At 46.5% G+C, this 72,089-nt stretch overlaps 2 protein-coding genes and 1 long non-coding RNA gene across 3 annotated transcripts; 2 read left to right on the top strand and 1 right to left on the bottom strand.

Moving 5' to 3' along the window:
* The first annotated feature begins 28,453 nt into the window (after window positions 1-28,453).
* On the top strand, window positions 28,454-31,809 carry LOC125510031 (uncharacterized). The gene is made up of 8 exons (XM_048675124.1): window positions 28,454-28,741; window positions 28,876-29,020; window positions 29,113-29,281; window positions 30,090-30,360; window positions 30,452-30,714; window positions 30,804-31,016; window positions 31,213-31,324; window positions 31,434-31,809. The coding sequence occupies exons 1-8, from the start codon at window positions 28,591-28,593 to the stop codon at window positions 31,475-31,477; spliced, it is 1,368 nt and encodes a 455-aa protein (XP_048531081.1). The 5' UTR covers window positions 28,454-28,590; the 3' UTR covers window positions 31,478-31,809.
* Window positions 31,810-33,011: 1,202 nt separating this feature from the next.
* LOC125510039 (mitochondrial import inner membrane translocase subunit TIM23-1-like) lies at window positions 33,012-34,032 on the bottom strand. Its single transcript, XM_048675130.2, has one exon. It carries the CDS (start codon window positions 33,899-33,901, stop codon window positions 33,317-33,319), a length of 585 nt encoding a protein of 194 aa, XP_048531087.1. The 5' UTR covers window positions 33,902-34,032; the 3' UTR covers window positions 33,012-33,316.
* A 388-nt stretch (window positions 34,033-34,420) lies between these two features.
* Window positions 34,421-35,435, top strand: LOC147991117 (uncharacterized). Its single transcript, XR_015611576.1, has 2 exons — window positions 34,421-34,721; window positions 34,822-35,435. It is a non-coding gene; the product is annotated as an uncharacterized LOC147991117 (long non-coding RNA).
* Window positions 35,436-72,089: the final 36,654 nt, after the last annotated feature.

A 72,089-nucleotide genomic window follows, 5' to 3' on the forward strand; every position in this document is an offset into this window, starting at 1 on the left:
GTCGCGCCTCGAAGATGGAGATCAAAGGCGCAAGATGATATTGGCCATATCATGTCACTTTATGATTTGCATGTGATGTTTGTCATGTTTACATCTTATTTGCTTAGAATGACGGTAGCGTAAATAAGATGATCCCTCACTAAAATTTCAAGAAAAGTGTTCCCCCTAACTTTGCACCGTTGCGAAGGTTTGTTTCGAAGCACCACGTGATGATCGGGTGTGATAGATTCTAATGTTCGCATACAACGGGTATAAGCCAGATTTACACATGCAAAACACTTAGGTTGACTTGACGATCCTAGCATGTACAGACATGGCCCCGGAACACGAGAGACCGAAAGGTCGAACATGAGTCATATAGTAGATACGATCAACATGAAGATGTTCACCATTGATGACTAGTCTGTCTCACGTGATGATCGGACATGGCCTAGTCGATTCGGATCATGTATCACTTAGATGACTAGATGGATGTCTATCTGAGTGGGAGTTCATTAAATAATTTGATTAGATGAACTTAATTATCATGAACTTAGTCTAAAATGTATTTACAATATGTCTTGTAGATCAAATGGCCCACGCTAATGTTGCCCTCAACTTCAATGCGTTCCTAGAGAAAACCAAGATGAAAGACGATGGTAGAAACTATATGGATTGGATCCGTAACTTGAGGATCATCCTCATAGCTGCCAAGAAAGCATATGTCCTTGAAGCACCGCTAGGTGACGCACCCATTTTCCAAGCAACTCAAGACGTTATGAATGCCTGGCAGTCGCGTAGTGATGATTACTCCCTGGTTCAGTGCGGTATGCTTTACAGCTTAGAACCGGGGCTCCAAAAGCATTTTGAGCAGCACGGAGCATATGAGATGTTCCAAGAGCTGAAAATGGTTTTCCAAGCTCATGCCCAGGTCGAGAGATATGAAGTCTGCGACAAGTTCTACAGTTTTAAGATGGAGGAAAACAGTTCTGTCAGCGAGCATATACTCAAAATGTCTGGGTTGCACAATCGCTTGTCTCGGCTGGGAGTTAATCTTCCAGATGACTCGGTCATTGACAGGATCCTCCAGTCGCTTCCACCTAGCTACAAGAGCTTTGTGATGAACTACAATATGCAAGGGATGGAGAAGTCCATTCCTGAGTTATATTCAATGTTGAAATCAGCGGAGGTGGAAATCAAAAAGGAACATCAAGTGTTGATGGTGAATAAAACCACTAGTTTCAAGAAAGGCAAGGGTAAGAAGAACTTCAAGAAGGACGGCATGGGAGTTGCCGTGCCCGATAAATCAGTTGCCGGGAAGAAGCTAAAGAATGGACCCAAGCCCGAGACTCGGTGCTTTTATTGCAAGGGAAATGGTCAGTGGAAGCGGAACTGCCCCAAGTACTTAGCGGATAAGAAGGCCGGCAACGCCAAAGGTATATGCGATATACATGTTATTGATAGGTACCTTACCAGCGCTCGTAGTAGCTCCTGGGTATTTGATACCAGTGAGGTAGCTCATATTTGTAAATCAAAACAGGAGCTGCGGAATAAGCGGAGACTAGCGAAGGACGAGGTGACGATGCGCGTCGGGAATGGTTCCAAGGTCGATGTGATTGTCGTCGGCATGCTACCTCTACATCTACCTATGGGGTTAGTTTTAAACCTCAATAATTATTATTTAGTGCCAGCTTTGAGCATGAACATTGTATCTGGATCTCGTTTAATGTGAGATGGCTACTCATTTAAATCCGAGAATAATGGTTGTTCCATTTATATGAGAGATATGTTTTATGGTCATGCCCCACTGGTCAATGGTTTATTTTTGTTTAATCTCGAACGTGATGTTACACATATTCATAGTGTGAATGCCAAAAGATGTAAGGTTGATAATGATAGTCCCACATACTTGTGGCACTACCGCCTTGGTCACATTGGTGTCAAACGCATGAAGAAACTCCATGCAGATGGACTTTTGGAGTCTCTTGATTATGAATCATTTGACACGTGCGAACCATGCCTCATGGGCAAAATGACCAAGACTCCGTTCTCCGGAACAATGGAGCGAGCAACCAACTTATTGGAAATCATACATACTGATGTGTGCGGTCCAATGAGCATTGAGGCTCGCGGTGGCTATCATTATGTTCTCACCCTCACTGATGAGTTAAGTCGATACGGGTATGTCTACTTAATGAAACACAAGTCTGAGACCTTTGAAAAGTTCAAGGAATTTCAGAATAGAGAATCAACGTGACAGGAAAATAAAGTTCTTACGATCAGATCGTGGAGGAGAATACTTGAGTCACGAGTTTGGCACGCACCTAAGGAAATGTGGAATTGTTTCACAACTCACGCCGCCTGGAACACCTCAGCGAAATGGTGTGTCTGAACGTCGTAATCGCACTCTACTGGATATGGTGCGATCTATGATGTCTCTTACCGATCTACCGCTATCATTTTGGGGTTATGCTTTAGAGACTGCCACATTCACTTTAAATAGGTCTCCGTCGAAATCCACTGAGGCGACACCGTATGAATTATGGTTTGGAAAGAAACCTAAGCTGTCGTTTCTGAAAGTTTGGGGATGCGATTCTTATGTCAAGAAACTTCAACCTGAAAAGCTCAAACCCAAGTCAGAAAATGCATCTTCATAGGATACCCTAAGGAAACTATTGGGTATACCTTCTACCTCAGATCCAAAGGCAAGGTCTTTGTGGCCAAGAATGGATCCTTTCTGGAGAAAGAGTTTCTCTCGAAAGAAGTAAGTGGGAGGAAAGTAGAACTTGATGAGGTACTGCCTCTTGAACCGGAGAGTAGCGTGATACGTCTCCAACGAATCTATAATTTATGAAGTATTCATGCCATGTTTACAATAGTTTTATATGATTTTGGTATGATTTGATTATAACTAACCCGGACTGACGTTGTTTTCAGCAGAACTACCGTGGTGTTGTTTTTGTGCAGAAATATAAGTTCTCGGAATGCGATGAAAATCAACGAGAATTTTTCTGGAAAATATAAAAAATACTGGTCTACCGGAGGGGAATCCCATGGGCCCCACAAGGGCAGGGGCGTGCCCACCCACCCTGGGCGCACCCCTGTGCCTCGTGGACTTCCCGTGGGGCCCCCTGACTTCTTCTCGATGCCAACCTCTCCTATAGATACCCAAACCTCTAGAAATTAACCTAGATCGGAAGTTCCGCCGCCGCAAGCCTCTGTAGCCATGAGAAATCAATCTAGGCCCTCTGGCACCCTGCCGGAGGGGGCCATCATCACCGGAGGGCATGGAGGAGGATCCCGGAGGGGCCATCATCACCATAAAGGCCAAGGACCAGAGGGGGGACCTCTCCCCATCCAGGGGGGCATGGAGGAGGAAGCACAAGGGGGAGAACATCTCCTCCTCTCTCTCGGTGGCGCCGGAGTGCCATCGGGAGGGGAATCATCGCTGCGGTGATTGTTGGGGATATTACTACTGGGCGTAAACCGGCCTATCTGGGCCGGATTAGCTTCATCAGTAGTTAAGCATGTTAAAGCCCATGAAGGTAGATGAGGGCTCAAGACCCATAATCGGTTGAGAGCCTGTAGCTGTAAACCGTCGTCAATATGTAACTTGTATTGTAAGTTAGGAATAAGTAGAGACCAAACTGGACACATCTATGAGCCGGTGTTGGGACGCTGTAAACCGACGGGCGTCATCCATGTATATAAGGGGACGACTCGGCGGCAGTTCAGGGGGGACAGACAACAACTGGAGACATAGGCGAAGCTTATTGTTCCCTAGTCATCGAAACACCCATCAATTCCATCACAACTAGACGTAGGCTTTTACCTTCATTGAAGGGGCCGAACTAGTATAAACTCTCTTGCGTCCTTGTGTCCGCTTTAACCCCTTCAAGCTAACCCGTCGCGATGGCTCCACGACTAAGTCCTTTCTCTAAGACATCTGTCGTGACAAAACCACGACAGTTGGCGCCCACCGTGCGGCTATCGCACGATGGTTTCCGGTTCTTGGAGGGCCGCTTTGAAGGACTCAAGGGCTACGCTGTAGGCCGGATGACTAAGAGTCGTCGCGGCAAACTCTACATCGACGACGCAGGCTGGGGCCTCGAGGCCGGCTCAATTGAGTACGGGTACCGGGTCCCCTTTGGTAGCATTCACGTTTTCATTGGCAAGATCGGTGAACCGGGCCCTGAGCCGGACATCTGCACCGACCTCGTCGAGACGGCTCAGCGTGCGCGATCCGCCCGGATTAAACCGGCCATGAAGCGTGCCTTCGTGGGAATGATCCATGGAGGGAGTTATGAGGATGGATCGGAGCTTCGCGAGGCAACTACCGTTTGTTCTGGTGACGACTTTTCGACCGGAGAACCGAATCTCTTTATCAGCTACAAGATGGCCGGATTGAGAGCTGTTCCGATGGTGAAAGTATTCCGGACCCCTCTGATCTGCCTAACCGGGTTGGAATATTCATGACTGGAACACAAGCAGCGCTTCACTCTTCAACAGCCGCGGCAACGATCTCCGTTCAGCAGTGGCAACGGCTGCCGGGGCAGGAGGCCCCGTGCGCCCGCCGACTCAGGTTCTATCAGAACTATTTGATGCGTTGGTTGTGCTTATGGCAGAAGTTAATCCGCCAGATCAGGACGCTCACAACACGGAGATTGCAAAGATAAAGGAACAAATCACCCAGGCCAAAACGGATCTGGCGGCTGAGGACACCAGGATGGCCGCAGAGCGGGCCACTTTAGACGCACAGGCCTACAGGCTTATGTTGGACCAGAGTGCGTCGCATGAAGTCATGAGGAGGAAGCACCGGTCCCGCTTACCTCCGGTTTTCGAGGCCAGAGACCTTTTCAACACTCCAGGACCAAGAACCAGCAATCCGCTGGAGGGGATCCGGGCAGAAGCCCCTGGGACCGGTGGACCGGTTCAGCCCCGTCAGATGGACCCGCCTCGTCAGAAAACCGTTATACCTCAGGATGCTTTAACACCTCCGGGTCACTACTCCAACCCAATGGACAATCTTATTGCCGCTGCTGCATGACTGGAGGCCATTCCAGTTGAGGGTGACTCGCCGCAGGCAGTAGAGACGCGACGGGTCAAGGAACTTCTGAGGACAGCTTTGGCCCAACAGGAAGCGTACTCGTATAGCCGCGACCGGATCCACTCGACCCCCTGTCCAAGCCGGAGTTATAGCAGACATATCGATGAACCAGTAGTGTCGAGTAATGAATGACGTGGAGCACCCCGTGGTAACAACCCGACGGGTGGAGCTGATGACGCTCAGGAAATGGTGAACCGGGCCCGAGCGCGCAGGGAGGCCGAGTTAGCCGCACAGCATCAGGCTCGGCAGCTCACGCCGGTTCGTCCAACCATTTCGATCGAACCTGGTGTTACTTCTAGTTCTTTGGGGGTGCCTTGCCTCGTCCCTGCTTTACGCAACGTGCGCCTGCCCAAGGATTTCAAAGGCCCACGCAAGGTACCAAATTATACGGCGAATCAACCACCAGAGACATGGGTAGAGAGCTATGAGATGGCCATGGAGATGCTTGATGTGGATGACACGGCGTGTGCGAAATACTTCACCATGATGCTTGAAGGAACGGCCCGTACTTGGTTAAAAATCTTGCCCGCTAATTCTATCAGCTCATGGGCCCAATTACGAGCCCAGTTTATCAATAATTTCAAGGATACCTGTAAACAGCCTATGTCGATAGTGGACTTAGCTGCATGCGTCCCGGAGGAAGGAGAGTCAACGACTCATTGGGTGCGCCGGGTTTCACAAGTGTTGCACTCCTCAGACCGCATCAACGCTGACACCGCAGTATTAACCCTAGAAGGCAACTGCCGGTTTGGGCCCCTGAAGTTGAAATTGGGACAGATGAAGCGTCATTGCACCGACATGGGGACCCTCATGGCCACTTTGGTAAAATATGCTGACTCTGATAGTACCAAGGATCCCGAATCTGATGATGACAAGACAGGGAAGGGGAAGAAGAACAGCAGCTCCAAAGGTCAGCAGCATCACTGGGTAGGCAATGGCGGAGGAGGCAAGCGTAAAGCGGATGGCAACATGGATTTTGTGGCTAATACCAACGTACAGGACAATGGCCAGCGGCGCAAGGGTAGGCCGAAAAATCGTAGTGGAGCACCCAACCCCAACCCAAACCGCCTGAACTATCTGCTAAGCCAGCCCTGTCCAAAACATGGGACGAAGGAGGAGCCAGCAAACCACCTTTGGAAGGATTGCTTTATTATGCAGGAGTTCAAGAATTCTAATAATTTCCGGTATGATCACGGATCTGGCGGTGGCTCAGGGTCCGGGCCGGGTTACGGTGGAGGAAGTTCCGGTTTAGGATTTAATGGTAATCCGGGCGGACATAATGGTCAAAATAGTCAGAACAACTAGGGTGGTTACAACCAACAGCAGCAACAGTCAGGTTACCAAAGCAACCCAAAGCAGTTGAGTAGTGGGCAGTACCATGTCTTTACCACTAGCTTGGACAAGCGAGACCGGAAGGTTCAGAGGCGGGCAGTCAACTCTGTTGAACCGGCCACACCCCGTTATCTACGTTGGTCTGAACAGCCAATCATATGGAGCAGAGAGGATCACCCACTCCAGATCAATAATCCAGGTCAGTTGGCTCTGGTGGTGGTTCCTCAGGTGGGAGGTTATAAGTTCACCAAGGTGCTCATGGATGGAGGGAGCAGCATTAACATCCTATACTATGAGACCTTCCGTCGTATGGGACTAACAGATAAGAATCTCAAACCGTCCAATACAGTATTCCATGGTGTAGTGCCTGGCAGATCAGCATATCCCGTTGGTAAGATAGCTCTTGAAGTGGCCTTTGGGGATGATCATGATTCCAGGTCGAAGACATTAACGTTTGAAGTGGTGAAAATCCAAAGTCCATATCATGCCCTGTTTGGGCGTCCGGCATACGCCAAGTTTATGGCTCGGCCCTATTATGTGTATTTGCAGCTCAAGATGCCGGGTCACAGGGGGACAATAACGGTTCACGGAAGCCGCAAAATCGCTTTGGAATGCGAGGAAGGAGATGCGGCTTATGCAGAGTCGGTTTGTGCCACCGAGGAGTTGAAGTACTATAAAGACAATGTTGATCCGGCGGACATGACTCCGTTGAAGAAGCCAACTACGGAGCATGATCCGGCCCTGAAGTTCAAATCGGCAGCAGAAACTAAGCTTGTTGACTTCGTACCTGGCGATTCGTCCAAGCAGTTCAGCATTAGTGCCAACTTGGATCCGAAATAGGAAAGTGCGCTCATCGAGTTCATCCGTGAGAATCGGGACATTTTTGCATGGAAACCCTCTGACATGCCAGGTGTACCGAGGCAACTCGCTGAGCACACACTTAATGTGGATCCTAAATACAAACCGGTGAAACAGTTCCTCTGCCGGTTTAACGAAGAGAGACGCAAGGCGATTGGAGAAGAGGTAGCCAGGCTCTTAGCAGCTGGTTTTATTGTTGAAGTTTTTCACCCTGAGTGGCTTGCCAATCCGGTGCTAGTCCTTAAGAAGAACGGCACCTGGCGTATGTGTGTGGATTACACAGATCTTAATAAGGCTTGTCCAGTAGATCCTTTTGCCCTCCCCCGTATTGATCAAATCATTGATGCTACGGCGGGTTGTGAGCGTTTAAGTTTTTTGGACGCATATTCTGGCTATCATCAGATCAAAATGGCAGTTAAGGACCAGGAGAAGACGGCATTCATAACTCCCTTTGGAGCCTTCTACTATGTGTCTATGCCCTTTGGGCTCAAAAGTGCCCAGGCAACTTATCAACGGTGTGTACAAAATTGTCTTCACAAGCAGATTGGCCGTAATGTACATGCTTACGTGGATGATATCGTGGTTAAATCCAGGGAGAAGGAGACTCTGGTTGATGATTTGAAGGAAACCTTTGATAACCTAAGGACGTACAAGATGATGCTTAATCCGAACAAGTGTGTCTTTGGTGTACCGGCGGGCAAGTTATTGGGTTTTCTGGTGTCCAACAGGGGAATTGAGGCTAATCCGGAGAAGATCACAGCCATCACCTCCCTGGCTAAACCAAAGTGTATCAATGATGTTCAACGCCTGGCAGGCCGGATTGCCGCGTTAAGCCGGTTTATCAGCCGCCTTGGTGAGAAGGCGATCCCTTTGTATCAGATGTTGAAGAAGAAGTATCAGTTCGTCTGGAGTTCTACTGCTGATGAAGCATTTGAGGACTTAAAGCGGCAATTGGCCAATCCGCCTGTGCTCGCCGCTCCCATTGACAGAGTCGTTACTGCTATATGTTGCTGCTAATGCTCGTGCGGTCAGCGTGGCTATTGTGGTGGAACGAAAGGAGGCAGGTAAGGAGCATCCGGTTCAACGTCCGGTCTATTATATCAGCGAGGTACTCGTTGAGTCCAAGCAAAGGTATCCGCATTGGCAGAAGCTGGTGTATGGAGTTTTTATGGCAAGCCGGAAGCTAAAGCAATACTTCCAAGGGCACCCAATTACGGTGGTTAGTTCTGCTCCTTTGGGAGATATCATCCAGAACCGGGAAGCAACTGGCCGGATTGCAAAGTGGGCTATAGAGCTGGGGCCGTACGGTTTGAAATATGTGCCTTGGACAGCGGTTAAGTCTCAAGCACTTGTTGATTTCATCAATGATTGGACGGAAATGAAAGCACCTGAAGAAAAGCCGGATCATACGTATTGGACCATCCATTTTGACGGATCCAGGCAGTTGGAAGGCTCGGGGGCTGGAGTCATATTAACTTCCCCACGAGGTGATAAGTTTTGCTATGTTCTCCGTTTAATGTTCCCTTGTACTAACAATGCAGCTGAGTATGAAGCCTTGCTCCATGGTCTTCGGATGGCTAAAGAGATGAATCTAAGTCGAGTTAAGTGCTTCGGTGATTCGGACCTTGTGGCTCAGTAAGTGTCTGGCACTTGGGACTCCAAGGACCCACTCATGGCAGCATATCATCGTGAGGTGGATATTGTTGCAGGTTATTTCAGAGGCTATCAAGTGGACCATGTGGACCGGCGAAAAAATGAAGTGGCGGACGCTTTAAGCCGGCTGGGCTCTCAGCGCAAACCGGTCCCACCCAATGTTTTTCTGGATGTGCTGCACAACCCGTCGGTGAAGATCCCTGGTGAAGAGGATTTGGCCATTCCTGATCCGGAGGCTCAATTGGTGGCAGTTCTTCATGTTATTCCGGATTGGACGCTTCCTTACCTGGCGTACAAGAACCGGGGCGAGTTGCCAGAAGATGAGATTCTGGCCCGGCAGATAATCCGGCGATCCAAGTCCATGGTTGTCATCAACGGTGAGTTGCATCATTGCAGTGTATCAGGAGCTTTTCAACGTTGTGTGTCTCCTGAAGAAGGCCATGAAATTTTGTGGGAGATCCACGAAGGAGATTGTGGTCACCACGCCGGTTCAAAGTCTCTGGTGGCTAAAGCGTTTCGCCATGGTTTCTATTGGTTAACTGCTCATGCTGATGCGAAGGATCTGGTCAGACGATGTGATGGTTGCCAAAGATTTTCAAGACGTGCTCATGTACCGGCTCAAGAATTGAGGATGATTCCAATTACTTGGCCGTTTGCAACTTGGGGGCTGGATATGGTTGGGCCTTTCAAAAGGTCCAAAGATAAGAAGACCCACCTCCTGGTGGCGGTGGACAAGTTTACAAAGTGGGTGGAGGCAGAACCTGTTAGGAAGTGTGATGCGGCCACGGCGGTTCAGTTCATCAAAAAGGTGATTTTCCAGTTTGGCTTTCCGCACAGTATTATCACAGATAACGGTACCAATTTGTCCAAAGGTGCTATGAAGGAGTTCTGCGAACGGGAGCACATCCGGCTCGACGTTTCATCAGTGGCACATCCACAGTCCAATGGTCAAGTAGAAAGAGCTAATCAAGAGATCTTGAGAGGCATCAAGCCCCGGCTCATGGTTCCTTTGCAGAGAACGCCGGGTTGTTGGGTAGAATAATTACCATCTATGTTATGGAGCGTCAATACAACACCCAACAGATCAACAGGATACACACCGTTCTTCATGGTTTATGGAGCGGAGGCGGTTCTCCCCAGTGACATCCATCATGATTCACCTCGTGTCACGGCTTATATTGAAGCGGACAACGAAATAGCACGGCAAGATGCTTTGGATCGGTTGGATGAAGAGCGTGATATCGCAGCAGCCCGATCGGCGATTTACCAGCAGGATCTTCGTCGTTATCACAGTCGCCGAGTCAGAACCAGAACCTTTTAGGAAGGAGATTTGGTGCTTCGGCTCATCCAAGATCAGACTAATATGCATAAGCTATCCCCACCTTGGGAGGGGCCTTTCGTGGTCAGCAAGAATCTGCACAACGGGTCGTACTATCTGATTGATATTCGAGAGCATAAGGACTCACGTACATCAGAGGAGGAGACTAACAGGCCGTGGAATATAGCTCATCTTCGGCCTTACTATACCTGAGCCATTGGCTATACTTATGTACATATTACGACAATGTATATATTTTAATAAACCGGAACCTCAGCTTAAACGGGGTATCTGTTCTTTTACATCATGTGAGGTTACACGGAGTTGCTCTAAAGCGGCCTCCGGTTTACCCCTTGAGTTCGCTTTGCTAAAAGCATCGTGTTATATCACTTGGAGGATTGGTCGTGTTTGAACCAATACCATGCCTCTTGATAGGTGAAAGCCACCAGATCACTTGGGGACTTGGTCATGTCTGAACCAGTCACGCCTCTTGATCGGCCTAAGGCCACAGAATCACTTGGGGGCTTGGTCGAACCCGAACCATGACCACGCCATTTGGTCGGCATAAATGCCACAAGAATCACTTGGGGACCTGGCTAACTAGAACCATAGTTACACCTAACGGGAGCTTGGTCGTGTTTGGCCATGGTTACACCATTTGATTAGCTTAAATAAATCTTTTTTGGTCGTGTTTCATACTTTTCTTTGAAGGGATTTTTTTGCTTTTCATTGTGTTTTTAAACCGACAAAGTTTTTTAACCAATCAATTGACGGAACACAGTTCACGTCAATCCAGAGACTATTTGCCCGGTTTGATCCTTGTTGTTAACATCCTCTTATGGAGTAACACGGTATTTATCACAACCCGGCACGGTTTTCTTATAAACCGGCACAATATAGAAGGAGTTATCAGTACTCAAAATTTGGGTTATCACCCTTACTACAAAAAGTTGGTAAAACCAACGATGTGATTCAATGTCACAGGTATGATATATTTCATATTTGATTATACATATATACAGGAGTCGTTATTTCCTCCAACAGTGTGGGTTTGCAAAACTCCGCTTCAAGGTTGGCCAAGCCAACTTCACACTCAACGGTGGCAGGTATTATGTATCGCAAAATTTTTGATCATATATACTTAAAATTTTGTTTTGGATGTTTTGACTTTATACATACAGACATCATATTTCGCCTGACGGTACAACCGTGGTAGCACTTAACGAATTTCTTATTTCAGAAAGTATTTCGGAAAGTTCATTACCACAGGAAGAACAAGTTATGCACGAAGGCATATCAACATCAAAGGTATCAGCTAGCCTATTACAAGGCAACATGGTGCCCATAATAACATAATTGTTTTTCACAAAGGAGAGACAGCTTTAAAACCGGCTTCCGGTTTAAGATTGGCCACCAGCCTGGCCTGATGGTTGTGGGTCATCCTGCCCCGCTTCAGCTTCTGTTTCTCTAACCAGTGGCTGGAAATCCACAGTTGTCCAGTCGATTCCCATTAGTGCTTGAAAAACAGCTTCGTCATGGATTAGCGAAGACGGGTCAATATCGGGAGCGTAAGTATGCTTACGGATTGGAGGGATCAGGTTTTCCGATTCATGGATTGGTGCAGCTATTCGCTTGTTCTGGCTGTCATATCGGGCTTGATAATGAGACAAATCTGCTTCCTCGACCAGTTGACAAGCTAGCGGACGTACCTCCCGGTTTATGGCTCGCAAGTCCGCTTCACCAAATTCTGACCCGTCTTCCTTCAAGCTGGGATAACCCTGAGCCGCTTCAATAGGATCAAAATCCGGCACCCAGGCTTTTGCCCGGATTAAAGCATTGATTGCACCAGTTCGAGCAGCAGATTTCTTCAGCTCTTCAACCCGGGCAGGAAGCACTGACAGTTTCATCAGAGTATCTTGAATCAAACTGGGCGCCGGTTTGTTATGAGACGCAGTATAGATGATCCGCTGGGCACCAGTATACAATTGTTCAACTAAGTTATAGGCGGCCTTCAATTTCTTCCGCACATCTGACCCCAAGTGACCAATGCGTGTCCCTGAAATACCATAAAGGGTTAACAAACCAGTGGCTCTGTAAGAAGGCAGAACCAATTCAGAAGGCAAGCTGGCTTACCAAAGATAGCAGTGGTCATGGCATGAACGTGCCGCTTTATGCTCGTCAGTTCATCTGTCACTGGTTTTAATGCAGCCTCGGCATCCTCTGCTCATTTGGTCAAAGCGGACTTTTCAGTGGCCCAATCCACCCGTTTCTTCTTGAAGTTCTCCTTAAGTTGTTCCATGGCGCTTAAGGCACTGGCCAATTCCTCTTTTGCTTTGGAGGTTTCAGCCTATTGGGTTTTCAAGTTTTCTTGAAGATCGATGACTTGGTTTTCTTTCGCCTTCAGCTCCGCCTGCAGGCATACATATATATGTTTCAACAAGTCGGTAGAAGGATTCAAGTGCCAACCACATAACAAGTTATGTGCTTAGCACTTGGGGGCTAATGCATATTCGATCTTCATCTTTCAATTGTTTACAAAGTCCCAAGCTCAATACAAGTATTCAACTTGGCACTTGGGGGCTAATGCATATTCGATCTTCATCTTTTCAATTGTTTACAAAGTCCCAAGCTCAATACAAGTATTCAACTTGGCACTTGGGGGCTAATGGCTATTTGATCATATGTATTCTGATGCGGCAGTTTCAATTGCTTAAAGTACCGGTTTAACTACGCTAAGTTGAACCAGCCCTTGGGGACTACATCAGCAAATTTCAAAGCATCAAGATTCATATTATTAAGTCTCGGTTTGAAACAATATTTCAAATCGGCCCTTAGGGGCTAGGAGAGTCAGCAAGAATGAAAGCATACAAGCAGGAAGGAGCATATGTAAGTTACCTCATATTTATCTTTCATCATATTAACCAGACCGGCTTCGTAGTCACGGCTGGTATACAGCCGGTTTAGATAGCCGGAATGGATGTCTTGGGCGTTCAGCGCAGCGTAAGCCGTCAGATCAGCATTCCACTTGCCTTTGCCAAAAGCAGCAAATTCTTCCTTGGAAGAATGTTTGGATAAAGCCACAGGATTGCTTGGCTCAGTATGACCAGTGCTAGTAATGACAACTTCATCATCCTTGGTACCGCCGGTTTGCACTGGAGCTGTTGGCTGATCAGTAGATTTTGCTGGACCGGTGGAGCTTTCAATCCGGAGGGAACCTGTGGGCTGATGGATAGGACCTGAGGTATCAGTAGGTATCTCTTCAGCGGTAAGATCATCATCTGGCTGCGGTGGATCGTTGGGAATATCTTCAGGGACAGCCGCTTCAAGATCGGGTGTCGTGCCTGGTTCAAGAACGACAACTTCTTCGACCGCTTTATCCAGGCGGGCCTTCTTGCTCGGCCTAGGTTTGGCCCTGAAAAGAATAAGAAAATTAAATACAGCATATGTTCTAAGGCAATATACTGCAAACATCACGATAAATATAGCTTACCCAAGCACCGTTTTGAGCGGTGGGAGCTGAGTAGCCGATGACTCGCCAGAAGATGAGTGGGAAACAACCTGATAATCAGAGTCAGACGGATTAAGAGGTTGACGAAAATAGCCTGCTTTAGGACAAGCACTGACAAGCGAATTAGAGACCTCGGAATGACGTTTCCGAACCGGACTGTTTGGTAAACCGGCGGAGGTAACTACCTGGCCGCTGTGCCGGGTGGTGCGGCGAGCTTCGTGTTGTTGAGTCTTCATAAGAAGTTTAGGATCCAAATAAGCAAGAGGATGAGAAAATTTAACTATCCGGTTTGCCTGATGGATTTTTTGTGAAGGCAAAGTTTATGAATCGGAAGAGAGAATAATTACCTCTGCAACATCCGCATGGCTGGCTTCGGCATCATCCTGACAAATATCATCATCAATAAGATGCATGAAAAATAAACCAAGTGAGTCAAGCTCTACCTCAAGGTCCGGATTATCCACCTCGTCATCAGGGGCCGGATTAGAAGATGTAGTGGTTCTTTTCCGGTGGGCAGTCTTCTTCACAGCTTTAGTTTTTTGCCGGGTTGCTCTTTCCGGTTTATCTGTTTTCTCTGGTTTCTCCTGTGGTAGCTTTTTGCTCCAAAACGGATCATCGCCCTGATTATGCAGACACTGATATTAAAAACAATGACCAGACATATCAATAACAGGTTCAGCAAAGAGAAAAATCAAAGTCTTACAGCTGGCGGTTTGTTGGTGGCACAGAAGGGAAGCAGGCCGGTTCTAGCGCAGATGTGTTCCGGTTCATTCAGTATCTTACGCACAGCCTATGTGATTTCTTCACCGGAGAGCTGAAGTCTTGAATGTCGCAGTGAGTCATCCACACTATCAGTATATTCGCACATCAAACCGGAGCGCTGACTAAGGGGTAGTATGCTCCATGATATCCAACAGCGAGCAAGGTCAACCCCTGTTAAACCGTTGGCCATAAAGGCTCTAAGCTTTGACAGCTGGGGAGCATATTTGCTTCTCTCCTGAGCAGTCAATCTTTGAGGAAAAGTATGGGTATTGCTGAGCCGCTCCGGACGAAACCCAGGCAAGGGATTCTCACCAGCAGGAGAGGTGTCTTTGCAGTAGAACCATGTCTGATTCCACTCCTTGGGGTGACTATGCAGCTTGGCGTGAGGGTATGTGACCTCTTTCCTTTTTTGAATCGCCATGCCACCCACTTCCGTATTAGAGCCATCAGTAAACTCAGTACGGCGGTTTAGATGGAAAAGATCTCTGAATAATTCTACTGTGGGCTCCTCTTGAAAGAACACCTCATAGAGCACTTGGAAGTGGCACATATTTGTAACAGAGTTGGGGCCAGTGTCTTGCGGATGGAGTTGAAAATCAGCCAGAACATCCCGGTAAAATTTAGAACCGGGCGGTTTAAAGCCCCGGGCTAAGTGGTCTATGAAAACAACAACCTCCCCTTCTTGAGGTGTGGGGGGCATTCTTTGCCAGGAGCCCTCCAATGGAGGGTGTCTTTGCTGCCCAAGGCGCCAATAAGGACTAAATCCTCTAGTTGATCCTCTGTGACGCGGGAAGGGACCCAATTGCACTCATATACTTGCTTGGCCATGACGGAATCTACAAGGTAGAAGATACCAGTTCAAAAATACATTTGATCAAGGTATGTTAGTATGGGCACTGTTAAACCGGAGGCAGAACTATCTGAACCGGAGTTTCATGAAGCAACCAATATCTGGCGGTTCAACAAGGGGACTAATGGTATATATCGGTTTGTAAAATTCTTCTATAAAGTTAAACCGTCGGATCTAAGCATTGAACAATCAAGACTGCAGATGAGTAAGTACGCAAAAACAGATTTCACAACATTATGCTACAGCTTTGGATCTGGAACATGTTTATAAAGGAGATAAATATTCAAGGCCCAAAAGGAGTAGTACCGAATCAATAAGCAAAGGTATGAATAAGATCTATGCTCTTAGTATGCCGGACAGTGAAAACGGAGGATAAAAACTATCGCTACACAAAGCGAAGATACACAGACTCGTCTAAGGATCTATCATATGAACAAGAAGCAAGCGATGAACACGGGAAGAACAGGGAAACCCTAGAGCAGATCTATGATGGAAAGGATAGAAGACTTACTGGGGCTGAGGAAGAAGCGGAAGGTCGCCGCGGTGCTCTGGTGCGTTCAGGGTGATGCAGCGGCCAAGGTTGGTGCAGAGGTCGACGGCGGCGGCGGAGCTCCGAAGACTGGGCGACGCGAGGAAGAGGAAGTAGAAGGGCATGAAGGGAAAAAAAGGAATGACCCTTCGGTCCTATTTATAAAGCAAAAGACATGGGTCAGGCATGAAAATCAAGGAGCCGCAAGTTTGGAAACAGGGCGGTCGCCTCGATTATCGCGGATCTATTAAACAAGAAGGTATCACGGATAGTTTCTTTATGATAGATGACGTCATGCCGATTTACAGCAATCAGAGAAGATGACATCACGACAGTTCACCAAACTACAAAAAGATGTTGAAAATGAAGTTTTTGCTAAGGATTGACATGAACCTGTTCAAATCAATCTGGGGCCTAATGTTGGGGATATTACTACTGGGCGTAAACCAGCCTATCTGGGCCGGATTAGCTTCATCAGTAGTTAAGCATGTTAAAGCCCATGAAGGTAGATGAGGGCTCAAGACCCATAATCGGTTGAGAGCCCGTAGCCGTAAACCGGCGTCAATATGTAACTTGTATTGTAAGTTAGGAATAAGTAGAGACCAAACCGGACACATCTATGAGCCGGTGTTGGGACGCTGTAAACCGACGGGCGTCACCCATGTATATAAGGGGACGACCCGGCGGCGGTTCAGGGGGGGACAGACAACAACTGGAGACATAGGCGAAGCTTATTGTTCCCTAGTCATCGAAACACCCATCAATTCCATCACAACTAGACGTAGGCTTTTACCTTCATTGAAGGGGCCGAACTAGTATAAACTCTCTTGTGTCCTTGTGTCCGCTTTAACCCCTTCAAGCTAACCCGTCGCGATGGCTCCACGACTAAGTCCTTTCTCTAAGACATCTGCCATGACAAAACCACGATAGTGATTGTCTTCATCAACATCACCATCCTCATCTCTTTTACATGGTCCACTCTCCCACACCCCGCTGTAATACCTACTTGAACATCATGCTTTATGCCACATATTATGATCCAATGATGTGTTTCCATCCTATAATGTTTTGAGTAGATATCCTTTGTCTTTGGGTTGATTGATGATCTAGATTGGTACAAGTTGTATGTTTTATTTTGGTGTTGTCCTATTGTGCCCTTCGTGTCACGCAAGCGTGAGGGATTCCCGCTGTAGGGTGTTGCAATACGTTCATGATTCGCTTATAGTGGGTTGCTTGAGTGATAGAAGCATAAACCCGAGTAAGGGGGTTGTTGCGTATGGGATAAAGGGGACTTGATGCTTTAATGCTATGGTTGGGTTTTACATTAATGATCTTTAGTAGTTGCGGATGCTTGCTAGAGTTCTAATCATAAGTGCATATGATCCATTAAGACAAAGTATGTTAGCTTATGCCTCTCCCTCATATGAAATTGCAATGACGACTACCGGTCTTGTTAACAATTGCCTAAGACAATTCCGCACACCAATCCACCATTATTCCACACTCGCTATTTATAATATTTAGTAATATATTCTAACTTTATTATAACCGCACCTACTTTTATATTTTATCTCTCTGATACCATGCAAAGTTATCCTCTTCATACCCACAACATAATTTTATTTCTCGTTTCTAGTTGGAAGCAAACGTTCGGTGTACGTAGAGTCGTATCAGTGGCAGATAGGGCTTGAGAGAATATTGATCTTACCTTTAGCTCCTTGTGGGTTCGACACTCCATACTTATCACTTCCACCATTGGGAATTGCTATGATGATTCCCTGCACTTGGGGATTATCAAGCTCTTTTCTGGCGCCGTTGCGGGGAGCAATAGCGTGGGGTTGATATTCTCGTGTGTGCTTGTTTGCTTTCTTCACTAAGTAGATTTTGTTTTTCCTTTTTGTTTCTGTTTAGTTGTGGGTGAAACATAAAAAAATTAAAGAATGAAAATACAAAAAAATTACTTGCCTCTCATGCCTAAAAAGTTTTTTCAATAAGATAAGTGATTGGAAGATTATGCATTGAAGAAATGAGGGTTGACCTTGAGCACTTGTGTTCATGCTCATGGAAACAATGTAAAATTTTCATGGAAGCTTCTCTGAAAATAATTATCCCATTGTATATATCCATTGTATTATAAAAATAATGTGCCAAGCTTCGGTTTTAGGATGATTAGATTGCTTGTTTACTATGTTCAGTACAAAAATAGAAACTTTGGCTATAGCGCGTGATTTTACATTTTTACTGGAAATTCAAATGGGTCTGAAAATTTTTGCACATTACTTCTGTAAAAAATTGTCATATTTTTTTAGAATTTTTTGGAGTTACAGAAGTATACTAAACTTCCAGATTACTACAGACTGTCCTGTTTTTGACAGATTCTGTTTTCTATGTGTTGATCGCTTATTTTGATGAATCTATGGGTAGTATCGGGGGGTATGAACCATGGTGAAGTTGGAATACAGTACATATAGTTCTAATATGAAACTGTAATGAGTTTGCAACAGTACCTAAAGGTAGTGATTTGCTTTATTATACTAACAGATCTCACAAAGTTTTTGTTAAAGTTTTGTGTGGATGAAGTGTTCGAAGAACAAGGAGTTACCGATGTGAGAAGAATAAAGAGAGGCAAGAGCTCAATATTGGGGATACCCAAAGCACCCCAAGTAAATATTCTAAGGATACTCAAGCATCTAAGCTTGGGTATGCCCCGGTTGGCATCCCATCTTTCTTCCTCAACAATTATCAGTATACCTCGGTTTTTATTTTGTTCACATGATTTGTGTACTTTGTGTTTTTTTGTTTTTCCTTTAAGAACCATGCTAGTATGAGATAGCCCTTCATTGGTTTATAGAATGATTCATGTGCTTCACTTATATCTTTTAAGTATGATCTTATAGAATTGCTCTTTGTGCTTCACTTAAATCTTTTGAGTATGGTTTTATAGAATGCTTCGTGTGCTTCACATATATATTTTGAGCTTGGATATTGGTTAGTCTATATTAATTGTCGAATGCTCCATGAACTTCGCTTATATCTTTTGGCGTATGAATAATATCATCTAAATTGGATTTAGAAGAAGTTTGCTCCCACTATTCCGAATGAGGAGGATTTTGCTTATGTGGAGAGTAGTAAAATTTATATGCTCGTAGATCATGAAAATAATGCTTTATGTGATGGTTATATTGTTGAAATCATTCATGATGCTACTGAAAATTATTATGAGGGAGGAATACATGTTTGTAGGAGTTGCAATAATATCAAGTTTCCTCTCTATATGCTTAAAGTTTTGAAGTTATACTTGTTTTCCCTTCCTATGCTAGTTGATTCTTGTTCCTATAATTTATGTGCTCACAAAATCCCTAGGCATAGGAAGTGGGTTAGATTTAAATATGCTAGTCATATTCTTCATGATGCTTTCTTTATGTTTCAATTCTTATCTTTTATGTGAGCATCATTGAAATCATCATGCCTAGCTAAAAGGCATTAAAGAAAAGCGCTTGTTGGGAAACAACCCAATATTTTACCCTTACTGTTTTTGTGTGTTCTCATGATTAAGCTACTGTATTAATCATGTATTATAGCTTTTGTTTCAATAAAGTGCCAAGTAAGACCTTTGGAAAGACTTGGGTGAAAGTCAATGTGATCTTGTTGTAAAAAATAGAAACTTTGTGCTCACGAGATTAGCTGCCATTTTTTTTTAGAGAAGAGTGAGATTGAGTTGATTTTTTTTCTTTATAAAATTAATAGACAAATTCCTCACGTCCACCAATTTATTTCAGAATTTTTGGAGTAGCAGAAGTATGGTTGGTGTTCAGATCATTACAGACTGTTCTGTTTCTGACATATTCTGTTTTCATTGCATAGTTTGCTTGTTTTCTAGTTTCTATGGCTTATATTTCTCAATATAAATTTTAGAAATGATATGTTATAGTAGGCATTGTGTGAGAACAATTATGAACCTTGTCTTTGACAGTACCAAAGTGAATGGTTTACTCTTTATCATACTAACATATCTCACGAATTTCCGTTAAGTTTTGTGTGATTGAAGTTTTGAAGCTTTGGGTGAGATATCGATATGAGGAGAATAAGGAGTGGAAAGATCGTAAGATTGGGGATGCCCGAGGCACCCCAAGGTAATATTCAAGGAAGACTCAAGCACCTAAGCTTGGGGATTCCCCGGAAGGCGTCCCCTCTTTCGTCTTCAAAACTATCGGTATACCTTACTCGGAGCTATATTTTTATTCGTCACATGATATGTGTTTTTCTTGGAGCGTATTCAATTTTACTTGCTGTTTGAATAAAATCTTTGGATCTGAAATCTTGAATGAAAAATAATCCTCCCATGTCTATTTAATTATTTGACTACTCAGTATTCTTCACTTATATCTTTTTGGAGTAGTTTGTCATCTACTCACGTGCTTCATATATATCCTATGAGTAAATGGTTGAATGAATTGAATATCATAAATCTGAATTTATATACGTTTCATATGCTTATAACATGGGGAGTAATGACTTCACAAACAATAAGTATATGTAGTAAACTTATTGAAAGTTAGCAAACGCAGAATTGGTCACTTGAACAATTCATGAAAGAATATTGAATAAAGAGAGATTTCACACACACACACAACACACACACACACACATATATATATACATATATATATACATATATATATATATACTATCTTGGACATCTTTTGCAATTATGAGCACTCATTAAAATATGACATGCTAAAAGGTTGATGTTGGACAAGGAAGACAACTTAATGGGTTATGTTTTCCTATATCCAAAACGTTATATTGTCTTGGATCATCCAACATGTTGAGCTTGCATTTCCCTCTCATGCTAGGCAAATTCTTTGCACCAAGTAGAGATACTACTTGTGCTTCCAAACATTCCTTAAACCAGTTTTGCCATGAGAGTCCACAATACCTACCTATGGATTGAGTAAGATCCTTCAAGTAAGTTGTCATCAGTGCATGCAATAAAAATTGCTCTCTAAATATGTATGATCTATTAGTGCGAAGAAAATAAGCTTTATACGAACTTGTGATAGGGAAGAAATAAAAGTGACAGACTGCATAATGAAGGTCTTTATCACAAGAGGCAATATAAAGTGACGTTCTTTTGCATTAAGATTTTGTGCATTCAACCATAAAAGCGCATGACAACCTCTGCTTCCCTCGGCGAAGGGCCTATCTTTTACTTTTACCTTCTACCCTTAATACAAGAGTCACGGTGATCATCACCTTTCCTTTTACACTTTTTCTTTTGGCAAGCACTTTGTGTTGGAGCGATCCGGATATATATATCCACTTGGATGTAGGTTTTCATAAGTTATTATTGTTGACATTACCCTTGAGGTAAAAGGTTGGGAGGCGAAACTATAAGCCCCTATCTTTCTCTGTGTCCGATTAAAACTTTGAACCCATTAATATCACATGAGTATTAGCAATTGTGAAAGACTAAATGATAGTTGAGTATGTGGAGTTTGCTGAATCAAAGCTCTTACATAGACTCTTCCCAAAAATAAGATGAATTGCAATTATTTGATGACTAAGAGCACGGTTTGTCAGTTCTTAAGAAACTTTATGATCTATACTTTAACATGTGATTAGCTTGTTACTTGATCATGAGAAGTTTATGAGTTGAGCTACTGTTATGATATATAATGATGCTAGAAAAAGTGATTGGAACTATCATTGATCAAATTTATGCACTTGCTAGCATTCACACCTCATAAATTATTTCTTTTATCATTTACCTACTCGAGGACGAGCAGGAATTAAGCTTTGGGATGCTGATACGTCTCCAATGTATCTATAATTTATGAAGTATTCATGCCATGTTTACAATAGTTTTATATGATTTTGGTATGATTTGATTAGAACTAACCGACTGACGTTGTTTTCAGCAGAACTACCGTGGTGTTCTTTTTGTGCAGAAATAAAAGTTCTCAGAATGCGATGAAAATCAACGGAGAATTTTTCTGAAAAATATAAAAAAATACTGGAACAAAAATCTACCGGAGGGGAGTCCCGTGGGCCCCATGAGGGTGGGGGCGCGCCCACCTCCCTGGGCGCGCCCCTGTGCCTCATGGACTTCCCGTGGGGCCTCCTGACTTATTCTCGACGCCAACCTCTCCTATAAATACCCAAACCTCCAGAAATTAACCTAGATCGGAAGTTCCGCCGCCGCAAGCCTCTGTAGCCACGAGAAATCAATCTAGGCCCTCTCTGGCACCCTGTCGGAGGGGGCCATCATCACCGGAGGGCATGGAGGAGGATCCCGGAGGGGCCATCATCACCATAAAGGCCAAGGACCAGAGGAGGAACCTCTCCCCATCCAGGGGGGAGGCCATGGAGGAGGAAGCACAAGGGGGAGAACCTCTCCTCCTCTCTCTCGGTGGCGCCGGAGTGCCATCGGGAGGGGAATCATCGCCGCGGTGATCGTTTTCATCAACATCACCATCATCATCACCATCCTCATCTCTTTTACGCGGTCCACTCTCCCGCACGCCGCTGTAATCCCTACTTGAACATGGTGCTTTATGCCACATATTATGATCCAATGATGTGTTTCCATCCTATGATGTTTTGAGTAGATATCCTTTGTCTTTGGGTTGATTGATGATCTAGATTGGTACGAGTTGTATGTTTTATTTTGGTGTTGTCCTATTGTGCCTTCCGTGTCACGCAAGCGTGAGGGATTCCCGCTGTAGGGTGTTGCAGTACGTTCATGATTCGCTTATAGTGGGTTGCTTGAGTGACAGAAGCATAGACCCGAGTAAGGGGGTTGTTGCGTATGGGATAAAGGGAACTTGATGCTTTAATGCTATGGTTGGGTTTTACCTTAATGGTCTTTAGTAGCTGCGGGCTTGCTAGAGTTCCAATCATAAGTGCATATGATCCAAGAAGAGAAAGTATGTAGCTTATGCCTCTCCCTCATATGAAACTGCAATGACGACTACCGGTCTTGTTAACAATTGCCTAAGACAATTCCGCACACCGATCCACCATTATTCCACACTCGCTATTTATAATATTTAGTAATATATTCTAACTTTATGATAACAACACCTACTTTTATATTTTATCTCTCTGATACCATGCAAAGTTATCCTCTTCATACCCACAACGTAGTTTTATTTCTCATTTCTAGTTGGAAGCAAACGTTCGGTGTACGTAGAGTCGTATCAGTGGCAGATAGGGCTTGAGAGAATATTGATCTTACCTTTAGCTCCTTGTGGGTTCGACACTCCATACTTATCACTTCCACCATTGGGAATTGCTACGATGATTCCCTGCACTTGGGGATTATCATAGCACAGCTCAGGAAGATGTTTATGTGGTGCCTGCACCGACTAGAGAAGAAGTTAATGATGATGATCATGAAACTTCGGATCAAGTTGCTTCTGAACTTCGTAGGTCCACAAGGACACGTTCCGCACCAGAGTGGTACGGCAACCCTGTCCTGGAAATCATGTTGTTAGACAACGGTGAACCTTCGAACTATGAAGAAGCGATGGCGGGCCCAGATTCGAACAAATGGCTTGAAGCCATGAAATCCGAGATAGGATCCATCTATGAAAACAAAGTATGGAATTTGACAGACTTGCCCAATGATCGGGAAGCCATAGAGAATAAATGGATCTTTAAGAAGAAGACTGACGCGGATGGTAATGTGACCATCTATAAGGCTCGACTTGTTGCTAAGGGTTATCGACAAGTTCAAGGGGTTGACTATGATGAGACCTTCTCACTCGTAGCGAAGCTGAAGTCCGTCCGAATCATGTTAGCAATTGCCGCATTCTATGATTATGAGATATGGCAAATGGACATCAAAACAGCATTCCTTAATGTTTTCCTTAAGGAAGAATTGTATATGATGCAGCCGGAAGGTTTTGTCAATCCTAAGAATGCTGACAAGGTATGTAAACTCCAGCGCTCCATCTATGGGCTGGTGCAAGCATCTCGGAGTTGGAACATTCACTTTGATGAGATGATCAAAGTGTTTGGGTTTATGCAGACTTATGGAGAAGTCTGTGTTTATAAGAAAGTGAATGGGAGCTATATAGCATTTCTCATATTATATGTGGATGACATACTATTGATGGGAAATGATATAGAACTTTTGGAAAGCATAAAGGCCTACTTGAATAAGTGTTTTTGAATGAAGGACCTTGGAGAAGCTGCTTACATATTAGGCATCAAGATCTATAGAGATAGATCGAGACGCCTCATTGGTCTTTCACAAAGCACATACCTTGACAAGATATTGAAGAAGATCAATATGGATTAGTGCAAGAAGGGATTCTTGCCTGTATTGCAAGGTGTGAAATTAAGCACGGCTCAATGCTCGACCTCGGCAGAAGATAGAGAAAATATGAGTGTCATCCCCTATGCCTCAGCCATAGGGTCTATTATGTATGCCATGTTGTGTACCAGACCTGATGTGAACCTTGCCGTAAGTTTGGTAGGGAGGTACCAAAGTAATCCCGGTATGGAACACTGGACAACGGTCAAGAATATTCTAAAGTACCTGAAAAGGACTAAGGATATGTTTCCCATTTATGAAGGCGACGAAGAGCTCGTCATAAAGGGTTACGTCGATGCTAGCTTCGACACAGATCTGGATGACTCCAAGTCACAAACCGGATACATGTATATTTTAAATGGTGGGGCAATCAGCTGGTGCAGTTGCAAGCAAAGCATCATGGCGGGATCTACATGTGAAGCGGAGTACATAGCTGCCTTGGAGGCAGCACAAGAAGCAGTCTGGATGAAGGAGTTCATCACCGACCTAGGAGTCATTCCCAATGCGTCGGGCCCGATGACTCTCTTCTGTGACAACACTGGAGCTATAGCCCTTGCCAAGGAGCCCAGGTTTCACAAGAAGACCAGGCATATCAAGCATCACTTCAACTCCATTCATGAATATATTCAGGATGGAGACATAGATATTTGTAAAGTGCATATAGATCTAAATGTCGCAGATCCGTTGACTAAACCTCTTCCACGAGGAAAACATGATCAACACCAGAACTCTATGGGTGTTCGATTCATCACAATGTAACTATATTATTGACTCTAGTGCAAGTGGGAGACTGTTGGAAATATGCCCTAGAGGCAATAATAAATTGGTTATTAGTATATTTCTGTGTTCATGATAATTGTCTATTGTTCATGCTATAATTGTATTAACCGGAAACCGTAATACATGTGTAATACATAGATCGTAATATGTCTCTAGTAAGCCTCTAGTTAACTAGCTCGTTGATTAATAGATGGTCATGGTTTCCTGACCATGGACATTGGATTTCGTTGATAACGGGATCACATCATTAGGAGAATGATGTGATGGAGAAGACCCAATCCTAAGCGTAGCACAAGATTGTGTAGTTCATTTGCTAAAGCTTTTCTAATGTCAAGTATCATTTCCTTAGACCATGAGATTGTGCAACTCCTGGATACTGTAGGAATGCTTTGGGTCTACCAAACGTCACAACGTAACTGGGTGGCTATAAAGGTGCACTACAGGCATCTCTGAAAGTATATGTTGGGTTGGCACGAATCGAGACTGGGATTTGTCACTCCGTATGACGGAGAGGTATCTCTGGGCCCACTCAGTAATGCATCATCATAACGAGATTGATGTGACTAAGGAGTTAGCCACGGGATCATGCGTTACGGAACGAGTAAAGAGACTTGCCGGTAACGAGATTGAACGAGGTATAGAGATACCGACGATCGAATCTCGGGCAAGTAACATACCGATAGACAAAGGGAATTGTATACGTGATTGATTGAATCCTCGACATCATGGTTCATCCGATGAGATCATCGTGGAACATGTGGGAGCCAACATGGGTATCCAGATCCCGCTGTTGGTTATTGGTCGGAGAGATGTCTCGGTCATGTTTGCATGGTTCCCGAACCCGTAGGGTCTACACACTTAAGGTTCGGTGACGCTAGAGTTGTTATGGGGAATAGTATGTGGTTACCAAAGGTTGTTCGGAGTCTCGGATGAGATCCCGTACGTCACGAGGAGTTCCAGAATGGTCCGGAGGTGAAGAATTATATATGGGAAGTCCAGTTTCAGTTACCGGAATAATTTCAGGGGTTATCGGTATTGTACCGGGACCACCGAAAGGTGTCCGGGGGTCCACCGGGTGGGGCCACCTGCCCCGGTGGGCCAAATGGGCTGAACAAAGGAGGGAACCAGCCCCTGGTGGGCTGGTGCCCCCCCAAGGGCCCAAGGTGCCTAGGGTTGAAAACCCTAGGGGGTGGGGGCGCCTCCCACCTAACTTGGGGGGCAAGTCCCCCCCTTGGCCGCCGCCCCCTCTAGATGCATCTAGGGGGGCCGGCCTCCTCTCCCTTCACCCTATAAATAGAGGGGGTGGGAGGGCTGTCGTAACCCTTCCCCTTGCGCAGCCCTTCCCCTCTCCAGCACCTCCTCCTCCTCCATAGTTCTTGGCAAAGCCCTGCCGGAGAACTGCAAGCTCCACCACCACACTGTCGTGCTGCCGGAGTTCTCCCTCAACTTCTCCTTCCCCCTTGCTGGATCAAGGAGGAAACGTCCCCGGGATGTACGTGTGTTGAACATGGAGGCGCCGTCTGTTCGGCGCTAGATCGGATCTTCCGTGATTTGAATCGCCGCGAGTACGACTCCATCATCCGCGTTCCTTGTAACGCTTTCGCTTAGTGATCTTCAAGGGTATGAAGATGCACTCCCTCTCTCTCATTGCTAGCATCTCCTACATTGATCTTGGTGACACGTAGGAATTTTTTTGAATTATTGCTACGTTCCCCAACAAAGACATGGTCAAATATTTCTACAGCTCCGGTAATTTCTTTCCTCATAGCTGTTACGAAGAACAACAGCTGTTGAGCCGATTCCATCTTCAAAAAAAGATGCATCAGTGTCCAACTTTTAGGTACCGGGAGGTGAGGTTTCTCCCAGCCTACTCTTTTTGCATGCTCTCGAGGAAGTTTCTATGCATAATTTGCTGTCAGTACCTAAATGGCGAAAGCTGAGCTAAATGGACACTTGGCATTCTTGCCTTCCCTTGCTTCTCTCCGCTCCCACCAGATGTACCAAGAAGCTACAACCATTGTTTCTTGCAAGTTGAGCTGCCCTAACTCCAGAGACTTCCTACTCGACCATGAAGAATTTCTTCCAAGACCACTGAGCCTGAACGATCCACCACCAAGGCTTGATCAATGACCATGTTCAGATCTAGAGCCTTCCAAACTTTTCTATGCTCGGTTACATGTAAATATCAAGTGACAAATGTCTTGAGGGCCCGAGGAACATATAGGGCATTTTGACGAAACTTTTACATGCCGAGGGAGAAGCCTGCCATATCGGGAGCAACTCCTTTGACAGTGCACCAAATAAAGACTTTTATTTTGCTTAGTGTTCCTTACTTCCAAAAAGCCGGCCATACTGAATTAACATTTTATGTCTCTTCAACACTAATGATTTTAGCACCAAACTAATGTTCCTACTCTGTAGTGGGCTGACCGAACAAAGAAAGAATATGATTTGGTCGTATGATATACTACAAAGTCCTCATTAAGTTGCACTGAGAGGGGGATTCTCTAAATCCTTTCTGCATCAACCGGAAGGAAAATATTCCTTACAAGATCCTCATCACATGTTCCCGTATGGGATTAATAAGCTCAACCACTGTTCTCAGCAAAACATTCCCTCTCCTTGACTGAATTATTCTTGTTGGGCTAGAAGGTACCTAGTGGTCCTCCCAAATATTTATTTCTCATCAAATATGCTCACTCCTGAACTTTTGAAGACAAACGAAGATACTCCGCCAAGTAAACAATGATCCCTTTTTTGGTCATGCCTTCAGAATGTTTCCATTAGAAAAGTGTTTGCTTTTTGAACTTTTCCATCAGAAAAGTACTTCGCTCTTAAGAACGTAGCACAAAGAGTAACAAAGTGAGTTATCATTCTCCACCTTCGCTTGGTTAACATGGCTGAATTAGATGCACCCGAATCGCTAAACCCCGTGCCCCACTTATCTTCTGGAAGACACATCCTCCACCAAGCTAGCCAATGCATTTTCTTTTCCTCCTGTGTGTCCCCTCACCAAAAGGCTTCTGTTACATCTGTAATTTCTTTGCACACTTTTTTTTGGGGATTTTGAAAACAACCATAGCATACATAGGAATAGACTGGATAACGGGTATCAAAAGAATTTTATTCCCACCTAACGACATCAACTTTTTGTTCGAACCTTCAAGCCGATTCACAACTCTTTCAACAAGATGAGAGAAACTATCACTTCGGTTCAAATGCACCATAGATAAAATACCAAGTTACTACACTTCCCTTCACTCACCAATTTGTCCAGAACTTGCACGATATTCATTCAATACTTGTCACAATTGTAATTTCTTGGTCTGTACTACTGTTTTGTGACAAAAAATAAATGAAGGAAGCCGACGATTTGCAGGCAGGCTGGCACCACCGCACCAACTGGCGAGCGAGTGCGACACAACCAAACGTCCGGCACGCGCACCCTCAGTGCCCACTGCCCCGAAATCCGACGCAGATGAGATGACACGCCCGCCGCTGCGCGTATAAAATCCATTCTCCTATAACAAACCGACCCAATCGCATTCGCCAGCCCCCGAATCGCGATCCCCTCCGCACCTCGGCCCCGCCATGGAGGTGTTCTACTACCTCGTCTTCGGCGGCCTCGCCGCCGTCGTGGCGGCGCTGGAGCTCGGCAAGTCCGGCAAGGACCGCGTCGCCACCCCGACGGCCTTCAACTCCTTCAAGAACAACTACGTCCTCGTCTACTCCCTCATGATGTGTACGCACGCGCCTAACCCCTCTCCCTCCGCTCCCCCCCTCCTAATTCCCCCAGATCTGAACCCGGGCGGCGCAATGCTGGCTCGTCTCTCGATTTTCTGATGCCTGAATCGTGCGCTGGTGCCGGCGGTGCAGCTGGGGACTGGCTGCAGGGGCCCTACGTGTACTACCTCTACAGCCAGTACGGGTTCGACAAGGGCGACATCGGCCGCCTCTTCATCGCCGGCTTCGGCTCCTCCATGCTCTTCGGCACCATCGTCGGGTCGCTCGCCGACAAGCAGTGCGTGGTCGCCCCTTCCTTCCTTGGCGGAGTTGCGTCGATTTCGTCGGTATGCCCCGATGGCTGATGAGGGTTTGGGTGGTCGTTCGCAGGGGAAGGAAGAGGGCGTGCATCACCTACTGCATCACCTACATCCTCAGCTGCATCACGAAGCACTCCCCGCAGTACAGGATTCTGATGATTGGCCGCGTGCTTGGAGGCATTGCAACATCGCTGCTCTTCTCGGCGTTCGAGTCGTGGCTCGTCGCGGAGCACAACAAGGTAACTGTTCTCACCCAGATCTACGTGCCTTTCAGTACGTTGTGTTGTCCAGCTTCAGCTTCGTTCAGAAACGACCCCTCTGCTCCCGCTTAATAATTAGCTATATCTACATCTTTGGATATTTTGTGTCTTTAATTATGTGTATTTGCGTTAGTGCTCAGCATACAAGTGGTGTGCTGAAGCTAACCAAATTTTATTGGATCCGGGGGAGTTGACTGCTGTACATCACAACTTGTGTATATAAAATGACTTCGAGGTATATAAAACTGAAAAGATATGTATAAGAACACATTTATAGTGAAGCTTCGTGACCCCCGCTGTCTGCATCTACACCGACATGCAATGCACAGTTAAACATACTAACTGCACTAGTATCTGAGGTCTAATTGTGGAACTCTTATCAGCGGTTAACTCTCTTGCACACATTCTGTCAGCAGTCCAAGTTCCTTTGTATATGTTTATTTGAGATCTAGTCCCTGTGTGGGCAGATCTGGTGTTCCACCGTTCCCACGTGGTCAGGAATCACCAGAAATTAAAACCATGACAATATTAAATCGAAGTTTTTCAGGGTAAACCTTCTGAGAATTACCCATTTGCTCTGGAAACTAATTGATGCATACAACTATCATGAGTACTCTGTTGTTTCCTGTTCAGGACAATCCACTGTTCTATTTTGCCTAAACATATGTACCTTTTATGATTAACCTACTGCATGATTTTTTTTTCAATGTTTTCGGGGGCTTCCTCTTGGAAGACACCCTTGATTTTTTTGACTGACAGTGTGCAAATCTACCTTGTGATTGTGCAGAGAGGTTTTGATCCGCAGTGGCTGTCAATAACATTCTCCAAGGCTATATTTCTTGGGAATGGCCTAGTTGCCATTGTCGCAGGGCTATTTGCAAATCTACTGGCTGATAACTTGGGTTTTGGCCCTGTCGCTCCATTTGATGCTGCCGCTTGCTTCCTAGCAATAGGCATGGCAATCATCTTATCGTCGTGGGGTGAGAACTATGGAGATGCATCTGAAGGAAAGGACTTGATGGCCCAGTTTAAGGTTGCAGCTAAAGCCATTGCTTCTGGTAAGTTTAGCCTGTCTTGCCATAAGAAAGGACATAATAATTGTCTTAAAACTTAATGCTGAGGATTGATGCATTTCTCATAATATTTCAGATGAAAAGATTGCATTGCTTGGAGCCATACAGTCACTGTTTGAGGGTTCAATGTACACTTTTGTTTTCTTGTGGACTCCTGCTTTGAGCCCAAATGATGAAGACATTCCTCATGGCTTCATATTTGCCACATTCATGCTCTCCTCGATGTTGGGTAGCTCAATTGCATCTCGTCTATTAGCTCGGAAGATGAAGGTCGAAGGTTATATGCAGATCGTGTTCTCGATATCAGCTTTCACTCTTTTCCTCCCTGTTGTCACCAATGTAAGTCTGCTACACATAGCTACTTTGGTTGTTTCCTTTGTTTTAGTCTTACAATCTAAATGTTACTATCAACTATCTCTGTTCAACAGTTCATAGTACCTCCCTCAGAGAAAGGTGGAAGCATCTCATTTGGAGGCAGTGTACAACTTCTTGGTTTCTGCATATTCGAGTCATGTGTTGGCATATTCTGGCCGTCAATCATGAAGATGAGATCTCAATATATCCCTGAGGAGGCGAGAAGCACTATCATGAACTTCTTCCGCATACCACTTAACCTGTTTGTATGTGTGGTGCTTTACAATGTAAGCAGCAAAGCCTTCTCAATTCCAACTCTCTGGCTTTCCTTTTTGGTAATGCAGTGCAATAACAAAACAATACAAAACAAAAATCGAATTTAATTTTGACTGAGTACCTGCTTAAAGAAAGATTCTACTAAAACAAGCTGAAGCGTCATTACTCATCCCCAATAATGCTCTTCCTACGAATATTATTTTGCAGGTGAATGCCTTCCCAATCGCTGTCATGTTTGGTATGTGCTCCATTTTCCTATTCATCGCAGCAATTTTGCAGAGGCGGCTGATGTTCGTGTCCGACCTTCACAGATCAACTAGTATGTTGTCTTCATTCATTTCAATTTTGATGCAAGCAAATGCCATTTTCTCTCTTGGAATTAGACGCCGACTTAACAAATTGCTGACCACAAGATCAAATTTCTGCAGAAGCCGCAGAGATGACAGCAGAAGATGAGCCACTAAACCCTTGAAACACACCAGCAGCCATTGACGTGAACCGGGCATGGAACAGTCTCCAACTTCATCTGCTTCTCTGCAGGGCTGCTGAATAAGATGGGAAACCAGAAGGCTGCAACAAAACCTCGTTTAGTTTGCTTTGTTAGGTGCTCTCACGGTATTCAGTTTTGTCGGGAGAGAGGACACGGCTCGGCATGTATTGAGATATATACACTGCACAGTAGAGCTTTGGCATAGTACCGGATCTGTAATTTCCCTCCTATTCTTACGTTTGCTAATAGGATGATCGTATTTGTATTTAAATCCAACCAGTCCCTTGATGAAAGCTATAGCTTGTGCCCCTGTATACCTCATTCCGGGTGCCAGTGAGGATTCTTCTAGGGAGAGGAGATTCTGCCGTGTTATGTTACTCGCTAAGTTACTCCCGCTATGATTAGCCTTAGTGATTTGTCTACAGATCTCTTGTCTCTACAAAATGTGTGCTGATTAGCACAGATTTTACAATCAAAAGGGCCATACCATGCGTCGGCCGGCCAATCTTTTTACGCCGCGAGCTGTCCAATTCGTTGGTACGAGCTGTCTTCTCTAATTTCCTCACTAATTTTCTGCAACAAGACTCTTTGCAAAAAACCTTCTCTTCTCTAATTTCCTGCAACAAGACCCATGTTGCACAACCTCTTCTCTAATTTTTGCAACAAGATCCTTATTGCAAAAATTGCAACATCTCTGTCGGCGCATTGCGCACTTGCACAATCATCTTTCGCTGCCACTGTTATGCAACATCTTTGTTGGAAAAAAAAAAGATGAGGAAGAGAGACGTGCTAGATCGACCGGCTGATCAGAATCATTTCCCCAATTAAAACGGTTTTGAATCAAACTCAACCAAAGCTTTTTGAATCAAACCCGGTGCCTGCACAATTATGCAACCATTTCCCAAAAAGTGACTTGCATATTTGAACAGCAGTCAGAAGGCCACACACCAAAACAAGCTCAAATCAGGGCAGGAGCAGAATTAACAGCCAATGCTTACATCATAGTACATCACAAGAAAATATAAGCAGTGATAACCACAGATACAAGGGTTAGGGTCAAATGGAGCGCTGAGATATTCGAAATGATCAGCCGGAGTAACTCAAAACACAATGGTTTTTCATCAGACTCTCAAACGAGTCGCAAAAGAACATAGGTGCCCATGGCAGGCATAGCTATAAACCATCAACCTCAGAACAGCTTCATGAAATTCTGAAGCCCCACAAACAATATCAGAAGACACAATGAGTAATCCACAATGCACTCTTATCCTCATCAATCTGAAGAACATTCTTACTAAATACTGCAGTACATGTTTCACAACTGTAATCGCTGCAAAATATCAAATAGACTCTTATTGCTCAGCAACAGAACATAGGTGCCCATGGCGAGCATAGCTATAAACCATCAACCTCAGAACAGCTTCATAAAATTCTGAAGCCCCACAAACCACATCAGAAGACAGGCAAATTAACACACGGCACAGGCATGAAAACCTGAGTAATCCACAATGCACTCTTATCCTCATCAAACTGAACATTCTTACTAAATACTGCAGTACATGTTTCACAACTGTAATCGCTGCAAAATATCAAATACTCTTATTGCTCAGCAACACCCGAAAAATGTATAACATCATGCTTGCATCCGACATTGTAAGAAAGCCAAAATCATCCATTCGATCGTATACATGTGACTAACACAGCATAGATATTATGCATTCTCTAATGGGGCAGCTAAACTGGAGAATGACAAACGCAAAAATAATCCATTCTTGGCAACTGATTGATTTGATCCATTGATCTGAGCGAACAGGAAGAGATTCATATTGCCTGTACGTATCGCTTTGCAAGCTGCTTCCCGGCCAAGGCGGCGGCAGCAAGGACCCCGCCGACAGCGCCCGCGACGGCGGCAGACCGCGGCCCGTTAGCGGCGCGGAAGAGCGCGCCGGTGCCGAGCCCTGCGGCGACGCTGTTGATCCAGTCGTCTTGGTCGCGCGCCGCGACCATGCCGCTCTCCATCCCGGCGTACATCAGCCCGATGACCCCGAGCCTGTTGCCGTAACGGCGGCCGGAGCTGCCGCAGGCGTTGAGCAAGCGGTTGGCGCGGATCTTGGCGGTCTCCCCGGGCTCCGCGCCCGCGGCGGCGTCGCGGAGGCCGAGGGCGGCGCCGCCCACGGCGCCAGAGAGGTACCCGATGCCGGTGTAGTACGTGAGGTTCTCGCCCCAGGATCGGCGCTGCACCGCGGACTCCTCCTCGAAGAGGAACTCCGGCGAGGTGGGGAGGTCGTAGAGGTTCTTGTAGTTGTAGGGCATGTTGAGGTCCTGGTAGGGGTTGTACTTCCGGCGGCCGGGGGCGTGGTCTTCCGGGCCGTTTGATCCCGATGGGAACATCCGCGGGTCGGCCATGGCGGCGGCGGCGGTAGGGTTAGGGTTTGGGGTGTGGGCGGCGGCAGACGAGCGGAGCAGGGGGTCGGAGGAAATGATCTAGTTTTGCCGCTTTACGCAGCCACCATTTGCAGCGAGGTCCTTCCGATATTTTCTAGGCGGTGCGTGGAGCCGTGGACTCTGGAGCACTCGGTCCCTTGGGTGAGAACTTTTTTAGTATTGTCTTTCGAAATTGTTTTGTACGAAAGGGATTTTTTTTTTGCGGGTAACGAAATGGAAATTTATTAAGAGTAAAATACACTGGCGGTACTTGAACTTGCGAAGAAAGCATGTTTTGGTCACTGTACCTCAAAATACGACCATTACGGTCACTCAATACGTCTACACGTGATTGTATGGTCACTGTTCATCGTACGCCACTCGTCCCCGCTCCATTTGACCACTTGTTGACCAATCCGAGGCGACAGTTGGCGTTCGCGGGGGGTTATTTATGTAAATTAGGCCGGCGCACCTAATTTCCATCCACCACCATGAAATATCTGTGCCGTCGATGCCAAATCCCTAATCCCCCATTCCCTGCCGCCGAGGCCGACGTCCCCCCCTGCTGCTTGCCGCCGCCCTCTTCCTTGCTGCTTGCCGCCGCCCTCTTCCTGCAGCTTGCCGCTGCCGCCGCCGTCCTCTTCATCGCTCCGCCATGTCGACAAGCTCGGTCAGGTCATCGCTCGGCGACCGTTCGGTGGTGCCGCTGATAAGATGCCCTTCTTGTTGCGCTCGTGTGAAGTTCTATCTCTCGAACACGGAGAAGCACGAGGGCTGGGTCTTCTGCAGGTGTCATGTTGGTGTAAGTGGAGTGCATCCGTTGGCGTTTGTTAATTTTGGTCGATTTTTGTGGAATTTGTGATGGTGATTTTTGGCGTCTGTTCGTTTCTTTTGATCTTCAGGACCATTTCTGGCATTGAGAGTTGTAATACGTTGTCTACTTACTGGATAATCAGTTTCACGTTGGCAATGAAGCCGTACGTGCATTAGGAGCTGCAGAGGATAGGAGGGAAGAGCTGATGCGAGCAAGGAATCGAAGATATGCAGGTGAAGGTGCAGTTGATCTTTCAGGCTTTGAAGATGAAATTCATGGAAGAGTTGCAGCTCAAATGAGAAATCAGCAAGCAGAGGCACTCATGGGATTAGCCAATCAAATATTGGTGATGATGAAGGCACTGGTGGCAGCACTCATTGTACTTGCAGTGCTCGTAGCTATTTCTCTGCTGAAGAAGTGATGGAGTTGATGCAGTGTTTCCAGTAGCATGATGCCTAGTTTGTTAGGAGATGAACTGGTAGTATGAAGTGATGCTTTTGCATTATAAGTCTAAAGTTGATGTAGTTTCCAGTTTGCAGCTGGAGTTGATGTAGTGTTGTTAGTCTGAAGTGACAATCTTTTGCATTGTAAGTGATGCTTTTGCAATATGTAAGCAAGTGACAATCTGTTATTGCAAATGAAAGTTAATTTGGCTTGTTGAAACTATTGATGATGTCATATGAAGATATCATTTTTATGCAAGTTGATTCTGTGTACATTAGGACACGATGCAGATAAAATGGAAGTTAATGTTCTGCAAGTTATCATCTTGCTGTCATATGAAGAGATCATTTTTTTGTTACCATATCTGGCTTCTGTGTACATGGGAAAGCTATTTGATGTTGTTATCATCTTGCTGTCATATTTGGCTTCTGTGTACATTTGACCATTGTTATGATTGTAGCACATACAATTCAGTTACACAAGTGCATTGAGGGAGAAAAGCATATGCATAATTAGCACTCCATATCTGGGAAGTACCATCAAAATTATGGTTTGTACCAACAAAACATATCTGGGAAGTACCAAAATACACAAGTGCATTCAGTTACAAAATGATCAACAATTGATCCATACTCATGTGTACACATCAGTATGGATCAATTATAACATTTCTCATCAGTCACATACTACTACATCATGCCTTGGAGATTAAGAAGTACAACATGCTACACAACAGGTACATCATCTGAAGATGTCAAACATTGAAGTGCTTCTGGTCTTACTGGGAAGCACAAGATCATCATCTGAATCAGACTGTGGACCTACAGGCCTTTTGCCAAGGGCAATACCTATTAGTCTCATTTCCTCCTTCCTAGCCTCAGCAGCAGCTACCCTGCCTGCTCCTTTTCTTGCTGCTGCATCCTCCTTTTGAGCATTCTTCTGAGCTTGCTGCCTTGCTTTATTCTCAGCAGCCACATCTTTGTTGGTCTCCATAATGATCTGCCTTGTCTCTTCCTTAGCTTTCTTTGCTACTGGAGCTTCTTCTTTTCTCTTCTCTCTCTTCTGAGCTTATGACTGCCTCTTCCTCTATGCTTTCAGTGCTTTCTTCTCCTCTTGCTGATGTCTCTTCCTGGCAGCTTCCTCTGCTTTCTTTTGTTGTTCCTCCCTTCTTGTGACGCCTCAAGACCGGAGCTTCAAATGCCTTCCAGGGTTTCTGGGTTTCGTCGTGTGATTTGTTTGGTTCGATACTTTCATTTTTGCATCATGTGCATTGCATCATGTCATCTTGCAACATGTTTTAAAACTCAACCAAATAAAATCGGATGGATCTTCGGTCCATTTAAATCGAGGGATATTCACATGGTGAAATTCTCTTTATAACATATAAAAGTCTCCTACTATTATTAGGGAGCTATTGTAAATATTCCATTAACTTGGAATCACCCATCACACAATTGCATTACTCTTCAACTCCTTCTTCTTGTCCTTGATCCTTCCTTTTTACTTATTGCCCAACTTCAACTTGGTTTCACCCAAGTTTCTATCCCATACAAACTTCTATTTCCTTCTTTATTCCATTTATTTTTCTTGTGGCATTTTCACTATTCGGAAAAATGTTCAACCTATCCCTATAAATCCTAAATGATGCCTACACCCTCTCTGTAACTTCTTTTCTCAATTGGACTTGTTTTGGTTGGGTTCAAAAATAGCTCAAGTTTGAATTTAATTCATCCTCTCTATAACTTGTTCGGAAAAATTATTTTTCTATCTCTACAATGTCCAAAACATTTTAATCAAATTGTATATATTACCAGGACCCCATAAACATCTTCATCTCTGTCGAATTCCATATCTACTCTCGCCTTTCTTTTCTTCCATTTTTCCTGTTTAGAGAAAAGCAAAGGAAGAAAGAAATAGAGAGAGGGAAGGATGGCCAGCCCAGCTGGGCCTCCCCAAACCCCCTCGCAGCCAGGCTGGCCATTTCCACCAAGGCCCAGTCGGCCTCCAAGCCTGAAGCCCAGCCGACACCTCTTATCTACCCTAGCCTGATCCCCAGCGCTGGATCGCTCCTTCACTCGTTCCCCTCCTTCCTCCTAGTGCCGCCGCAGGAGAGGAGCAGTGCCGCACACGCACACACGGACGCCAGGGAGTGCTCCCGGTCCGCCAGCCTTGTTCTTCCCCGCCGCCCCCTGGAGCAGAGCGATCGCCGCCACCCAATCGCACCAGGAAGGGTCCCCCTCGGTCCCCCTCATCCTCCTCCCGCAGGCGCCCTCACAGCCGCGCATGGCCTTCTCCTCCAGCGCGCGCCTCCGCCTCCTGCGACCATGGACGTGCGCGCGTCCACTCGACCCTGTCGCCTCCGTCTACAGCCATCGCCGCCTCCTTGCTCGGGAGAGCAAAGGCTCGATCCCGAGCAGCACGAGCGCTCTGCTTCTCCACCGAAGCTTTCCTCCTGTGCGCCGTCGCGTCCAGGTCCAGCAAGCCGCCGCCGCGCCTTCTAGCCTCCTCCTGAGCCCTGCATCGAGCCGCCCCGGGCCGCGCATCGCCAGACGCCGTCCCTGCTGCCGGGGAACCTCGGTTCCACCCGTTCCCCTTCTCGACGCCTTCGATCCATCACCTCGCAGAGGAGTGGACCAGCAGCACAAGCCACATCGAGCCACGGCCAAAAACCTGCCGCGTTGACCAAGGCCCTGCTCAAGCCCTCGAAGTGCACGACTACACGACGCCCGCCAAGTTCGACTACCGACGACACGTACCTCACCGTCGCCGTGTGTTATCTTCCGTCAAGAACAAGACGGCCCGAACATCTACGGACCCTGTACCACTATCGACGCTAGAACGAGACCGACAAGTCCCTTTCCGACTAGTGTACCACTACCGTCGACGAAGACATGTGCATCGCAGGCGTCAAGTTCAACTACCGTCGACCGTAAAAGGGCTCGGGGTCATCAAGCACCTCTCCGAACGAACGGGAACAACTACTGTCGCAAAGATCGAGAGTACCTCTACGAAAACGCCAAGTACCCCTTCATGTTGGCAAGACCTGCAAGTCGGACCCCGAACAATCGACGACTCGTGGACCATGTACAACTTCAGGCGCCGAACACCCGGGTAGCACAAATGCCAAGTACCCCAGAGACCACTTGGACGTCAAGTACCGCCGAGCCTCGAAGGACTCGGATTCGTCAAGTTCCCCTTCGAACCGGGAACAACTACTTTCGTCTACATCCCTTCGAACCCAAACCGTCCCAAACCGCGCACTTCGAAGGTATAACCGCTGAGCCGATGACCCCGTGGTTGAATGCTTGCGATGTACGAGATGCACCCTTTTGTTTGCACCGTGTCCAATTTGTCACTCGTTTCCTTGTCACCAACTCGTGGGACACCCGGAATCCGAGAGCGCCCCACCATCTTTTGCACGCATCCGCACACTTCTCCTTTGCATTGGTATCTCAATCGAGTTACCGGAATCGGAACGTTGCCGTGGCACCGTTTCATTATCGTTGCCGTGGCACCCCTTTCGTTTCCACCACGATGACAAATGCCTCATATTTTATCATGTCAACGTTTCAATAAATACTGCATAAAACTTGCACATGTCATTCGCATCATGGTAATAATATTTAAATGTTTAAAATTGTTGTTGCACCAAATTGATAATTGCATATGGGGATTTACCGGATTTGTTGTTTGTTATTTCTGGCCTTATTTAAACTTGCCTAAATGTTTAGTTTACTTATGCTCCACCTCTTGCCATGTTTAAACAACATTTAATATTGTTGAGTACCTAACCGAGAGAGAACTAAATAATTGATGTGGTGTTTCGTCAATATGCATCCCGATGCATATTGAGCTCCACTTAATTTGTAGTATTGTTTGTTGCACTTTGCCATGCCATGCCTCTTTAAACCGGACATGCATCATACTTGGTTGTGCATCATGCCATGTTTATGTGATGGTTGTTTACTATGTTGTTTGCTTCTTTCCGGTGTTGCTTCTTCGGGTTAATTCCGATAATGTCGTGTTTGTGAGGACCCGTTCGACTACGTCTGAGGGAGTCCTGGATTAGGGGGTGTTCGGATAGCCGGACTATACCTTCAGCCGGACTCCTGGACTATGAAGATACAAGATTGAAGACTTCGTCCCGTGTCCGGGAGGGACTTTCCTTGGCGTGGAAGGCAAGCTTGGTGATACGGATATGTAGATCTCCTACCATTGTAACCGACTCTATGTAACCCTAACCCTATCCGGTGTCTATATAAACCGGAGGGTTTTAGTCCGTAGGACAACATAGACAACGATAATCATACCATAGGCTAGCTTCTAGGGTTTAGCCTCCTCGATCTCGTGGTAGATCTACTCTTGTACTACCCATATCATCAATATTAACCAAGCAGGACGTAGGGTTTTACCTCCATCGAGAGGGCCCAAACCTGGGTAAAACTTCGTGTCCCTTGCCTCCTGTTACCATCCGGCCTAGATGCACAGTTCGGGACCCCCCTACCCGAGATCCGCCGGTTTTGACACCGACATTGGTGCTTTGATTGAGAGTTCCTCTGTGTCGTCGCCGTCAGGCTCGATGGCACCTACGATCATCAATAGCGATGCAGTCCAGGGTGAGACCTTCCTCCCCGGACATATCTTCGTCTTCGGCGGCTTCGCACTGCGGGCCAATTCACTTGGCCGTCTGGAGTAGATCGAAAGCTACGCCCCTGGCCGTCAGGTCAGATTTGGAAGTTTAAACTACACGGCTGACGTCCGCGAGGACTTGATCTTCGACGGATTCGAGCCACTGCCGAGCGCGCCGCACTGTCCCGACGAGCATGATCTAGCTCTGCCGCCAAACAGTGCCCTGAAGGCCGCACCCGCATCAGCTTCGACCCTTAATTCGGAGCCAACTGCGCCGATCGAGGATGGGCGGTTGGACGCCACCTCGGGGGCTGCGATCCCAACGGCGATTGAGCCGAATAGCAGCCCCGTACTCTGCGAGACTCGTGACTCCAAGGAGCTGGACTCCTCTCTGGACTCCGAACCCTCCGCACCCCTGCCGATCGAATCCGATTGGGCGCCGATCATGGAGTTTACTGCCGCAGACATCTTTCAGCACTCGCCTTTCGGCGATATCCTGAAGACACTGAAGTCTCTCTCTTTATCAGGAGAGCCTTGTCCGGATTACGGTCAGCAAGGTTGGGGTACGGACGATGAAGAAATTCAAAGCCCACACACCACCCACTTTGTAGCCACTGTCGATGATTTAACCGACATGCTCGACTTCGACTCCGAAGACATCGACGGTATGGACGCCGATGAAGGAGATGATGAAGAACCAGCGCCTACTAGGCCCTGGAAAGCCACCTTGTCATATGACATATACATGGTGGACACCCCCAAAGAGGGAGATGGCGATGGAACAGCGGAGGATGACCCCTCCAAGAAACAGCCTAAGCGCCGGGGTCAGCGGCACCGCTCAAAATCCCGCCAAAACAAATACGGTGATTCCAGCACGGGAGACAATAATACTCCGGAAAGTGCCGAAGAAAACCCCCTCCAGCAAGATTTAGCACAGGAGGATGGAGAAACCAGCCCTCATGAGAGAGCGACAGACAGAGAGGTCGAGGACGATAATTATATGCCTCCCTCCGAAGACGAGGCAAGCCTCAACAACGACGAATTCGTCGTGCCAGAGGATCCCGCCGAGCAAGAGCGTTTTCAATGCAGGCTTATGGCCACGGCAAGAAGCCTCAAGAAAAAACAGCAACAGCTTAGAGCTGATCAAGATTTTCTAGTCAACAGATGGACTGAAGTCCTTGCGGCCGAAGAGCATAAACTCGAACGCCCCTCCAAGAGCTACCCAAAGCGCAGGTTGCTACCCTGATTAGAGGAGGAAGCACTTGATGCGGCCGACCGGCCACCTCGTGGCCGCGACAAAGAGGCCTCTCGGCCCTCCACTCAAGCCGCACCCCGTACCAAGGCACGGGAATATGCGCCGGACTTACGAGACATGTTGGAGGACAAGGCAAGGCAAATAAGATCGATCTACAGATCGCGTGGGCGCCCCACGGCTCGAGACGGTAACCATCACGCCGGCCACAAATTCGGCAGGGCCGAACACAGTAGACAAAGCTCATTGGAGCTACGTCATGATATAGCCCAGTACAGAGGCGCCGCACACCCACTATGCTTTACAGACGAAATAATGGATCATCAAATCCTCGAGGGTTTCAAACCCGTAAACATCGAATCATATGATGGCACAACAGATCCTGCGGTATGGATCGAGGATTATCTCCTTCATATCCACATGGCCCACGGCGATGATTTCCACGCCATCAAATACCTCCCACTCAAGCTTAAAGGACCAGCTCGGCATTGGCTCAACAGCTTGCCAACAGGATCAATCAGTTGTTGGGAGGACCTAGAAGCCGCATTCCTCGACAATTTCCAGGGCACTTATGTGCGACCCCCAGACGCCGATGACCTAAGTCACGTAATTCAGCAGCCAGAGGAATCGGCCAGGCAATTCTGGACACGGTTCCTAACAAAGAAAAATCAAATAGTCGACTGTCCGGACGCTGAGGCCCTAGCAGCCTTCAAGCACAATATCCGTGACGAGTGGCGGCACCTTGGACAGGAAAAGCCAAAATCTATGGCAGCACTCACGACACTCATGACCCGCTTTTGCGCGGGAGAAGACAGCTGGCTTGCTCGTAGCAACAATATGACCAAGAACCCTGATAATTCGGACACCAGGGACAGTAGTGGCAGGTCGCGTCGCAACAAGCAGAAGCGCCGCATTAACGGCGACAATGCTGAGGATACGGCAGTTAATGCCGGATCCAGAGGCTCTAAATCCGGTCAGCGGAAAAAGCCATTCAAAAGGAATCCTAGGGCCCATCCAGTTTGGACCGAATACTCGACCGCTTGTGCTAGATACATGGCACCCCCGAAAAGCCGGCCAATCACACCAACAGGGATTGTTGGGTGTTCAAGCAGGCAGGCAAGTTAAACGCCGAAAATAAAGATAAGGGGCTGCATAGCGATGACGACGAGGAGCCCCGGCCGCCGAACAATAGTGGACAGAAGGGTTTTCCCCCACAAGTGCAGACGGTGAATATGATATACGCAACCCACATCCCCAAAAGGGAGCGGAAGCGCGCGTTAAGGGACGTATATGCGGTAGAGCCAGTCGCCCCAAAGTTCAACCCCTGGTCCTCCTGCCCGATCACCTTTGATCGAAGGGACCATCCCACTAGCATCCGTCATGGCGGATTCGCCGCATTGGTTCTAGACCCAATCATTGATGGATTTCATCTTACTAGAGTCCTTATGGACGACGGCAGCAGCCTGAACCTGCTTTACCAGGATACAGTGTGGAAAATGGGCATAGATCCCTCGAGGATTAAGCCCACCAAAACGACCTTTAAAGGCGTAATACTAGGTGTAGAGGCCAACTGTACAGGCTCAGTCACACTTGAAGTGGTCTTCGGATCTCCGGATAATTTCCGAAGCGAGGAGTTAATCTTCGACATAGTCCCATTCCGCAGTGGTTATCACGCACTGCTTGGGCGAACCGCATTCTCTAAGTTTAATGCGGTACCGCACTACGCATACCTTAAGCTCAAGATGCCAGGCCCTCGAGGAGTAATTACGGTCAATGGAAACACCGAACGCTCCCTCCGAATGGAGGAGCACACGGCGGCCCTTGCAGCGGAAGTACAAAGCAGCCTATCCAGGCAGTTCTCCAATCCGGCCACTAAACGACCGGACACCATCAAGCGCGCCCGGAGTAACCTACAACAAGACCGCCTGGCATGATCCGAGCAGGCGTAGCAATGCGGCCCCAACCCCAACCCTCGCAAAAAGGCGACGCCAGTACTTCGCGCACATAACTACGCTCTAGAGATACCATGGGTACAGGGGGAGGGGCACCATCACGGCATGCCCAAAACACGGCTTAGACCGTATCAGGGGCTGCCGATTTTTTAATTTTCTCTTACTTTCAGGACTCCATCCTTCGGAAGGCCTGTTCGGCAGTTCAATTGCCGGACAAACGATGCAAGAACCAGGGAAGCAGACAAGCCACGCCGCATTACGGAACTCCTAGGTGGTCTCTATCACGAGCAGTATACCTGTTCCATATACTATTCCACAGCTTGCCCCTAGAACGGACATGTTAACTAGTCCAACCTTCCACTTATCGCATTATTTGTATCGTTCTGCTTTGATCGCAGCCCCTTCTTAATAAACAATGCATAGCTTTCGTCTATTTTTGCATTACCTTTTTTTTCTTTATATATGTTCCTTAAACGACATGTTGCACCCGTACACGTTGGTACGGCCAAAATATGCCAGGGGCTTTAGTACCCCTCAATATGGTGTGAGAAGTCCGAACACTTTAACAAGTGCGGCACCCCGAACTTATAGCATTATATGCATCGGCTCCGAATCATGTCTTGGGTCAATAGTTGGGTTTGCCCGGCTCCTATGTTTTGGTGCCTTACGTTCCGCTATATAGGCTAAGGTAGCACTAGGAGAACCACTACGATTGTGCCCCAATTGAGCTGGGTCGAGCACCTCAGTGGAGAAAGCTAAAACTGACTGTCATGATGAAGCGAGAGCTGGTCGCTGTTCGAGAGGTTTTTCGAGTCCCTAAAGACTTATGCCGCTTAGGGCGAGGAGCCGGCTCTGTCCGGCCAAGGCGTGGATAGTGCCCCGAACTCGGTCTTCCGAATACCAGGGGCTTCGCCGAAATTTAAAATTATAGAATTCTATGGCTAAGTGAGAGTGTTCACGCATTATAGTCCGATTGCCTTGTTCATTGGGCTGAGCGCCTCCCTCGAAGGACCCAAACATGGGAAAAAGAGCGCTCAGGTTTATCCCTGAACACCCCAGCACTAGCGGCACGGGGGCAGAAGCCGACGACTCGCCATCTCTTAGAATTGATAAACAGCCGCACAGAAGGTAATATTTTAAATTCCAACAGCATTGCTTAGCGCATATAAACAAGTTTTCAGCGCACAGGACAAAACGAGCAAGTTTCACTCAAAAATTACATCCCTAGAACATTCATCCGCCACAAGGCAGGCACCCTTCAGAACATCCTTATAGTAATTCTCGGGCTTGCGATGCTCTTTCCCCGGCAGAGGCCCGTCCTTCACCAGCTTCTCAGCATCCAGCTTGCCCTAGTGCACCTTAGCACGGGCAAGGGCCCTACGGGCACCTTCAATGCAGACGGAGTGCTTGATGACTTTGAGCCTTGGACAGGCCTCCACCAACCGCCGCACCAGCCCGAAATAGCTCCCAGGAAGAGCCCCTCCAGGCCACAGCCGAACAATGAGGCCCTTCATGGCCTGTTCGGCCGCCTTGTGGTGCTCGACCAGTTGCTTCAGCTGGTCGCTCAGGGGCATGGGGTGTCCGGCCTCAGCATACTGAGACCAGAACACCTTCTCTGTCGAGCTTCCCTCATCGGCTTGATAGAATGCGGCGGCATCGGACACACTCCGGGGAAGATCTGCGAACGCTCCTGGAGAGCTCCGGATTCGGGTAAGTAACAAGTAACTCACATTTATGTGTTTGCTTTGCATAAAGAATGCCTTACCCGCCGCTATCTTCTTCACCTCATCCAACTCCTGGAGGGTCTTCTGGGATTCGTCCTTGGCAGACTTGGCATTTTCAATAGCCACCGCGAGCTCGGACGCTCGCGTCTTTGAGTCAAGCTCCAAACTCTCATGTTTTTCCATGAGAGCCTGGAGCTCTTGCCGCACCTTGCCAACCTCGGCCTCATACTTCTCCCGCTCGGTGCGCTCCGAGGCCGCCCTCTTCTCGGCCTCGACCAGCGCTTGCTTAAGGGTCGCCACTTCAGACGTGGCCCCTAAAATAGCCATGATAATCCTGTCATTCTTTGCAATTGCACCTTTTTATATATTTAAAAACAAGGTATTTCTTACCTTCATTGTCCTCGAGCTGCTTCTTGGCATGACCGAGCTCTTCCTCGGACCGCTCAAGGTTCTGCTTTAGCGCGTCCACTTCCGCAGTCAGTGCGGTGGACGCAAGCAGGGAAGCCTACATATGCATATTGACTCATTTTTATTAGACTCCTGCGAATTCTATTTGATCCTCTATTCGGCTTTTCTTCCCGAACGCCAAACAGAGCATCAGGGGCTACTGTCTATGCGGTACTATTATTTACACATTCTTTACTTACCTCAAAGCCTGTCAAAAGGCTAGTACAAGCTTCAGTTAGTCCGCTCTTGGCGGACTGAACCTTCTGGACCACCGCACTCATAATAGTGCGGTGCTCCTCGTCGATGGAGGCGCCTTGGAGCGCCTCCAACATATTGTCCGGCGCCTCCGGTTGGACGGGGGCTGCCGGCACGGTGGACTTGATCCTCTTGGAAGGAGGTCCCCCGCCGGACTCGGGAACCTTTGAAGATTCCGGAGCGGTGTCCGGCCTAGAGCCGGACTGGGAGCCCTGGGGGGTTTCATCCCCTTTACGCCTGGAGTCCGGGAGGTCGCCTTGCGGCGCCTCCAGGACCACCTCCTCCCGGCTTGGAACCTGTTGGGACAACACTTCGGTGTCGTCTGTAGGGCGGGGGGAGGAAGCCGTCGGAAGCGAGTTCACATCCGACGAGTCCAGTGAGCCGCTCGACGACGCGTCGAGCTGGTCTTTGGGTGGGCTGCATAAACATATTCGACGTAAGGGAAAGCTGTGCAATAAACGAATACTATGAATTACTCTGGTATCCGGATACTTATGATTTTGCCAGGGGCTTGGCCCTGGGCTGCCACTCCTCTCCGCCGTCAGCGTCGGTGGAGTAGTCCGAAGGAAGGGTTTTCCCCTTCTTGGACCCTCCGGCCTCCCCAGATAGGGCGGCCTTCCTTTTCTTCTCTCCTCCCGCTGGAGGGGGAGAGTTCTCCTCTTCTTCCTCCTCGTCTTCACGGGAGGAATGCGCCTCGGAACCATCGGATGATGGATTCGACACCTCCTGGCGCCGGGCACTCTTTCGAGTCCCCGCGGCCTTTTTCGCGGCCTTCTTCTCCGGCACCACATAGGGTGCCAAAACCAGCAGCTTCGCCAAGCGAGCGTCCGCTGGGCCTTCGGGCAGAGGAGCTGGACAGTTGATCTGTCCGGACATCACCTGCCAATCCTGTCAAAGGTAAGGGAGCTTAGATCCCGCATGGAGTCAGACTATGAAAAACTGATACCCTGTAAAAGGAAAAAACAGCTTACTGCAAGAGCGTGACGCTGCGCACTGAATCCGTGATCCTCGGTAGCGGATGCGGGAGCCTCGATGCCTTTGAAAAGCACCTTCCAGGCATCTTCGTATGTTGTGTCGAAGAGCCTGCTCAGAGTTTGGTGCCGCGCCGGGTCGAACTCCCACAGGTTGAAAGCCCGTTGTTGACACGGGAGGATCAGGCGGATGAGCATAACCTGGACTATGTTGACAAGTTTGAGCTTCTTGTCCGCCAGGGTTTGGATGCATGTTTGGAGTTCGGTCAGCTCTCCTTTTTTTACCCCAAGACAGGCCCGTCTCCTTCTAGGAGGTGAGCCGCGTAGGGGGTCCGGATCGAAACTCGGGGGGTGCGACCCATTCGGCGTCGCGTGGCTCGATGATGTAAAACCACCCCGATTGCCACCCCTTCAGGGTTTCCACAAAGGAGCCCTCGAGCCATAGGACGTTGGCCATCTTGCCCACCATGGCGCCTCCGCACTCCGCCTGGTTGCCGCGCACCACCTTTGGCTTGACGTTGAAAGTCTTGAGCCATAGGCCGAAATGGGGGCGGATGCGGAGGAAGGCCTCGCACACGACGATAAACGCCGAGATATTGAGGACAAAGTTCGGGGCCAGATCGTGGAAATCTAGGCCGTAGTAGAACATGAGCCCCCGGACGAATGGGTGGAGAGGGAAGCCCAGTCCACGGAGGAAATGGGGGAGGAACACCACCCTCTCATGGGGCCTAGGGGTGGGGATGAGCTGCCCCTTTTTGGGAAGCCGGTATGCGATGTCGTTAGACTGGTATCCGGCCTTCCTCAGCTTTTTGATGTGTCCCTCCGTGACAAAGGAGACCATCCACTTGCCTCCCGCTCCGGACATGGCTGGAGAAGGTTGAGGTGGGGAGTGCGGACTTGGGCGCTGGAGCTCGAGTGCGCAAGAATGGATAGGCAAAGGAGGAAGAAGGCGTAGGTGAAAAGGTGGATCTTTATCCCCTTATATGGGTGGACGCAACTACATGTCCCCAACAGCCTGGTAAAACTCGCTTATCTCCAAGTGCCGTAATCAATGGCGCGGTTGGGTTACCCACGCCCATATTGATGAGAATCCCGGGATAAGGGGACACAATCTCTGCTTTAACAAGACGTGCCAAGGAAACCGCCTCGCATAACGCACTGAGGTGGGATAATGAAACGACTCGGATAAAGGCTTGGCCGTGGTGTGTCACGCTACGGAATACGTCAGCAGATTAGGTTGGTGTAAATATTATTCTCTCTATGGCAATATGTGGAAACTTATTTTGCAGAGTCGGACACTATCTTTGTGTTCAAAATCTTCTACGAAGTACTTGGAGGAGGAACCCGCCTTGCAATGCCGAAGACAATCTACGCGCCGGACTCGTCGTCATTGAAGTCTGGTTCAGGGGCTACTGAGGGAGTCCTGGATTAGGGGGTGTTCGGATAGCCGGACTATACCTTCAGCTGGACTCCTGGACTATGAAGATACAAGATTGAAGACTTCATCCCGTGTCCGGGAGAGACTTTCCTTGGCGTGGAAGGCAAGCTTGGCGATACGGATATGTAGATCTCCTACCATTGTAACCGACTCTTTGTAACCCTAACCCTATCCGGTGTCTATATAAACCGGAGGGTTTTAGTCCGTAGGACAACATAGACAACGATAATCATACCATAGGCTAGCTTCTAGGGTTTAGCCTCCTCGATCTCATGGTAGATCTACTCTTGTACTATCCATATCATCAATATTAATCAAGCAGGACGTAGGGTTTTACCTCCATCGATAGGGCCCGAACCTGGGTAAAACTTCGTGTCTCTTGCCTCCTGTTACCATCCGGCCTAGACGCACAGTTCGGGACCCCCTACCCGAGATCCGCCGGTTTTGACACCGACAACGTCCGTTTGTCTTCTTCAGGGACTCGTTCTTCTTCCTTGCGGGATTTCATGTAAGATGACCATACCCTCGAAATCACTTCTATCTTTGCTTGCTAGTTTGCTCGCTCTATTGCTATGCCTATGCTACGATACCTACCACTTGCTTATCATGCCTCCCATATTGCTAAGCCAAGTCTCTAACCCACCTTGTCCTACCAAACCCTTGTTTGGCTATGTTACTGCTTTGCTCAGCCCCTCTTATAGCATTGTTAGTTGCAGGTGAAGATTGGAGTTGTTCCTTGTTGGAACATGGATTTTGTTGGGATATCACAATATCTCTTATTTAATTAATGCACCTATATACTTGGTAAATGGTGGAAGGCTCGGCCTTATGCCTGGTGTTTTGTTCCACTCTTGCCGCCCTAGTTTCTATCATACCGGTGTTATGTTCCTTGATTTTGCGTTCCTTATGCGGTTGGGTTATAATGGGAACCCCTTGACAGTTCGCTTTGAATAAAACTCCTCCAGCAAGGCCCAACCTTGGTTTTACCATTTGCCACCTAGCCTTTTTCCCTTGGGTTCTGCAGACTCAAGGGTCATCTTTATTTTAACCCCCCCGGGCCAGTGCTTCTCTAAGTGTTGGTCCAACCTGAGCGATGTCCGGCGCCCCCTGGGCAACCAGGGTTTATGCCAACCCGACGTCTTGCTCATCCGGTGTGCCCTGAGAACGAGATATGTGCAGCTCCTATCGGGATTTGTTGGCACATCTGGATGGCTTTGCTGGTCTTGTTTTACCATTGTCAAAATGGCTTGTAACCGGGATTCCGAGCCTGACCGGGTCTTCCTGGGAGAAGGAATATCCTTTGTTGACTGTGAGAGCTTGTGATGGGCTAAGTTGGGACACCCCTACAGGGTTTTGAACTTTCGAAAGCCGTGCCCGCGGTTATGATGGGCTAAGTTGGGACACCCCTACAGGGTTTTGAACTTTCGAAAGCCGTGCCCGCGGTTATGAGCAGATGGGAATTTGTTAATGTCCGGTTGTAGAGAACTTGACACTTAACTTAATTAAAATGCATCAACCGCGTGTGTAGCCGTGATGGTCTCTTTCCGGCGGAGTCCGGGAAGTGAACACGACGTTGGCGTTATGCTTGAACGTAAGTAGTTTCAGGATCACTTCTTGATCACTTCTAGTTTACGTCCGTGCTTTGCTTCTCTTCTCGCTCTCATTTGCGTAAGTTAGCCACCATATATGCTAGTGCTTGCTGCAGCTCCACCTCATACCTTTTCCCTACCTATAAGCTTAAATAGTCTTGATCACGAGGGTGTGAGATTGCTGAGTCCCCGTGACTCACAGATTACTTCCAAAACCAGTTGCAGGTGCCGATGATACCAGTGCAGATGCCGCAACTGAGCTCAAGTGGGAGCTCGAGGAAGATCATGTGCGTTGAGTTGTTTCGTTTCCAGTTGATCAGTAGTGGAGCCTAGTCGGGGCGATCAGGGATCTAGAATTAGGGGTGGTCTTCTTTTATTTTGGTTCCATAGTCGGATCTTGTTTGTATTTTGGATGATGTAATGCTATATTTATGTATTGTGTGAAGTGGCGATTGTAAGCCAATTCTCTATCCCTTTCTTATTCAGTACATGGGATGTGTAAAGATTACCCCTCTTGTGACATGCCTACTATGCGGTTATGCCTCTAAGTCGTGCTCCGACACGTGGGAGATATAGCCGCATCATGGGTGTTACAAGTTGGTAATCAGAGCCTTCCCCGACTTAGGAGCCCCCTGCTTGATCGAATCGCTGGCGTTGTTGAGTCTACAAATTTTTTTGAGTCTTATAGGATTATATATATATATATATCGGAGAGTAGGATTCTTTTACTCCTCAGTCCCTTCGTCGCTCTGGTGAGGCATCATGACGTAGAGTTTTGACTCTTCTCTTCTCAAATTTCACTAAATTTTTTTTTAGGATCACGCGGGTATCTTGGAATCATTCCGATGGTTTTCTGACGAGAACATTGTTCTTGGTGCCTCCTGACATTTAGGGGTTGTGGCAGTGTCCCGGGGAGTTGAGCTCCGAGGTGTTGTCGTCACAATTTTATCCTTGCAGTTCTGGAATACCTGAGTTTTTCGCCGACATCGAAAATCTCTTTTATGCAGTTGTTGGTGAGATAACCTCGACGCCACCCAGTACTGGGGCGGGAGTTCAGGAGTATTGCCATAACTCGTATAACGGATGCTTTTCGAAGGTTGAGATAAACGATTTCCGAAGGTTTCTTGGTTATGTGTTGAAGGTTGGATACAACTGGATGTAGGATTTGCTAGTTTTGGGTGAGATATTATGCTTCCCCTGTATCCCCAACACCTGATTGCATAACCGGAAAGTTTCGGGAGTTTATAAGTGGGAATTCAAGTAGCTCTTAGGATATCTTTTCCGACAGACGTATGATATGAAATTGGGGTTCGACGTCTAGTGGCCCGCCTATCCACGGTTGGTTTTACAATGGTCTCGTTGTGTCTTAAAGAGTCCTTGGCTATGCCGACTCGGGGACGCTTCGTATGTCATGTGCACTGCCTTGTACATGATGGTGTTGTACGATCGAGCCCGTGTAGGCCCCACCACAAAAACTTCGGACGAAATCTCTATCATATGTTTGTTCCGGCTTATTCTGCAAGCCAATCCTTTGTTTTGTTTTCAGTTGTGGTATTCGAGTTGCTTCAATGTCAAGTGTTGATTCCATACCTTCCCTAAGCGGTGTTCTCATATTTCTATGTGAATACTAATCCTTCTTGATCGTCGAGATTGTCATGTCAATCCTTTCAACCGGCGTGTTTCTCTTCAAGCAGGTCCGTTCATTTCAACATCAGCAAGATCAATTATCATTTCTTCTCATATAATCCATCCCAAGTTGCCTTTGTTTTTCCCACCCTCCCACCCTTTTTCTCCGAGGACTCGGATTTCTTTATCAAGTATCTATCTTATGAATATGAAGTCTCTCCATTCTTTTTCGTCAATATTCTTACCCGGTGTTTCTCATGAAGATGTTCTACAAGCTCATCATTCTTCATTCTTTTTCTTCTCCGGTGGATTCAAGTCAAGCGTTGCTGATCATATCCTTTCCCCGTTTCAAATGCCTTCTCATGCCGGTGCAATTCTTAGTCATTCACCTCTCGCTATTCAATTGTTTCGGAGTGTTGAAGATATCTCAGAAGATCCACGTTTCCATTCCCGATTCGTTCAAGTTATTTCGAGGTTGTTATCTCATTCAAGCCATCTAATTCAACCGGTGCATTCTCTCTTTTAAATTGTTCAACGGTGTATCTTTTGAGTGGGCCCTAACCCATAGGTCTTTTCCCATGATCTTAGCCGACTCTTCAAATTTTTACCGGAGCTATTCTCAAATTCTTTTCCAAGTTTGACGTAAGAATGAATTATCATCAGTCAAATGCCTTTCTCCAAGATCTGTCAAATTCTTTTCATCGTTGGTTCAACAGTTCTAATTTTTTTCTCCGGAGTGTCTCAACAATTCTTGGTGGTGTTTTTCGTCGTCATTCTCGTATTTTGGAGATTGAAGAAGAGTTTTTCCTCCATATCTTACCCGTTCTCTCAGAGATTCGTGATTCTAGCTTGTTGCCATCCTCTCATAATTGTTTTGATTGTCAAAATTCTTTTCACCTATCCGGAGCAATTCAAGAGTCTTCTCAGTTTGATTATCCGGAGTCCATCATTTCAGGTTTATTCATTCCAGCTTTCAGTTATCATTCTCCAACCTTGCCGGTGTGTCATTCAATATTCTCTAATCAATTCATGATCTCTTCGTTCTCATGTATCTAAATCCTAGTAAGCATCTTCGTTCATTTGCTAATTTTACCCGGTGATTCTTTATCTTTCCTTTGTTCATTTTCAATTCTTACGGTGGTTCGTTCAAGAGATCTCTTCCTTCGTTACCGTATCAAGTCACTCGTTCTTTCCAATCCTACCGCTGGTTTCTGGAAGACCTTCTCAAGTTTGCACCATATCTATCTTAATCCTTTCTACGAGATTAAGTTGCATGCAATCCGTTGCTTGTCATCAATTTAATTGGTGAAGGATAAGTATAATGTAATTCTTATTCTTGTTTCATCAAGTGAAGTCAATTCCTTATTCTGGAGGTTCATCAAAATTCTTGATCTCAATTATTCATTTTTATTTCCGAAGTTCCAAGTTTCTCTCGGTTATATCATTTCAAAGCTTCATCTAACCACTGCAAGGTTTATCCCGTAGTTCTTTATAACTGTCCCTTCCGTTTGATCATACTTTTATTACCGGAGTTCTTCATGGAGGCTATATATGTTGGTTCATCAAGGATTTAATTCCTTTTCGATGTGTTCATCAAGATTCTTTTCAAAGGAGCTCAAGTATTCATCATCTTGCAATCCTGGGGTGCAATTCTTTATACCTTATCTTTTGAGGTGGTGCTATGTCATTGTTGATAATTTCCCTTCGTGTTTCATGTTTCACAAGTTTTCAAGAGTGACATTGTTGGGGATCGTAGCAGAAATTCAAAATTTTCTACGCATCACCAAGATCAATCTATGGAGTAATCTAGCAACGAGGGGAAGGAGAGTGCATCTACATACCCTTGTAGATCGCTAAGCGAAAGCGTTCAAGTGAACAGGGTTGATGGAGTCGTACTCGTCGTGATCCAAATCACCGATGATCCTAGCGCCGAACGGACGGCACCTCCGTGTTCAACACACGTACGGAGCAGAGACGTCTCCTCCTTCTTGATCCAGCAAGGGGGGAGGAGAAGTTGAAGGATATCCAGCAGCACGATGGCGTGGTGGTGGAAGTAGCGGGATCCCGGCAAGGCTTCGCTAAGCGCAAGCGGGGAGGAAGAGGTGTCACGGGAGGGAGGGAGGCGCCAGGGCTTCAGGTGCGGCTTCCCTCCCTCCTCTCCACTATATATAGGGGCCTAGGGGGGCGCCGACCCCTTGTAGATCCCATCTAGGGAGGGGGCAGCAACCCTAGGGGTGGCTTGGCCTCCAAGCCAAGTGGAGGCGCCCCCACCCCTTAGGGTTTCCAACCCTAGGCACATGGGAGGTCCAAGGGGGGGTGCACCAGCCCACCAGGGGCTGGTTCCCATGCCCCTTCAGCCCATGGGGCCCTTCGGGATAGGTGGCCCCACCCGGTGGACCCCGGGACCCTTCCGGTGGTCCCAGTACAATACCGATGACCCCCGAAACCTTCCCGGTGGCCGAAACTGGACTTCCTATATATAAATCTTTACCTCCGGACCATTCCGGAACTCCTCATGACGTCCGGGATCTCATCCGGGACTCCGAACAACTTTCGGTTAACCGCATACTAATATCTCTACAACTCTAGCGTCACCGAACCTTAAGCGTGTAGACCCTACGGGTTCGGGAGACATGTAGACATGACCGAGACAACTCTCCGGTCAATAACCAATAGCGGGATCTGGATACCCATGTTGGCTTCCACATGCTCCACGATGATCTCATCGGATGAACCATGATGTCAAGGATTCAGTCAATCCCGTATAAAATTCCCTTTGTCTACCGGTATAGTACTTGCCCGGGATTCGATCGTCGGTATCCCGATACCTTGTTCAATCTCGTTACCGGCAAGTCTCTTTACTCGTTCCGTAACACATCATCCCATGATCAACTCCTTGGTCACATCGTGCACATTATGATGATGTCCTACCGAGTGGGCCCAGAGATACCTCTCCATTTACACGGAGTGACAAATCCCAGTTTCGATTCGTGCCAACCCAACAGACACTTTCGGAGATACTCGCAGTGCACCTTTATAGCCACCCAGTTATGTTGTGATGTTTGGTACACCCAAAGCATTCCTACGGTATCCGGGAGTTGCACAATCTCATGGTCTAAGGAAATGATACTTGACATTAGAAAAGCTTTAGCAGATGAACTATACGATCTTGTGCTAGGCTTAGGATTGGGTCTTGTCCATCACATCATTCTCCTAATGATGTGATCTCGTTATCAATGATATCCAATGTCCATGGTCAGGAAACCATGACCATCTATTGATCAACGAGCTAGTCAACTAGAGGCTTACTAGGGTCATGTTGTGGTCTATGTATTCACACATGTATTACGGTTTCCGGTTAATACAATTATAGCATGAACAATAGACAATTATCATGAACAAGGAAATACAACAATAACCATTTTATTATTGCCTCTAGGGCATATTTCCAACAGTCTCCCACTTGCACTAGAGTCAATAATCTAGTTCACATCACTATGTGATTGTAATGAATCCAACACCCATGGGGTATGTCCATATCTTGCTTGTGAGAGAGGTTTATCAGTCAATGGATCTGAACCTTTTAGATCCATGTGTGCTTTACAAATCTCTATGTCATCTTGTAGATGCAGCTACCACGCGCTACTTGGAGCTATTCCAAATAACTGCTCATCTATACGAATCCGGTTTACTCCTCAGAGTCATCGGGATTAGTGTCAAAGTTTGCATCGACGTAACCCTTTACGACGAACTCTTTTACCACCTCCATAATCGAGAAAATTCCTTAGTCCACCAGTTACTAAGGATAAGTTCGACCGCTGTTATGTGATCCATTCCTGGATCACTCTTGTACCCCTTGACTGACTCATGGCAAGGCACACTTCAGGTGCGGTACATAGCATAGCATACTACAGAGCCTACGTCTAAAGCATAGGGGACGGCCTTCGTCCTTTCTCTCTATTCTGCCGTGGTCAGGTCTGTGAGTCTTACTCAACACTCATACCTTATAACACAGCCAAGAACTCCTTCTTTGCTGATCTATTTTGAACTCCTTCAAAATCTTGTCACGGTATGTATTCATTTGAAAGTACTATTAAGCGTTTTTGATCTATCCTTATAGATCTTGATGCTCAATGTTCAAGTAGCTTAATCCAGGTTTTCCACCAAAAAACACTTTCCAAATAACCCTGCATGCTTTCGAGAAATTCTACATCATTTTTGATCAACAATATGTTAACAACATATACTCATCAAAAATTCTATAGTGCTCCCACTCACTTCTTTGGAAATACAAGTTTCTCATAAACTTTGTATAAACCCAAAATCTTTGATCATCTCATCAAAGCATACATTCCAATTCCGAGATGCTTACTCCAGTCCTTAGAAGGATTGCTGGAGCTTTGCATATTTGTCAGAATCTTTCAGGATTGACAAAACCTTCTGGTTGTATCACATACAACCTTTCCTCAAGAAAAACATCGAGGAAACAATGTTTTGACATCCTATCTGCAAGATTTCATAAATAATGCAGTACCTGCTAACATAATTCCAACAGACTCTTAGCATCGCTACGAGTGTGAAAGTCTCATCGTAGTCAACTCCTTGAACTTGTCGGGAAACATCTTAACGACAAGTCGAGCTTTCTTAATGGTGACACTTACCATCATTGTCTGTCTTCCTTTTAAAATCCATCTGCACCCAACAGCCTTACGACCATCAAGTAGTTCTTTCAAAGTCTATACTTTGTTTTATACATGGATCCTCTCTCGGATTTTATGGCCTCAAGCCATTCATCGGAATCCGGGCCCACCATCGCTTCTCCATAGCTCGTAGGTTCATTGTTGTCTAGAAACATGACTTCCAAGACAGGATTACGTACCACTCTGAAGTAGTACACATCCTTGTTGACCTATGAGGTTTGGTAGTGACTTGATCCGAAGTTTCATGATCACTATCATAAGCTTCCACTTCAATTGGTGTAGGTGCCACAGGAACAACTTCCTGTGCCCTGCTACACACTAGTTGAAGTGACGGTTCAATAACCTCATCAAGTCTCCACCATCCTCCCACTCAATTCTTTCGAGAGAAACTTTTCCTCGAGAAAGGACCCGTTTTCAGAAACAATCCCTATTGCTTTCGGATCTGAGACAGGAGGTATACCCAACTGTTTTGGGTGTCCTATGAAGATGCATTTATCCGCTTTGGGTTTGAGCTTATCAGCCTGAAACTTTTTCACATAAGCATTGCAGCCCCAAACTTTTAAGAAACGACAGCTTAGGTTTCTCTGAACCATAGTTCATACGGTGTCGACTCAAACAGAATTGCATGGTGCCCTATTTAAAGTGAATGCGGTTGTCTCTAATGCCTAACCCATAAACGATAGTGGTAATTCGACAAGAGACATCATGGTATGCACCATATCCAATAGGGTGCAGTTATGATGTTCACACACACCATCACACTATGGTGGTCCAGGTGGTATTAGTCGTGAAACAATTTCCACAATGTCTTAATTGTGTGCCAAACTCGTAACTCAGATATTCATCTCTATGATCATATCATAGACATTTTATCATCTTGTCACGACGATCTTCAACTTCACTCTGGAATTACTTAAACCTTTCAATAATTCAGACTTGTGTTTCATCAAGTAAATATACTCAACATCTACTCAAATCATCTGTGAAGTAGGAACATAACGATATCCACTGCGTGCCTGAGCACTCATTGGACTGCACACATCAAAATGTATTACTTCCAACAAGTTGCTTTCTTGTTCCATCTTACTAAAAACGAGGCCTTTCAGTCATCTTGCCCATGTGGTATGATTTGCATGTCTCAAGTGATTTAAAATCAAGTGAGTTCAAACGATCCATCTGCATGGAGTTTCTTCATGCATATCTACCAATAGACATGGTTCGCATGTCTCAATCTTTTCAAAAACGAGTGAGCCCAAAGATCCATCAACATGGAGCTTCTTCATGCGTTTTATACCAACATGACTCAAATAGCAGTGCCACAAGTACGTGGTACTATCATTACTATCTTATATCTTTTGGCATGAACATGTGTATCACTACAATCGAGATTCAACGAACCATTCATTTTAGGTGCAAGACCATTGAAGGTATTATTCAAATAAACAGAGTAACCATTATTCTCCTTAAATGTGGCTATATCTCCCACGTGTCGAAGCACGACTTAGAGGCATAACCGCATTGAAAGCAATGTCGCAAGTGAGGTAATCTTCACACAACCCATGTAATACATAAGGGAGAAAGATACATAGTTGGCTTACAATCGCCACTTCACACAATACATGAATAAAGCATTACATCAAACAGATACAATCAAGGTCCGACTACGGAACCAAAATGAAAGAAGACTACCCCAAATGCTACACAGATCCCCGATCGACCCCAACTGGGCTCCACTACTGATCAACTAGAATGAAACAACACAAAGGACAAGATCTTCATCGAGCTCCTCCTTAAGCTTGGTTGCGTCACTTGCACGGTATCATCGGCACCTGCAAACTGGTTTTGGAAGTATCTGTGAGTCACGGGGACTCAGCAATCTCACACCCTCGCGATCAAGACTATTTAAGCTTATGGGTAAGGTAAAAAGGTATGAGGTGGAGCTGCAGCAAGCGACTAGCATATATGGTGGCTAACATACGCAAATGAGAGCGAGAAGAGAAGGCAAAAGCACGGTCGAGAAACTATGATCAAGAAGTGATCCTAGAACAACCTACGTCAAACATAACTCCAACACCGTGTTCACTTCCCGGACTCCACCGAGAAGAGACCATCACGGTTACACACGCGGTTGATGCATTTTAATTAAGATCAACTTCAGGTTTTCTACAACCGGACATTAACAAACTCCCATCTGCCCATAACCGCGGGCACGACTTTCGAAAGTTCAAATCCCTGCAAGGGAGTCCCAACTTAGCCCATCACAAGTTCTCACGGTCAACGAAGGATATTCCTTCTCCCAAGACAATCCGATCAGGCTTGGCATCCCGGTTACAAGACATCCTCGACAATGGTAAAACAAGTCCAGCAACACCGCCCGAATGTGCCGACAAATCCCGTTAGGAGCTGCACATATCTCGTTCTCAGGGCACACTCAGATGAGACATCCTACGAGTAAAACCAACCCTCAAGTTGCCCCGAGGTGGCCCCGCAGTCTACTCGGTCGGACCAACACTCAGAGGAGCACTTGCCCAGGGGGGTTTAAATAAAGATGACCCTTGAGTCTGCAGAACCCAAGGGAAAGAAAAGGCTAGGTGGCGAATGGTAAAACCAATGTTGGGCATTGCCGGAGGAGTTTTATTCAAGGCGAACTGTCAAGGGGTTCCCATTATAACCTAACCGTGTAAGGAACGCAAAATCCGGGAACATAACACCGATATGACGGAAACTAGGGCGGCAAGAGTGGAACAAAACACCAGGCATAAGGCCGAGCCTTCCACCCTTTACCGAGTATATAGGTGCATTAACTAAATAAGAGATATTGTGATATCCCAACAAATATCCATGTTCCAACATGGAACAAGCTCTAATCTTCACCTGCAACTAACAACGCTATAAGAGGGGCTGAGCAAAGCGGTAACATAGCCAAACAACGGTTTGCTAGGACAAGGTGGGTTAGAGGCTTGGCTCAATAGTATGGGAGGCATGATAAGCAAGTGGTAGGTATCGCAGCATAGGCATAGCAAAAGAGCGAGCATCTAGCAAGCAAAGATAGAAGTGATTTCGAGGGTATGGTCATCTTGCCTGAGATTCCGCAAGGAAGAAGAACGAGTCCATGAAGAAGACAAACGGACGTAGTCGAATGGGTCCTCACAAACGCGACGTAATCGGAACCAACCCGAAGAATCAGCACCGGAAAGAAGCACACAACATAGTAAACAACCAACACGTGAACATGGCATGATATGCGGGATGCAGATATCCGGGACGAGGGGCCGTTTGGATCGCGGGATTGGTGGATCTGATCCAATCTTCGGGATCTCGCCGGAGTTCGCCGGAGAAGACGACGGAGAGGTGGCCGGTGATGGAGAAGGAGACGCGGGCTCGCCGGAGGACGACGCCGGCGAGGCAGCGGCGGAGGACGCCGACGAACGGAGGCGGTGGGCGCGGCGAACGAGGTGGTGGTGCATGGCGTGCGAGGCGGCGGTGCGAACGAGGCGACCGGCAGCGAGGAGTCGTGGCGCCGCACAGGTGACACGCGGGGCGCGGCGTCGCCGGAGGCTGGGCGGTGTGGCGGATCTGGCGGCTCGGGCGCTGGGAGCCGAGCTCCTCGGGTGGCGACGGGATGTGGATCCCGCGGGCCAGATCTGGGCCCTCAGGGCCTCGCGCGGGAGGAGAGAGAGAGAGAGGGTGAAGTGGCGCCGCGGGAGTGGTGGCGGCGAAGCGTCCGGCCGGACCGGACGTGTCCGGCCGCGTGGAGGGAGTTGGATCTAGGGTTTGGGTTTGAAGAGACCCGAAAATTTCGGGAGGAGGCCTATTTATAGAGGTAGAGGGAGCTAGGAAGCTCCAAATGAGGTGCGGTTTGCGGCCACACGGTCGTGATCGAACGCTCTAGATGATGGAGGAGGTTTAGGTGAGTTTTGGGACAGTTTGGAAGGGTGTTGGGCTGCAACACACACGAGGCCTTTTCGGTCCCTCGGTTAACCGTTGGAATATCAAACGAAGTCCAAATGGCACAAAACTTGACAGGCGGTCTACCGGTAGTAAACCAAGGCCACATGATAAGTCTCGGTCCAATCCTAAAACGTTTAACACCCGCACATGAAAAGAGGTAGAAAGGGACACCGGGTGACATAGGAGCGCCGGATTGCAAATTGGACAACGGGGAAAATGCTCGGATGCATGAGACGAACATGTATGCAAATGAAATGCACATGATGACATGATATGCAATGCATGACACACAAGAAATGACAAGGCAACGACCGCGAATAACTGGACGACACCTGGCACATCGGTCTCGGGGCGTTACAACACTCGACCACTACGAGAGGATCTCGTCCCGAGATCTAGAATGGCACCGGAGGGAAAACGGAAGAGAAAGAGAAGAGGTAAAACTAAGTTGCTCATTTGACAAACGAGTGAAACCAAAGAACCTTGCAAAGGTTAAGCCATTTCGAGAAAAGAATACAATGGAGATGACAAAGCTGAAAACACTCTGTTAGAAAAGAGGAACAAGGGAGAACAACTTCGGGCAGCACTCCAATTGAAAAGAAAAGGAATTGAATAAGAACTTGATAAGATGAGAAGATACTGATGAAATCACAATACACTGCCTCCGTAACTATAGAATGAATGGAACAAGGGGTAAGAAAGATCTCAGACAGCACTCCGGTTTAAAAGAGATGAAAAACTTGATAAAATGAAAGAGCTTGAGCAAAGGGACACAACACTCTGGTTAAAAGGATAAGCACGAACAGAACATGGTCCTGACAATCCGAGAAGATGGGTTGAGGAGAGCAACATCACAATGCCTCCGGAACGGAAGAATAGAAGATAGATAATTGAAATAGGAGAATTGAGAAGAAAATGCCAACTTGTGCCACAAAAGAGCTTGAAAAGGCATCTTTAGGAGAAGGGTCGAATGGAGTTGTTGGAAACCCAACAACGAAAAGATAAGCTTTAAGTGGGCTTATGGAAAGCATCTCCAAATCAAGAGGTGAAATTCTGCCACTGACGAAAAATAATAGATTGGATTGGTATCAACAAGGAGATGAGAAACTATTTCATCGGGAGAGTAGATGAAGAAACTTGGGTCATTTATAAGCACCATAAATAGCAACAATCCCAAAGGAAGGCTTTAGGTGAAATCTATACCAAAATAACTCCAAGGAAGAAAATGATGGGTTTAAATATCTCATTCCTGACAACTTTTGAATCATGAAACATGAAAGAAAATTATCAAGAATGACATAACACCACCTCAAATGATACTGTAGAAAGAATTACACTATTGAATGCAAGAAGAGGAATACTTGAGCTCCTCTAAAGAGAATCTCAATGAACACTTCGAGAAGGAATTAAATCCTTGATGAACCATCATGTAGAACCTCCATGAAGAACTCCGGTAATAAAAGAATGATCAAACGAAAGGAGAGAGAAGTTGGAAACACAAGGTGAATCCTTGCAATGATTAGATGGATCTTCGCGAAGAAATAATTGAAATAACTTTGAGCTCCGGAAAGAAAGATGGACAACTTGAATCGAGAATTTGATGAACCTCCGGAATAAGGAATTAAGTTTACTCGATGAGACAAGAATAAGAATTACATTATGCGTATCCTTCACCAATTAAATTGATGACAATCAACGGATTTGACATATTACTTATTCTCGTAGAAAAGATTAAGAGAGATATAACATAAACTTGAGAAAGGTCTTCCACGAACCACCGCTAGGATTGAAACAACGAATAAATTGATATGATAACCATGGGATAGAATCTTGGGCAAACCACTGTAAGAATTGAAAAAAATGAATAAAACATGAAGGAACACCGGGAAGGATTAGAGAACGAATCAGGATACTTGAGAGAACTTAGATACATGAGAACGAAGAGATCATGAGCCGATTAGAGGATATTTGAACAATGCACCGGTAAGATTGGAGAATGATAACTGAAAGCTGAGAATGAATAAACCTGAATTGATGGACTCCGGATAATCAAACTGAGAAGACTCTTGAATTGCTCCGGATAGATGAAAAGAATTCGCACAACCAAAGACAATTATGAGATGATGGCAACAAGCTAGAATCACGAATCTTTGAAGAGAATGGAGCAAGATTAAAGAGAAACTCTTCTTCGGTCTTCAATGTTGATAAATGATGATGAGAAGCACCACCAAGAATTGTTGAGGCACTCCGGAATGATTAAAAGAGGAGAGGTTGAGCCAACGATGAAAAGAATTTGAAAGATCTTGGAGAAAAACATATGACTGATGATGAATCATTCTTACGCCAAACTTGTAAAAGAATTTTAAGGATATCTCCGGGAGAATTAGAAGAGTCAGGTAAGATCCTGGGAAAATACCTGTGGGTTAGGGCCCACTCAAAAGATACACCGTTGAATGATTTAAAAGATAGATTGCGCCAGTTGAATTAAATGGCTTGAATAATATAAGAACCTCGAAATAACTTGAACGAATCGGGAATGGAAACATGAATCTTCTGAGATATCTTCAGCACTCCAGAACAAATGGATGGCGAGAAGTGAATGATTATGAGGTGCACCGGTATGAGAAGGCATTTGAAACGAGGAAAAGGATATGATCCACAAAGCTTGAACTGAATCCACCGGAGAAGATAAAAGAACAAAGAATGATAAACTTGAGGCTCCGTTAGAATCTTCATGAGCATCACCGGGTAAGAACATTGACGGAAAGGAATGGAGAGACTTCCCATCAATAAAAGGATAGTTGAGTAAAAATTCCGAGTCCTCGGAGAAAACAAGGGAGGGAGGGCGGGAAAAAACAAAGGCAACTTGGAGACGGATGAAACAAACACCGTTGAGAAGAACTGAGAATTGATGTCGCTGATGTTGAAATGGTCGGATCCACTTGAAGAGAAACACGCTGGTTGAAAAGAATTAACATGACAATCTCGATTATCATGAAGGATTGGTATTCACATCGAAGTATGAGAACACCGCTTAGGAAAGGTATGGGATCAACATTTGACTGCGAAGCAACTCGAATACCACAACTCAAAACACAACAAAGGATTGGCTTGCAAAATAAGCCGGAACAAACATATGATAGAGATTTTGTCCGAAGTTTTCATGGTGGGGCCTACACGGGCTCGATCGTACAGCACCATCATGTACAAGGCAGTGCACATGACATACGAAGCGTCCCCGAGTCGGCATAGCCAAGGACTCTTTAAGACACAACGAGACCACTGTAAAACCAACCGTGAATAGGCGGACCACTAGACGTCGAACCCCAATTTCATATCATACATCTGTCGAAAAGATATCCTAAGAGCTACTTGAATTCCCACTTATAAACTCCTGAAATTTTCCGGTTATGCAATCAGGTGTTGGGGATACAGGGGAAGCATAATATCTCACCCAAAACTAACAAATCCTACATCCAGCTGTATCCATCCTTCAACACATAACCAAGAAACCTTCGGAAATCGTTTACCTCAACCTTCGAAAAGCATCCGTTATACGAGTTATGGCAATACTCCCGAACTCCCGCCCCAGTACTGGGTGGCGTCGAGGTTATCTCACCAACAACTGCATAAAAGAGATTCTCAATGTCGGCGAAACTAAACTCAGGTATTCCAGAACTGCGACGATAAAATTGTGACGACAACACCTCGGAGCTCAACTCCCCGGGACATTGCCACAACCCCTAAATGTCAGGAGGCACCAAGAACAATGTTCTCGTCACAAAACCATCAGAACGATTCCAAGATAACCGCGTGATCCTAATTTTTTTTAGTGAAATTGAGAAGAGAAGAGTCAAAACTCTACGTCAGGATGCCTCACCAGAGCGACGAATGGACTGAGGAGTAAAACGAAGTCCTACTCTCCGATATATATAATTCCTAAAAGACTCAAAACATTTTCTAGACTCAACAACGCCAACGATTCGATCAAGCAGGGGGATCCTAAGTCGGGGAAGGCTCTGATTACCAACTTGTAACGCCCTCGATGCGGCTATATCTCCCACGTGTTGAAGCACGACTTAGAGGCATAACCGCATTGAAAGCAATGTCGCAAGTGAGGTAATATTCACACAACCCATGTAATACATAAGGGAGAAAGATACATAGTTGGCTTACAATCGCCACTTCACACAATACATGAATAAACATTACATCATACAAATACAATCAAGGTCCGACTACGGAACCAAAATGAAAGAAGACTACCCCAAATGCTACACAGATCCCCGATCGACCCCAACTGGGCTCCACTACTGATCAACTAGAACGAAACAACACAAAGGACAAGATCTTCATCGAGCTCCTCCTTGAGCTTGGTTGCGTCACCTGCACGGTATCATCGGCACCTGCAAACTGGTTTTGGAAGTATCTGTGAGTCACGGGGACTCAGCAATCTCACACCCTCGCGATCAAGACTATTTAAGCTTATGGGTAAGGTAAAAAGGTATGAGGTGGAGCTGAAGCAAGCGACTAGCATATATGGTGGCTAACATACGCAAATGAGAGCGAGAAGAGAAGGCAAAAGCACGGTCGAGAAACTATGATCAAGAAGTGATCCTAGAACAACCTACGTCAAGCATAACTCCAACACCGTGTTCACTTCCCGGACTCGGCCGAGAAGAAACCATCACGGTTACACACGCGGTTGATGCATTTTAATCAAGATCAACTTCAGGTTTTCTACAACCGGACATTAACAAATTCCCATCTGCCCATAACCACGGGCACAGCTTTCGAAAGTTCAAATCCCTGCAGGGGAGTCCCAACTTAGCCCATCACAAGCTCTCACGGTCAACGAAGGATATTCCTTCTCCCAAGACAATCCGATCAGGCTCGGCATCCCGATTACAAGACATCCTCGACGATGGTAAAACAAGTTCAGCAACACCGCCCGAATGTGCCTACAAATCCCGATATGAGCTGCACATATCTCGTTCTCAGGGCACACTCAGATGAGACATCCTACGAGTAAAACCAACCCTCAAGTTTCCCCGAGGTGGCCCCGCAGTCTACTCAGTCGGACCAACACTCAGAGGAGCACTGGCCCAGGGGGGGTTTAAATAAAGATGACCCTTGAGTCTGCAGAACCCAAGGGAAAGAAAAGGCTAGGTGGAGAATGGTAAAACCAATGTTGGGCATTGCTGGAGGAGTTTTATTCAAGGCGAACTGTCAAGGGGTTCCCATTATAACCCAACCGTGTAAGGAACGCAAAATCCGGGAACATAACACCGATACGACGGAAACTAGGGCGGCAAGAGTGGAATGAAGCACCAGGCATAAGGCCGAGCCTTCCACCCTTTACCAAGTATATAGGTGAATTAATTAAATAAGAGATATTGTGATATCCCAACAAATATCCATGTTCCAACATGGAACAAGCTCCAATCTTCACCTGTAACTAACAACGCTGTAAGAGGGCTGAGCAAAGCGGTAACATAGCCAAACAACGGTTTGCTAGGACAAGGTGGGTTAGAGGCTTGGCTCAACAGTATGGGAGGCATGATAAGCAAGTGGTAGGTATCGCAGCATAGGCATAGCAAAAGAGCGGGCATCTAGCAAGCAAAGATAGAAGTGATTTCGAGGGTATGGTCATCTTGCCTGAGATCCCACAAGGAAGAAGAATGAGTCCATGAAGAAGACAAACAGACGTAGTCGAACGGGTCCTCACAAACGCGACGTAATCGGAACCAACCCGAAGAAGCAACACCGGAAAGAAGCACACAACATAGTAAACAACCAACACATGAACATGGCATGATATGCGGGATGCGGATATCCGGGATGAGGGGCCGTTTGGATCGCGGGATTGGTGGATCTGATCCAATCTTTGGGATCTCGCCGGAGTTCGCCGGAGAAGACGACGGAGAGGTGGCCGGTGACGGAGAAGGAGACGCGGGCTTGCCGGAGGACGACATCGGCGAGGCAGCGGCAGAGGACACCGACGAACGGAAGCGGCGGGCGCGGCGAACGAGGTGGCGGCGCATGGCGTGCGAGGTGGCGGCGCGCGGCGAACGAGGCGGCCGGCAGCGAGGAGTCGCGGCGACGCCTCGGGTGACGCGCAGGGCATGGCGTCGCCGGAGGCTGGGCGGTGCGGCGGATCTGGCGGCTTGGGCGCTGGGAGCCGAGCTCCTCGGGCGGCGACGGGATCTGGATCCCGCGGGCCAGATCTGGGCCCTCAGGGCCTCGCGCGGGAGGAGAGAGAGAGCGGTGATGTGGCGCCGCGGGAGTGGTGGCGGCGAAGCATCCGGCCGGACCGGACGTGTCCGGCCGCGCGGAGGGAGTTGGATCTAGGGTTTGGGGTTGAAGAGACCCGAAAATTTCGGGAGGAAGCCTATTTATAGAGGTAGAGGGAGCTAGGAAGCTCCAAATGAGGTGCGGTTTGCGGCCACGCGATCGTGATCGAACGTTCTAGATGATGGAGGAGGTTTAGGTGAGTTTTGGGCCAATTTGGAAGGGTGTTGGGCTGCAACACACACGAGGCCTTTTCGGTCCCTCGGTTAACCGTTGGAATATCAAACGTAGTCCAAATGGCACGAAACTTGACAGGCGGTCTACCGGTAGTAAACCATGGCCGCATGACAAGTCTCGGTCCAATCAGAAAATGTTTAACGCCTGCACACGAAAAGAGGTAGAAAGGGACACCGGGTGACATAGGAGCGTCGGATTGCAAATCGGACAACGGGGAAAATGCTCGGATGCATGAGACGAACATGTATGCAAATGAAATGCACATGATGACATGATATGCAATGCATGACATGCAAGCAATGACAAGGCAACAACAGCGAATAACTGGACGACACCTGGCACATCGGTCTCGGGGCGTTACACGTATTGCGATAAACATAATCCAATCATGTCTATGCTCAACACAAACACCAAATAACAATTATTTAGGTTTAACACCAATCTCAATGGTAGAGGGAGCATGCGATGCTTGATCACATCAACCTTGGAAACACTTCCAACACATATCGTCATCTCACCTTCAGCTAGTCTCCATTTATTCCGTAGCCTTTTATTTCGAGCTACTAACCCTTAGCAACTGAACCGGTATTTTAATACCCTGGTGCTACTAGGAGTACTAGTAAAGTACACATTAATATAACATATATCCAAAATACTTCTGTCGACCTTGCCAGCCTTTTCATCTACCAAGTATCTAGGGTAGTTCTGCTTCAGTGACCGTTCCCCTCATTATAGAAGCACTTAGTCTCGGGTTTGGTTCAACCTTGGGTTTCTTCACTAGAGCAGCAACTGATTTGCCGTCTCATGAAGTATCCCTTCTTTCCCTTTCCCTTCTTGAAACCAGTGGTTTAACCATCAACAATTGATGCTCCTACTTGATTTCTACTTTCACGGTGTCAAACATCGCGAGTTGCTCAAGGATCATCATGTCTATCCCTGATATGTTATAGTTCATCACGAAGCTCCAATAGCTTGGTGGCAGTGACTATGGAGAACCATCACTATCTCATCTGGAAGATTAACTCCCACTCGATTCAAGCGATTGCAGTACTCAGACAATCTGAGCACATGCTCAACGATTGAGCTTTTCTCCCTTAGTTTGCAGGCTTAAGAAACTTGTCAAAGGTCTCATACCTCTTGACGTGGGCACTAGTCTGAAATTCCAATTTCAGTCTTTGGAACATCTCATATGTTCTGCGATGTTTCAAAAACGTCTTTGGTGCCACAATTCTAAACCGTTAGCATTATGCACTGAACTATCACGTAGTCATCAAAACGTGTATGTCAGATGTTTCCCAACATCTACAGACGATGCTCGAGGATCAGCACACTGAGTGGTGCATTAAGGACATAATCCTTCTGTGCAGCAATGAGGACAATCCTCAGTTTACAGACCCAGTCCGCATAGTTGCTACTGTCAACTCTCAACTAAATTTTCTCTAGGAACATATCTAAAACAGTAGAACTATAGCGCAAGCTACGACATAATTTGCAAAGACCTTTTGACTATGTTCATGATAATTAAGTTCATCTAATCAAATTATTCAATGAACTCCCACTTAGATAGACATCCCTCTAGTCATCTAAGTGATACATGATCCGAGTCAACTAAGCCTTGTCCGATCATCACATGAGACGGACTAGTCATCATCGGTGAACATCTTCATGTTGATCGTATCTTCTATACGACTCATGTTCGACCTTTCGGTCTTCCGTGTTCCGAGGTCATGTCTGTACATGCTAGGCTCGTCAAGTCAACCTAAGTGTACTGCGTATGTAAATCTGGCTTACACCCGTTGTATTCGAACGTTAGAATCTATCACACCCGATCATCACGTGGTGCTTCGAAACAACAAACCTTCGCAACGGTGCACAGTTAGGGGGAACACTTTATTGAAATTATTGCGAGGGTTCATCTTATTTAAGCTACCGTCGTTCTAAGCAAATAAGATGTAAACATGACAAACATCACATGCAAATCATAAAGTGACATGATATGACCAATATCATCTTGCGCCTTTGATCTCCATCTTTGAGGCGCTGCATGAACACCATCGTCACCGGCATGACACCATGATCTCCATCATCGTGTCTTCATGAAGTTGCCTCGCCAACTATTACTTCTACTACTATGGCTAACGGTTAACAATAAAGTAAAGTAATTACATGACGTTTATGTTGACACGCAGGTCATAAATGAATTAAGACAACTCCTCTGGCTCCTGCCGGTTGTCATACTCATCGACATGCAAGTCGTGATTCCTATTACAAGAACATGATCAATCTCATACATCACATATATCATTCATCACATCCTTTTGGCCATATCACATCACACGACATATGCTGCAAAAACAAGTTAGATGTCCTCTAATTGTTGTTGCATGTTTTTTACGTGGCTGCTATAGGTTTCTAGCAAGAACGTTTCTTACCTACACCAAAACCACAACGTGATATGCCAATTTCTATTTACCCTTCATAAGGACCCTTTTCATTGAATCCAATCCGACTAAAGTGGGAGAGACAGACACCCGCTAGCCGCCTTATGCAACTAGTGCATGTCAGTCGGTGGAACCAGTCTGATGTAAGCGTACGTGTAAGGTCGGTCCGGGCCGCTTCATCCCACGATGCCGCCGAATCAAGATAAGACTAGTAACGGCAAGTAAATTGACAAAATCGTCGCCCACAACAACTTGTGTTCTACTCGTGCATAGAAACTACGCATAGACCTAGCTCATGATGCCACTGTTGGGGATCGTAGCAGAAATTCAAAATTTTCTACGCATCACCAAGATCAATCTATGGAGTAATCAGGCAACGAGGGGAAGTAGAGTGCATCTACATACCCTTGTAGATCTCTAAGCGGAAGCGTTCAAGTGAACGGGGTTGATGGAGACGTACTCGTCGTGATCCAAATCACAGATGATCCTAGCGCCGAACGGACGGCACCTCCGGCGTTCAACACACGTACGGAGTGGAGACGTCTCCTCCTTCTTGATCTAGCAAGGAGGGAGGAGAAGTTGAAGGAGATCCAGCAGCACGACGACGTGGTGGCGGAAGTAGCGGGATCCCGGCAGGGCTTCACCAAGCGCAAGCGGGGAGGAAGAGGTGTCACGGGAGGGAGGGAGACACCAGGGTTCAGGTGCGGCTGCCCTCCCTCCTCTCCACTATATATAGGGGCCTAGGGGGGGGGCGCCGGCCCCTTGTAGATCCCATCTAGGGAGGGGGGCAGCAGCCCTAGGGGTGGCTTGGCCTCCAAGCCAAGTGGAGGCGCCCCCACCCCTTAGGGTTTCCAACCCTAGGCGCATGGGAGGCCCAAGGGGGTGGCGCACCAGACCACCAGGGGCTGGTTCCCACGCCCCTTCAGCCCATGGGGCCCTCCGAGATAGGTGGCCCCACCCGGTGGACCCCCGGGACCCTTCCAGTGGTCCCGGTACAATACCGATGACCCCCGAAACCTTCCCGGTGGCCGAAACTGGACTTCCTATATATAAATCTTTACCCCCGGACCATTTCAGAACTCCTCGTGACGTCCGGGATCTCATCCGGGACTCCGAACAACTTTCGGTTAACCGCATACTAATATCTCTACAACTCTAGCGTCACCGGACCTTAAGCGTGTAGACCCTACGGGTTCGGGAGACATATAGACATGACCGAGACAACTCTGCAGTCAATAACCAACAGCGGGATCTGGATACCCATGTTGGCTTCCACATGCTCCACGATGATTTCATCGGATGAACCACGATGTCAAGGATTCAGTCAATCCCGTATACAATTCCCTTTGTCTACCGGTATAGTACTTGCCCGAGATTCGATCATCGGTATCCCGATACCTTGTTCAATCTCATTACCGGCAAGTCTCTTTACTCGTTCTGTAACACATCATCCCGTGATCAACTCCTTGGTCACATTGTGCACATTATGATGATGTCCTAACGAGTGGGCCCAGAGATACCTCTCCGTTTACATGGAGTGAGAAATCCCAGTCTCGATTCGTGCCAACCCAACAGACACTTTCGGAGATACCCGCAGTGCACCTTTATAGCCACCCAGTTACGTTATGACGTTTGGTACACCCAAAGCATTCCTACGGTATCCGGGAGTTGCACAATCTCATGGTCTAAGGAAATGATACTTGACATTAGAAAAGCTTTAGCAGACGAACTATATGATCTTGTGCTAGGCTTAGGATTGGGTCTTGTCCATCGCATCATTCTCCTAATGATGTGATCCCGTTATCAATGACATCCAATGTCCATGGTCAGGAAACCATGACCATCTATTGATCAACGAGCTAGTCAACTAGAGGCTTACTAGGGACATGTTGTGGTCTATGTATTCACACATGTATTACGGTTTCCGGTTAATACAATTATAGCATGAACAATAGACAATTATCATGAACAAGGAAATACAATAATAACCATTTTATTATTGCCTCTAGGGCATATTTCCAACAGACATATCTAAATCCATCATTTTCTCTTCGCTCAAGACATCTTTTCAAACCATCAATCTCTTCATTGGAGTTATCTTGGGTTATATTTCACCTAAATCTTTTCATAAGGATTGTTGCTATTTATGGTGCTTATAAATGACCCAAGTTCTTCATTTATACTTCCGGTGAAATAAGTTTCTCGTCTCCTTGTTGGTATCATTCCAATCTATTGGTTCCGTTAGTGGCAGAATTTCACCTCATAGTTTTGAGATGTTTTCCATAGGCCCACTTCAAGCTTATCCTCTCGTTGTTAGTGTTCCAACAACTCCGTTCGACCCTTTGACTAAAGATGCTTTCAAGCTCATTCGGGGTAGAAGATATTGTTTTCTCCTCCGTTCATTCCATTCCATTCTTCCATTTCTTCCGAAGGTTTTGTGATGTTGCTCTTTTCAATCATCATCTAGAATTGTCAGGATCGTGTTCTTTTCATGATAATCGATTTAACCGGAGTGTCGTGTCCTCTGCGCAAGATCTTTTCGCCTTATCAAGTCTTGCATCTCTTTTCAGTCGGAGTGCTGTCCAAATTATATCATTGTTATTCCTTCTCTATCTTGTTTTAACCGGAGTGTTGTCGTATTTGATCTTTATCGTTCCTTCTCCACCTTGTTTTTACTGGAGTGCTTGCATGTACGTCTTGTCCATTGCAACCCTTTTCTTATGTCTTTCAACCTACAAGGTTCTAGTAATGTTCCTTGTTCCTCTTTTCTAACGGAGTGTTTTCAACTTTGTTCATCTCCGTTGTATTCTTTTCTCGAAATTGTTTAACCTTTCAAGGTTCTTTGGTTTCACTCATTGGTCAAATAAGCAACTTAGTTTTACCTCTTCTTTTTCTGTTCCGTTTTCCCTATGGTGCCATTCTAGATCTCGGGACAAGATCTTCTCGTAGTGGTGGAGTGTTGTGACGCCCCAAGACCGGAGCTTCAGATGCCTTCCAGGGTTTGCGGGTTTCATCGTGTGATTTGTTTGGTTCGTTGCTTTCATTTTTGCATCATGTGCATTGCATCATGTCATCTTGGAACATGTTTTAAAACTCAACCACATAAAATCAGATGGATCTTCGGTCCATTTAAATCGAGGGATATTCACATGGTGAAATTCTCTTTATAACATATAAAAGTCTCCTACTATTATTAGGGAGCTATTGTAAATATTCCATTAACTTGGAATCACCCATCACACAATTGCATTACTCTTCAACTCCTTCTTCTTGTCCTTGATCCTTCCTATTTACTTATTGCCCAACTTCAACTTGGTTTCACCCAAGTTTCTACCCCATACAAACTTCTATTTCCTTCTTTATTCCATTTATTTTTCTTGTGGCATTTTCCCTGTTTGGAAAAATGTTC

This window comes from Triticum urartu, chromosome 1A (genome assembly GCF_056163025.1).
Source record: "Triticum urartu cultivar PI428250 chromosome 1A, HENAU_Tu73, whole genome shotgun sequence".
In the NCBI taxonomy this organism is placed as follows: domain Eukaryota; kingdom Viridiplantae; phylum Streptophyta; class Magnoliopsida; order Poales; family Poaceae; genus Triticum; species Triticum urartu.

Bases quoted from the DNA above. Each gene is read 5' to 3' on its own strand.
- LOC125510031 (XM_048675124.1), top strand. From the start codon at position 28,591: ATGGAGGTGTTCTACTACCTCGTCTTCGGCGGCCTCGCCGCCGTCGTG. The intron at 30,361-30,451 runs GTAAGTTTAGCC...ATAATATTTCAG, and splicing joins AGCTAAAGCCATTGCTTCTG to ATGAAAAGATTGCATTGCTT. The intron at 31,017-31,212 runs GTAAGCAGCAAA...ATTATTTTGCAG, and splicing joins TATGTGTGGTGCTTTACAAT to GTGAATGCCTTCCCAATCGC.
- LOC125510039 (XM_048675130.2), bottom strand. From the start codon at position 33,901: ATGGCCGACCCGCGGATGTTCCCATCGGGATCAAACGGCCCGGAAGAC.